This window comes from Canis lupus, chromosome 11, assembly GCF_048164855.1.
Source record: "Canis lupus baileyi chromosome 11, mCanLup2.hap1, whole genome shotgun sequence".
Taxonomy (NCBI): Eukaryota; Metazoa; Chordata; class Mammalia; order Carnivora; family Canidae; genus Canis; species Canis lupus.
The window spans coordinates 14,832,987-14,905,075 of record NC_132848.1 but is presented as its reverse complement, the minus strand read 5'-3'; the positions used below and the strand labels follow the sequence as shown (position 1 = coordinate 14,905,075).

Genomic DNA, 72,089 nt, shown 5'->3' with positions numbered 1-72,089 from the left:
GAAGCAACCTAAGTGTTCATCAGTAGATGAATGGATTGTGAAAATGTGGTGTACATATATATACACACACATACAATGTGATAAACACACACATATACACAATTAGCCATAAAAAAGAATGAGAATCTTGCCATTTGGGATAGACAACATGGGTGGACTAGAGGGCGTTATGCTAAGTAAAATAAGTCAAGCAGAGAAAGACAAATACCATGTGATTTTACTTATGTGGAATCTAATACAAAACAAAACAAAAACAAAAACAAAAAATGCGGTCATAAATACAGAGAATAAATTGGTGATTGCCAGAGGGAAGGGGGTTTGGGGAGGTGGGTGGAATAGGTGAACTTACAGTTATATATAAGTTGGTGGATACAAATTATGGCATATGGAATATAGTCAATAATATCGTAATGACATCACGCGGTGACAGAGGGTAGCTATACTTCAGCGAGCGTAGCATAACGTGTGGCATTGCTGAATCACTAGCTGGTACACTTGAAACATAAAGCTGTATGTCAACTATACTTCAATTTAAAACAAAATGACAAAAAAAGAAATTGCCACAGGCAGCTCAACTTTCAACAATCAGCATCCTGACCGCCACCAACATCAAGGTAAGACTCTCCACTAGCAAAAAGATTTCAACTTGTCAAAAGTTCAGACAATTGCACCTTTTAGCAATGATTTTTAAATTCAGGCATGCACACTGTTGTTTTTAGACATAACACTATTACACTTAATAGATGACAGTATAGTGTAGTACAACTTTTATAAGTACTGGGAAACCAAAAATTTCATCTGACTTCCTTTATTACAGTGTTCACTTTATTGCGGTGGTCTGGAACCAAACCCACAACATCTCCAAAGATGCCTGTGTATACATTCTGGCTATAAATTGGGGGGTTTCCACATTCCCTCCTCAGTGATAATTTGCTAGAATGAGCCACACAACTCAGGAAAGTGCTTTACTTATTATTATTGGTTTATTATAAAGGGTACAAGTTAGGAACAACCAAATGGTAGACACATAGGAGAAGGTTTGATGGGGGAGGTTGCTGTGTGCAGAGCCTCCATGCCTTCCCTAGGTGTGCCACTCTCCTCGCACATCAATGTGCTCTCACATTGTGCCACCTTGGAAGCTCTCTGAACACCAGTTTAGGTATTATTAAGGAGTTTTCATCACTCAGACAAGATTGATTAAATCACTGGCCATTGATGATTAACTTAATCTCCAGCACCTCTCCCCTCCCTGGAGGCCAAGGGGTGGGGCTGAAAGTTGTAATCACTGCCTTGGTCTTCCAGGCAATCAGTTGCTTTCCAGAAGTTGTTTAGGGACCCTTAGCTACTAATCACCTCATTAGCATACAAATGACATTATTGTTCCTCCTGAGATTCCAAGGGTTTTAGGAGCTTGTGTGCTGGGAACCTACCCAGAAGGGACAAAGACCAAATATATATTTCTTTTTTTTTATCTCTCTCTTTTTAAAAAAAAAAAAGATTTTATTTATTTATTCATGAGAGACACACATGGAGAAGCAGAGGTAGAGACACAGGCAGAGGGAGAAGCAGGCTCCATGTAGGGAGTCCCGACGTGGGACTCAATCCCTGGTCTCCAGGATCAGGCCCTGGGCCGAAAGCGATGCTAAACCTGAGCCACCCAGGCTGCCCTATATTTCTTAGTATGCCACAGGGACACACTGTATAATTCCAAGTATGTGACATTCTGAAGAAGGCAAACTATTGAGACAGTAAAAACAAAAACAAAAACAAAAACAACCCAACAAACAACCAGGAGTGGAGGAGAGAGGGATGAGTCTGTGAAGCACGGGAGATTTTCAGTGCAATGGAACTCTCCTGCATGATGCCTTAATGGTGGGTGCGTGGCATTATACATTCGTCAATACCCATAGAATGTACACCACCAAGAATGAGCCCTAATGTGAACTATGGACTTTAGTTATTAATAATGTATGAATATTGGCCCATCAATTGTAGCAAATGCACCCCACTAAAGCAAGATGCTGATAAGTAAGAAGCTATGGTAGGGGCAGGGCAGGGAGTAGAGAAGAACTCTCCTTTCTGCTCAATTTTTCTGTAAACCTACAAGGGCTCTAAAAAAAAAAAAAAAAAAAAGAAATCTATTTATTAAAAAAATAACAAAGAGGAAGATGGTAGTTGGGAGAAAAAATTAGCTTAATCTGATGCTTTTGAGTTTGAGGTCCTGAGATACATAAAGATATCAGTATGGTACATAAAGCAATTAAATAGAGGGAAAAAGTGACCCACCAGGAAGGCCCAACAAAATGCTGGGTAAAACAGCAACAAAACTGATGACAGTAATTAATCCTGGTGGTGAGAATAGAGGGACCACCACATTCAGAAAACAGCTTGTGTGGGGCTGAAATACCTCGTGAAAGACAAGAGATCTGGGGCTCAAGCCCCCAGCATCCTGGAGATGAAAGAGCCCTCCCCCAGTGCTCAGCATTAACTTCTAGCTTCTGTTAGAATCCACTTTATTTTTCTTCTGGAGAGTAATCTAGCATGTACCAAATTGGTCTTTATTCTCTGAGAAAAGCACTGAAATCAAAGTATGGTGCAAAGTAGCCTTGTCCCAGAGTAGATGCTCTTAGAACATTGTGCTTTTGTATATATCTGCCTGCTTGCATCATATCCTGGTGTAATTATGTTCCCTTTCCCTATGCAGAAAGGTTTCCTAAATATTTGGTCTCTGATCACTGACTTCCCGGTTATGTATTTAGAGTCTGTCTCTACCCAGCTGGTGGTTACACCTTTCAGGTTCCCCTCTGATAGGACCCAGAGCAGATCTTCAATACCATTGCCGGCCTATCTGCTGAGATCTGTTCAGTTATGTATCCTTGACTTTGAATTGAAACTCAAATTTTTAAAAACATTATGAGAGAGAGGGAGAGCAGGGGAGGAGGAGAGGGAGAGGGACAAACAGACTGTGCTGAGCGTGGAGCCTGATACGGGGCTCGACATGATCTGAGCCGAAACCAAGAATTGAGCACTTAACTGACTAAGCCACTCGGGCACCTGGAAACTTAAAGTGAAATTGAAATTGAAAAAAAAAAATTAGCTAATACATTTGCATAGTCCAAAAGCCAAAAGAAAATAAAAAGATATTACCATGAGAAATTTTGCCCCCAGCCATTCCTTGACTTTAAATTTCCTTGCTTATTTAAATATTTTATAATTATGCATGTGTAACCAAGTCCAAACTTAGTCTTCTCACCATATGACAGACTGAGAAGTCAAAAGGCAAGATTTAGGGCTAAGGAAAGCGACTTTATTTGGAGAGCCGGCAATCTGAGGAGATAGTGGACTCTTGCCCCAAAGAACTGTCTCCCCTCAGCATGAAATTCGGGCTTCTTCCATTAGTAAAAGGGGAAAGCAGGACAGGGTTGGGGTCAAAAGGTGACTGGCACCTGTAGGCACTGAAGGAGGGTCACATATCTTCTTTGTCCCTGGTCAGTTCATCGTGATCTTTGGGTGCAGGCATGGGGTCAAGACATTGCTGCCAATCTTCAACACAGCATTGTCATTTCCAGATGTGCCTTCTTATCTCCTTGGGTGAGGTAGGCTTTGGGTAAAGAGCCGTATTTGCAGATGTTAGCTGTAAGGTGCCTATGCGCAGGGCTAAACAGAACCAAGCTATCGATCATAACAACAAAGGAAATAGAAGCAATATGGAGTCAGACGGGCTAAGTTTCTCCCTGCGTCATGTATTTTTTCCATAAGTTCTCTAAGATTCTTTCTGGAACACACATGATACAGCTATTAAAATTCTGACCATTGGTTTTCCTTAATTTCCCATTTAATGCTGTTAATATTTGATTAAGTTTATTAATTCAGTTGATATGTAAGATTTCTTATTAATATCTACCGTATAAGGTACACTTCTTAGTTCCTGAAGCATCTGAAAGCAAGGTACCTCAGAACATACAAGAATTTATTATTCAAGAGACCCCGTTTTCCTATTTTCTCTGTTTTATATTACAGTTTATTAACCTGTGCTCTGCATTTATGGTTTCCTACAGACTTTTATAGAATCAATGAAGAGTTTAATTCTACATGATACAACATCATAATTTTAATGGAACATATGGTAAGAAACCCTCCAATTAATTTACATGGGAGCGTATTTTCACTTCCCTCTGAAATTCTCTGTGGACAGTGGAACCATATGAGCCTATATTACTCTGACTTCCATGTTTTGAGTGCTTCCCTTTAGAGTGAAACAAGAAATAATTGTCTAAAAAAATGATTTCACTTTCATACTTCTCATTCTTTCTTCAACCCTTCTATTTGGACTCTGTCTTTACTATGTGATGAAGACTGGTCTTCCCTCAAAGACAACAGTGATCTTCCTGCCACCCACACCTGTAGTGATGGAAGTTCTCATCTTTTCAGACCTCTTACCTGCACTTGACATCTATGGCATCTCTCCTTAAGACACTTCCTTTCTCTTGCTCCCTGGATACCACTTGGCTAGTTTTCCTCTTAAGTCACTTTTCACTGTTTTTTGGTCCTATGTACTTACTCCTTTGTTAAACTTGTTTTTTTTTTAAGATTTTATTTATTTTTTAATGAAAGTCACAGAGAGAGACAGGGACAGAGACACGGGCAAAGGGAGAAGCAGGCTCCCTGGGGGGACCCCAATATGGGACTCGAGCCCTGGGCCCCATGATCACCACCTGAGCTGAAGGCAGATGCTCAACCGCTGAGCCCCCCAGGGGCCCCCTTTGTTAAACTGTAAATATTGGTATGCTGCAGGAATTGGGCCAAGGTGCCCACATTATCTATGCATGCCCTCTCCTTAGTTATTCTTACCAGTACTTTGGCTTTAAATATCTTCCACGTGGCAAAGATGCCCAGGTTTATATCCAGCTCTGACTCTCCCTCAGAATTCCAGATCCGTATAGGCGGCTGCCACCTGACACCCCCGTGAGGATGTCCAATAGGCATCTCAAATCTGGGACTTGCAAATCGGAACTTCTTATCCCTCCATTTTCTCCATCTTGGTGGCATCCCTATCCACCAAATAATTTGCATTAAAATCTTGGTGGTATCCATGTTCCTCTTTCTCTCCCCTTCAAAGTTCATCTCACCTCTAAAGCATATCTTGAATCCATTCGCTTCTCTTCCTCTGCTACTATCATCCTCAGCCAGCCACTGTTATCTTCTGTGTGGGTACTGCGTTGTGTCCCTTTAATTGGGAAATTAATCTTCTTGCTATTTTGGAGGTTAGATGTCTGAGATCCAGGTGTCAGCAGTGATGACTTCTTCTGAGGTCCCTCTTCTTGGCTTATAGGAGGCTGTCTTCTCTTTGTGCCTTCCCATGGTCTTTCCTCTGGGTGTGTCTGTGTCCTAATTTCCTCTATTATAAGGACATTAATCATACTGGATGAAAGCTCACCTTAACGACTTCATTTGCCCTTAATTGTCCCTTTAAACACTTTCTGTCCAAATATGGCCACATATATATTTATTTATTTATTTATTTATTTATTTATTTATTTATTATTTTATTGTGATAAAAAACATTATTGTTGAAGGCGGGCACAGTAATGCAAAGCAGATCTCTAGAGCTTATCTATCTTATTTCACTGAGACTTTATGCCTGTTGATAAATAACTCCCCATTTCCCCCTCCCCTACCAGCCTCGGTAACCATCCTGGTCTCTAATTTACGAATTCAACCATCTTATTTTATTTTTAGGTTTTTGAAGATTTTATTTATTTATTTATTTGACAGAGAAAGAGAGAGAGAGTGAGCACACAAGCAGAGGGAGCAGAAGAAGGAGAAGCAGGCTCCCCACTGAGCAGAGAGCTGGATGTAGGATCATGACCTGAGCTGAAGGCAGATGCTCAACTGACTGAGCCATTCAGGTGCCCTTATTTTATTTTTTAAAAAGGCTTACTTATATATTTGAGAGTAAGGGCCCATGTGGGAAGAGGAGCAGAGGGAGAGGGAGAGAATCCCAAGCGGACTTCTCACTTAGCACCCAGCTGGCACTGCCTGGTCCCACAACCCCGAGGCCATGACCTGAGCCGATACCAAGAGTGCTCAACTAACTAACCCAGGTGTCCTGAATTTGACTATTTTAGACATCTCATATAAGTGGAGTCCTGCCGTACTTGCTTGTCTTTCTGCGTCTGGATTATTTCACTTAGTATAACGTCTTCAAAGTCCATCCATATTGTTACGTATTATGCAATTTCCTCTTTTTTTAAAGCTGAATAATATTTCTTTTTATGTTTATATCACAGTCTGTTTAGTCATCTCCTGATCAAATTTCGGTTGTTTCCTCATCGTAGTTAATGTGAATAGTGCTTCAATGAACATGGGAGTGGAGATAGCTCAGTAAAAGTCTGATTTCAGTTCTTTTGGATATATGCCCAGAAGTGGGATGGTTGGATCATATAATAGCTCTTTTTTTTTTTTTTTGAAGAAATCCCATACTGTTTTCCATAGTGGCTGCACCATTTTGCATTTCCACTAACAGTGTATAAGAATTCAAGTTTCTCCGTATCCTACCAAAACTTGCTGTTTTGGTGTTGTTGTTGTTGTTTTTTAAATAATAACTGTCCTGAAAGATATAATGTCATTGTGGTTTTGATTTACATTTCCCTTGTGATCAGTGACCATATGCATTTTTTTCATATACCTATTAGCCATTTGTATGTCTTTTCTGGAAAAATGTCTACTTATGTCCTTAACACATTTTTAAATTGGGTCTAAACTTCAACACTGGTAGGCTCAAAGTCAATCATCTGGGGAGGCCCTTCAAAAAAGTTGGAGCACTGGAAAGGCAAGCTAACCCTTTCTTTACCTTGGGAGAAGCTGGGAGCCAGAAGGTCTCTTTCTGACTCTGTGGCATAGTACCGAGGGAAGTGACTGCAGGGAGAAAGTGTCCTGAATCACCTTACTGGCTTCAATACATCTGTTTTTGTGATTGCCCAGCCCTCAAGAGCCTTTCACTTCATTTCAAGATTTCCCATAAAGGGCATTTGTTTGTGAATTGCTTAACTGGTCTGGCTGTGGGCAGAAGGATGGCCCAGGGCCACCTACTCCAACATCTTGCTGATGTCACCAACACAGTCTGAGATATTGGAGAAGAGGACCTCAACATGAACTTTAGGGGGCAGGATTCAGGCTGTAACACCTTAGGTCTCCAATGACACTTAAATAAATCCATTCTCTTTTCTGTATCTCCCCTGAAGAGCTTCCTCTGATCTCATCTCTAACCATGCTCCCCATAACCCTTTATGCTACATACACACTAGCCTTTTTTTCTCCAGCATTCCACGTCTGTGCCCAGCTTAGGATCTCTGTACTGCCTGTTGTCTTTGGAATTCTCAAACCCTACATCTTAGCATGGCATGTGCCGTCTTCTCACGCAGGACTCTGTTTATAATGTGTTCATTTTAAATAATAAGGATATCACTCGAGAGCTTACTTTGTATGAGGCATTGCACTTATATGTCTTATTTGATAGAAACAACATGCATAGTGGTTGAAAACACATAGTTTGGAGCTAGACTGCCTGGGTTCACATCCAGGCTTTATTACAAACTATGGGAATTTGGGAAATTTATTTAATTTTTCTGTGCCTCAATTATTTTTCCCTCAAGAGAAAATTTTTATTTTTATTTTATTTATTTTTATTCCAAATAATCTCAAAGCTACAGAAAGCTTATGAGAATGATAGAAATCCCATGTATCCTTGCCCAGGATTTTTATTTTTATTCCAAATAATCTCAAAGCTACAGAAAACTTATGAGAATGATAGAAATCCCATGTATCCTTGCCCAGAGACCCCATTCATGTGATTGATTTCAGCAGTAATGTCTTTTAGACAGCAACAGATCTAATTCAGGATCATATTTCCCCAAGTTACCATATCTCTCTCCAGCCTCATTCTTTCCTAACTTTCATTGTTTTAGCATTTAAATGATTTAGGCCAGTTATTTTGTAAAATACCCTTGATTTGGGCTTGTTTAGTGCTTCCTTGTGATTTGACCCAGGCAGGACTCAGTTTGAATGTCAAGTCCTTAGGGTCCATCTAATGTAAGATAGTTTCCTCAGTTACTTTGCTACACACAATCCTGCAGTTTTTTTCTCCCTGGTGTTTTCTTGCTCATATATTTGTATATTTGTGTGTTTGTTGTCTCAAGTTGGTGGAATATAAAAATAAAGTTCATAAGAAGAGCATGGACTTTATTTTTCTTTTGCAATGCTGTTTCCTCACATATGTGTTGATTATAATCTACCAGCCACTGTGCTAGGCAGCAGGAATGTCATGGGGAACACAAACAGGCACTTTGTTATTACAAAAAATAAAAAAAAATTAGGCAGTGTAGTTAGATAACTTGCCACTTAGACATTCATTCCACAAATATTTATTGAACACCTACTAGATTCTGAGCCCAAGGGATATGGCAGTGAGCAACACAGAAAATGCTCCCGATCTCCTGAAATTTATGTTCCAGAAAGGAAGCAGACAGTAATACAAATAAAGAAATATGTAAAAAAATGGGTAGAGATGATGAACCATCTAGCTCTTGTAGATGAAGAGGATTCCAGAGAAGAAGAGGAAATGGGAAGGCCCTGAGTTGGGGATACACTTGGCAAGCCTGAGGATTCAGCAAGGAGTCCACTGTGGCTGGAGCAGCATGAGTGAGGGAGACGGGGGAAATGAGGTCAGTGAGGCAGCCAAGGACCCATCTTGTGTGGCTTTGGATTTCATTCTAATTGTGATGGGAATCCATTAGAGGGCTCAAAGCATATGAGTGACATAATCTTTTACAGCACAGAGAATTGCTTTATGAACTATTTCCTTCTCAGAAAGCTCCTTAGGGGATTGGCTGAGAATCTGTGATTCTCGAAAAACTTGAAATTTCTGGCTGATACTTCTTATACATCAGGCCCTGAACCAGTAGCTAGAAATCCTGGAATGTGTTCCCAGATTTGCACATTCCTTCTTGAGGGGCCTTGGTCTGGCCAATCTTCCTGGCTTAACAGTACCTCTTCACACTTAAGGATTCAAGAAAGCACGAAGAGTGAAGAGGAAAGAGAGCAGAGCACTTACGGGAATTCTCTGGCTATCTGAAGCTTCAAGTATGAATATAGTATAAATAAATTAGTATGCAGAGAGTCTGGGTCCATTCCACAGTTAAAAAAAATCAGTGAGTTCTCCTTCAGAATATTTTCTTAAGGTTTAATGATTAGTGTAGGCTAAATTAGAGGTCAACATGATTGTGTAAAAAGCAAAAACAATCCCTCAGCTTTCTTTTACCCATAAGCATTTGAATGACCCCAAGAGTAGCTTATTTAAAACTGTTTTGACTTCCTCACATGATTGGCTTATGGATGGAGCATTTTCTGAATCAATCAATGTGTCAGTAGTAAAATAATTACTGAGAAGTTTAGGGAAGGATACGTTAATACCTGCGTATAAATGAAGAGAGGAACTAGAAGAAAATTCTAGGAGAACTGGTGTATCCCAGTTGTAGAAAGATTGCATTCAGATATTATATTCCTAAAAAATGTGTACTTTGATTTGCTATGGATGGAAAATGGGGTGATCCCTTTATCCTGGGTGATAGCAAAGAAAATGCAGCCAGGGCCCCTTATTTCAGGAAGGATGGTGCAGGTGATCGGCCATTGGTTTTCTGTTTTTTTTCAGTTTATCTTGCCTTCTCACAGTAAGGGAAACATCTAGTCTTTCAAGTGCTCAGGGAAAATCTAAATAGAACTCTCCGTGGTTTAAAAAAAGAAATTCAAGACAGAATCTGAGTTGTTTTCTACCTAAGCTTAATTTGGGATACATTTTGTTGCTTCTTATGAAGGTGTGAAATGGAAGTTTGGGATTTCCTCATACATGACCTTCTACAGTGACTTTCTGTTATTTTCTTTTCTCCTGGGAACCAAAATAGCCATGCAATACATTCCCACTGTGTGAGGTTGAATAAACCTTTCTAATTTAGAATCAGTCGCTTGTGAGATCCTAATTAGCATTATGAGTAAAATGTCTATGTTTGTTCCTGACTGGTCATGGGATATGCCTGTGTTAAATTCCGTGTAACATCCTGTTGACTCCTTCGGTTTGAGAAGCTGGTGTCTGATATAAGCATTACACATCTCCACCCTCTTATTGTTTTCTTTTTCTTTTCAAAATTCTGTGTTGGTGGCCTCTCCTCATTTCCCTGCCTATTCATCACTGTGACCTCAGAGCCTAATCATGCCTGGCAGCGAATGTGTACCTTGTGAACTGACCAAACAAAGGACTGATTCAGAGAGAACTCAGGGGCAGAGCGGGTTGGCATTTACACTTTAAACTTAAAAAGCAAACAGCCAGGCAAATACACAGCACAGAAACAGAGGATCCAGTGAGCCCGGGCCGGTGATTACAAAACAGAGGATCCAGTGATCCCGGGCCGGTGATTACAAATTTCTCCTAGAACTTGTACTCTTCATTCTCCTGTAGAGTATTCTTGTCTACACATAGGCACGCTCTCCAATTTGGAGAGAAGGAAAATGAGATTGATCTCTGAGAGTAAATCTATAGAGATGGTAAGCCTATAGTAAGTCTATAGGAGTGGACCAAGGGTGCAGTCACTTGTAAGTGGAGAATGTGAGAACTATCTAAAATGCAACCAAAATGCCATCTTGGGAGCTGGACTGAGTTTTGATTACGGTCAGGTAAGTGGAGACACGATGTTCTCATCCCCTTGCCTGTGATCACAGAGAAAGCATGGACCCAACAGGGCCCAGAGAGGGCCACCTGGAAGCAAAGGACCTTTTGATTTGTCACAACAAGTCATGGAGAGGCTGCTGCCCCCACTGAGAGTGACATTTGGTGGGTTCGGCTGCTGTATCCCGGATGTGGTGCTAGACCCACCAGGCTGCCTGGCCCAGCAAGGCACCCACCGACTCCCTTACTGGGCTCACCCCCATGCAGCCCCTGTGAGCCCTGGCTTCTTTGTTGCCTTCTTACAGGGACAGGATGCTCTGGTTGGCCTCTGTCTTGTGCTGGATGGCTTCATGGGTGCACTCCTCCTGACAAGCCAAGAAATTGGCCTTCTGGCTCCTGTGACATCATCTAAAGTGAATCTGTCCCAGGAAGTGGATCACTTCAGGAAAGGCTGGCAATGGTGTGCTCCAGGGGCTGCCCATCCCAGGACCTGACCCTGGAGCCCGCCCAGCAGCTGGCCCGCTTCTCATCTTGCTGCAAGCACAAGGGAAGTATAAACATTGCACTGGGGCCTGAGAATTCATGGACATCTCTGGTCCATCATGGTCAGAAACTGCGTTGTTAATCCCTGTACCATTTGACCTCAGTCTTCTCTCATAAACACTTAACAAATGGATTTGGGTGGGGCATCCGGGTGGTTCAGTCAGTTAAGAGACTGACTCTTGATTTTGGTTCAGGTCATGATCTTGGGGTCCTGGGAGGAGCTCCGCATCAGGCTCTGAGCTTGGCAGGGAGTCTGCTTGAGGATTCCCACCCCCTCTCCCTCTGCCTCTCCCCTCGCTCATGTTCTTTTTTTTTTTTCTCCCTCTCTCTCTCAAATAAATAACCTTTTTAAAATTTGATTTTAGTGATCTAAAGTCTGTTTTCTGATGCATATTTTCATATTTTTCCTTTTGTCACCTACATGGTTAGCGACTTCATGCCTAAGAGCAAATCATGACTATTTTAGAGTAAAAATATCTATAAAAGAAGAAGAATGTTGGATATCTGTTGTTCATGAACACTGTCTTGCTACTTGACAAAGACTATTCCAGGTCACATTTTATTTTTGAGCTGGGATTAATACTACAAATAGATATTATTATGTCAAAATGTCTTGCAAAGGAAGGAGATAGATCATTCTCATACCAGATGCTTCCCATCCCCGGTGGGAATATGCAATAGGTTTTTATGAGCTAGACTCCATAAGCTCACAGGATAGGAAGCAAAGAGCATTACGTTCAAGTGAAAGCAGAAGAAAAATGTTGGTCTTGGGAATGCTGGACAAGAGCCAAGTCTCTGCTCCTGTAAAAGGAATCATAAAACCTGTAAGTGAGCAATCTCCATTTTCTGAAGGTAAGAAAAAAGAGTTTTCAAAATGGGAAATGCTAGAGTACCAGAACTTTCTCTTCACTCTAATCGTTTAGAACGTATGACCTCGTGTCTTCACTCATTTACACACCCACACCTAAGGAAATGAATATTCACGATGCCATTTAAAAACCCATAGCATGTACAGTGACAGTGATAATGGGAGGATATATAAGATAAAATAGAACAGAATATTTTCTCTAAAAGACATGACTTGAAAAAAAAAAAAGACTTGACTTGATTTTTCAGTACCTACTCCATTGACAAATATATTGGGTCACTAGATTTTGGAAACAAAAATACAAGAGGAAGTCACCTTCCTTTCTGGAGTACAATCTTTAGGAAATCAGGAGCCTTTCCAGGGCTCAGAATATAGTAGGTGTTCAATACATATCTGTTGAATGAATGACTAAATGGCAAATTATCTGAATGTGCTATCTAATTTATCGTGAAATAATAATAAAGAGCATCTGTTTATATTCACACTGTAGTGGGAAGATAACTTCCTTTTATATTTTTGTTTCCAAACTCTAGTGACCCAATATATTTGTATATATATTGTACATAATGTCCCGTGAAGGCTGGGGTTTTTATCTTGTTTTGTAAACTGCTGTATCTCCAGCACCTGTACCATATAGCACCTGGAGTAGGATATGCATTTAATACATTTGTTGAATGAATTATTGGGTGTATCTTGTAAAGAGAAACATGCTATCATGGTGAAAAATGAACCTCCTTTCTGTGTCTGCTTTCTGGTTCAGGTCCCAACAAATGCCTGATTTGCTTGACGACCTAGAGAAAATGTTGTATTTTATATACAGGGTATCTGATGGTTTTATTCATGCCCTTTTCTCTACTCTGAACACAAGGGATCTCTCTCTCTCCTCCCTGCCAGGGTCCCCATACTGCTATCCAAACCTAGTAAATTACCATGACCACCTTGTGGAGAAATTTCATGATAAACTGGATTTGAATCCTCATCTTGCGTTAGTTACCCCGTGCACTTATACCTATGACTGATAATAATTGACACAATGGTAGCATTCGGAAAACTTTATCTAATTTATTAGACTTTTATTCAGCACTTTCCTTCAGTTGTCATGTCTTGTGCTGTCCTGCCCCCCATTGCCTCTCCTTCCTGGCAGGGCATTTCGCTGGGACCAAGGTATATCACTGACAGCCTCTAGCCCCTCCCTACCTTCAGCCCCACAGCTAAATATCTGTTATGGAACAACTTCTCAAACTCTAAGGTGGTAACTGACTCATAATTATACTACCTAACTCAAGACAGTTGGTGCAAGTGGACAGAATAGTGGTCTGATCATCATGAGACCCTCCTGCCTGGAGCTAAAGAGCTCAGCCATTAGCCACTTCTGTGAACTTGGGCTGCTCAGTCTCTCCAGGGTTCACTTTTCTTATGTATAAAATGTAGGGGTTTGTCTAGATCAGTATTTCTGTAAGTAAAGGCTGTACCACTGGTTCAAGGATAGGTCTTTCAAAAATATTTTCTGGGGGGTCATATTCATTTGGGAATTGCTGTAAATTCTGTCACTTGCTGGAATATCAAGTGAGGGTTCTGATAAGTCCCGAAATAAAGAAACTATTTTTCTTTACTTGATAATTGATCTTTTGAAAAGGGCAAGACATAGCATGTTGGTAGTTTCCTAGAACTCAATGACATGGCACAGAGGCATAAAATCCTAAGACACATTTTAGTCCTGTGAATTAATTTCATGGATATGGAGTGTAGGGGTAGAGGCTGCCCAGGGAGAGAGGAACAAGAGAAAGTTCTGGGAGGTGGGAGAGGCCTGCTTACCCTGCGCTATCAACGCCATTCTAAGAAGTCTGATATTTACTCTATAGGTGACAGGAAACCATCCTTAGATTGGTTTTTAATCGGAGGAATTACATAGTCAATAAGTATTTAAAAAGAAAGAAAATTCCAAAGTGCTAAGGCAGATAGGAGGGGGAAGAGACTGGCAGGGAAATGAATTAACATTCTGGTTGAATAAGAGATGATAACAGGTTGAATAATGACAGTAGCTGAAGGAGAGACAGAGGAATCAGATTTGAAGGAAATTTCGGAGCTCAGCGGACTGCGCGAAGTGATTGGATACCAGGCAAGAAAGAGAAATACAGGGATCCCTGGGTGGCGCAGCGGTTTGGCGCCTGCCTTTGGCCCAGGGCGCGATCCTGGAGACCCGGGATCGAATCCCACGTCAGGCTCCCGGTGCATGGAGCCTGCTTCTCCCTCTGCCTGTGTCTCTGCCTCTCTCTCTCTGTGACTATCATAAATAAATAAATTTAAAAAAAAAATAAAGTATTTATTTATTAAAAAAAAAAAAAAAAGAAAGAAAGAGAAATACAAAGGAACTCCACAGTATTAACTTGGGTGAATGTTGTGTAATTATAAAATTTACTGGGATAGGAGTTCAGAGAAATGAACCGTGTCATATAGATTTCGAATTGGACTGGGGAATATTCTACAAAGAGTAATTTTCTTATGGAACACATCCATTGACTTTGGGTTTCAGAGTTCATTAGCAATGGATCTAAAGAGTATATTCTTTAAAAAAAAAAGTATTCTAAAAAAAAAAAGTATTCTAAGCTGAAATTTGGTAAGTCTTCAATACATTCTTGTCAACAAAACAGCATTTTTATCTATATATTTCTTTGATCTTTACCTCTAAATGATAAATAATCATTTCTAGGACATAAAATCCATTTGGTTTTTCATCCAGTCAAAACTCTTCTTTCAGCTTTGGGTAATCCTAACTACATTAACATCTCACTAGAAGTTTGTGAAATTATTTCCATTTTCTAGAGGAAATAGAAACAACAACAGAAAGTAAGAAAAAAGGGTTTTCAAAAACTCTTAGAAAAAGAACACCAACAATTTTCATGATTATTTAAATATTAAGCCATTATTTCTGAATTAATCCTAAATTTGGCCTCAACACCAAATATCATTGGTGGTAATACAATAGAAATACATTGTGTGTACAGAACTTAACAAAGATTTTAAAGAATCATTTTCCCCAAAAAACATGTTGAAGTAGAGGGTTCTTTTCTTTAGGGAGCAAGGAGCTCCCTTTTAGATGCAGGATGTGGAAACTAGGCATGACCCAAACTGTTTACACAAAAGCAGTCCACACCTCCCTGATTAGGTCAGAGAATTTTGCCTTTACCTGCCACAGCTGCCTTCTATTAGCCCTAGAAACAAATTGTACAATCTATGGTCACTGAACTATGACCACCTTCTCATTTTGAATTTTTTTTGTCCAAGGAGACCAGGAATCCAGAAACTAAGTTGCTGGAGAAGAGTTGTTGCTGGATGTAACATACCCGAGGAAGGGAAGTACGGTGCCGCCTTAACAATAAACCGAGCTATCAGTATGGCTACATGTTATAAAAGGAACACAAAGAGGCTGTCAGTTTTTTCCCCCTTTACACTGTAAAGAAATAAAGATAAAAGCTGAATGGTCTGGTCATAGGCAGGGCAGTCTCTCCCTCCTCATTTCCCCTATCTAGGCTGCCTTCATAGCAGCTCTGTGGACTGGTTTTGAAATAAGTCTAGAAGCTTTGGAAGCAGGTCCTTGTAATGGTTGTTCCCACTACTCTGGAGGTAAGGATGAAAGGTGACTGCAGGGTAAGCCTGCAGATTTTGCACATTTCTAAATGCATTTTATGGCACCCGGGAGAAACTTGGCATTGCTGAGAAAATGCAATGCAAAAATGAGTTGAGACACAAAGTCCCTTTATCTTAGAGCAAAAGCAGTCTTAGTTCCCTATAGTGTTGAAATAGAGGGCAGGGAAGTCAGGTTGTGGTTTCTGAAATCCAGCAACCTAGTATCGCTGTGCCACTCTCTCTCCGATCCAGCGCCACTCCTTAACTTGATATCTGTTTACTTTAGAGGAGGCAGTTTTTGAGAAAGGATCATAAATATCCTGGCCCAGTGCCCCAGGAGCCATGACAAGCAAAAGAACACACTCGCCTAGAGATAGCCCTTGTGATATTTAAATGTGTGGGTTAATTTTTTATCCACTTTAATAACTGGATTATTCCCCTCTGCCCCTCCTTTGCTTTCTATTTCTGCTTCGAAGCCGTGGGCACAGAAATCTCTGCAGGCAACTTACTCCAGAGCGTGTTGCAGGACAATCCTATAACGAACAGTTACATTCGCCGCATCTGGATTCCTGATCCTGTCTCACCATGGCAGGTGTGAGTGGCTGTATAAAATATTCCATGTTTATCTTCAACTTCTTGTTCTGGGTAAGTGTGCTTTTTTGCTGTTGTTGTTTTTTAATTATCGACTTTAGGCAAGAAAGGGAACCTTGAAATAAATATCATAAACGAGAACAGACTCTGCACTAGAGAAATAGGAAGAGGAAGAAAATGTATTTTCCATTTACTTGTTTGGATTTGTTTGTTCTTTCTTTGGTTATTTCAGTAATTGAAAATGAGCCAATGACTCAAGAAAGTGGACCTCAGGATCTGTGAGGATAAACATTTCATAAATGTTTTGATATAGTTGCAAAACAACCACAGAGGGGAAAAATACCCCTTAATTAAAGGACAGCTATTCTTAGTTGTATATCATGCAGGCCTCCCTGGTTTAAGGACCTTGTGGGAAAAAATGTGGTCTGTTTCCACTGGAGCCCAGCCTCTGAATTCTAACCTTTACATCTGAGTCTGAAACAGGTGAATGGTGGGCTGTCAGATGATAGCCATGAGGAAAGGATTATTTCTAGAGACCTAAAGAAGAAACAGTGGGTCATAAAAAACTTGAGAGGGAAACAATACAATTACTTAATCATGGAAAAATTAAACTTGGATAACTAGGTTAAAAAAGTTAGTATTTTGATGTGTCATCAGCCCACCTCTTAATCAATAGGGTTGGTATTTTAGCAGGTTCTTATAGGTTTTTTTTTGAAAGCCTATTGACCTAAGACAGCAAATAAATTGGTAAGTAGCATCAATGTTAGAAAGTGGAAAAATAAGATATAGAAGGCAAAAGGTAAAGGGCAGGATGGGATCTTGGAAAATTGACTTTATCATTTTTAGTATATAGGGGACAACTAAAGAGTGTTCAGAAGTAAATCAATAGAAATAGCCCAAAGTCCTTAAATGAAAAAAATAATTTTGTATACTGGATTTTAAAAATAGCTTATGCAGTATCAGCAGGAGAGAGGTCTGGTTTTGGTTTTTACCTTGTTCCCTTTAGTAAACAGGCAGCTGATATCTATATATTGGTAAACGTCTGTCCTGGTAACATAATGATGCACCTAATTAAACTTAACCACAGGAATATAGTCTTCTTGTACAAGATGACTTTCTGTTCAATGTCAGTAGCCCTAATGAGTACAGATGAAATATTGGTGAAGTAAATGAGTATATAAATAAATAAAATAAGATAAAGACAATTTGTCCCTTTACTTTCTCTTTTCCTTAGAAAAACTGGCTGCTTTTGCAAATATTAAGTTTAGGCCATGAATACATGCCAGTTTTTTACAGTTAGTCCTGATAAATTTCTTCCCTTGAAATTTTAAAAATCAGTTAAACCCTGAAAGTGGAATATAATATACATCAAGGATTGTCTATGTACTTTGGTTTTGTTCGTAGCTTTTCGTTCAGGAGAATTTTGAACATTCACAGAGTAGAAAAGTGTAATCGGCCCCATCTTCCAGTCCCAAAGTGAGGACACCAGGGCAATCCTTCCCTGCGCATGGTCTCATCCACTTTCTCCACCTTCTATCAATTTGAAGCAAATCCCAGATAGATCCTTTCATCTGTAAATATTTTAGTATCTTGCTCTAAAAGAGAAATCGTTCTTTAAAAAGAAATGTGGGGCAGCCCGGGTGGCTCAGAGGATTAGCTCCGCCTTCAGCCCAGGGTGTGGTCCTGGACACCAGGGATCCAGTCCCACCCACATTGGGCTCCCTGCATGGAATGGGGCCTGCCTCTTCTTCTGCCTGTGTCTCTGCCTCTCTCTCTCTCTCTCTCTCATGAATAAATAAATAAAATCTTTTAAAAAATTTTAAAAAATAAAAAGAAATGTGGTCACAATGTCATTATCATGCTAAAACCTTAATAAGAATTTCTGAATCGATTATCCAATATCTACCTAGGGTTTAAATTTTCAATTGCCTCGTAAATGTGCCTCTTTGAATCAGAATCTAAATAAGGTTCACAGGTTGTGACTGGTTGATATTTCCTTTATGTCAACTTTCATCTTAGGTTCTTCTATTTTCATCTTTTTTTCCTCCTTGAAATTTTACGTATTGACGTGTGTTGTCTATCTTATCAGATTTCCCAGAGTCTGTGCTATTTGCACGCCCATGGTATAGGTTAACATGTTCCCCTGTCCTCTGTATTATCTCTAATCTACTGATTGCATTTGTCAGCTTAAAAAGACTCAGGTTGTCATTATGAAGTCTAACTACTTTATAGGGGTTTTTATGTTCCTTCTTCAGGAGGCACATACTGTCTGACCTCGTCACTTTTTGTGATGTTAGTTGTCACTGATGCCCAAGAATCTAAGAAACAGTCCACTAAGAGTTCCAAATTGGTAATATTCTATTTCTATCACCTTTTCTTCATGTATTACCTGGAATACTTTCGATAAAGAAAATCCAGCATTTATTGACTGGTTACCAGTAGTACCCAGTTTTTATTTAAAAAGGGGGGGGGCAGCATAAGTGCTTCTTACTCTTAACAGATTTCAAAATGATGAGTTAATTTTCTGGTATCATTTAACAGTAATAAGCAAGCATTTCTGTATGTATTCTTACGAAATAAATAGATTTAAAGTCCATCACCATCCTTTTCTTTGTTGATATGCAATTATTTTATCTTTGACCATTGGGGAGCATCTTCAAGTTGGCTCCTGAGTCCCTTTGACATGCTCTTAATAACATAACTTCTTCCCTATTGGTATGACAAAATAATCTAGGCTTACTTCCCTAGTTCCCACCCTAGACCTGGAATCAGATTTTTCTTCAAGAAATCCTGAGATTTGGGGCACTTAGGTGGCTCAATAGATTAAGCCTTTGGCTCAGGTCATGATCCCAGAGTCTTGGGACCCAGTCCTGAGTCTGGCTCCCTGCTCAGTGGGGAGTCTCCTTCTCTGCCCTGGCTTGTGCTCACTCTCTCTCACTCTCAAATAGATAAATAAAATCTTAAAAAAAAAAATCCTGAGATTTGTTTTAAAAAAAACTATCACCATTGTCTTTCTATGGCACAAAATGTATATGGGCCATTTAAATAAACCAAAATATGAATATGTTAGTAAATGCATGGCTCTTATGTTAACAACATGTTCCAAAGTACCTAAACTAGCAGCAAATTATTAAATTGTTAAAGTATATCTGTTGTATTAAAACAGCATACGAAGTGCTGATGGCTATTGTGAATACAGCAGCGGTCAGTGTTTCATTAAAGAGCTAATTATGAATCTGAAATCTGAATTTTAAGCTGAAATAACAAAGAGATTAGTCAAGGGCCATGTTATAGGTTCAAGATGATATATTTAAGATTAGAGATCTGTACCATGCTACCCAGATACTGGCACTGTTTTTCTGGGATCCTCTGAACCATTTTATGGTTGCCATTATCTCTGTTTCGATAATGAAGACAAAGTCTTTCAGATGCATTAGATTTCAGTTAGATATTTCTAACTTTCCTAGGGTAAAAGGCCTTGTTCTTTCCACCAATATGTTTGTGTGACCTACAGTCTCTATATGACACATCTCAAAATGGAGTCTTTGAGTAAGAGCCATGGTGGTAAAGACTGGTGATAACATCTCGGCCAACGGGGGACATCAATATTTTCATTCAAAATTTAGATAGCAGAAGTCCCTGAGGTTAGGGAACCATGGCTATTTCTACTCTTCCCTCCATCCCCAATCCAGAGTTCTCCATTGGAATTTTATGATCCTTCATAGGAAATTAGCAATTTGTCACATTCCTGATGTTTACTTAAGCAAAGAGTTTAACGGCCCCACTGATGTGGTTTTCTTACAGATATCCACGGCCTTATGTTTTCAAATGCATTCTTCCTTCAAAACTAAGCCTTTGCAAAATAGGGCCAGATGTTGAAATATCTCTGAGATATGCATATGGTCATGTAAGCTAAACATACCAGTTTCGTTTGTGAGAGAACTTGAGATATGCCATATAAATATGCGGCAATTTCCATTTGTCAGAACTAACGACTGAAGAAAAACACACAAAAGTGGAAATCATTCTTGATCACTGATGCTCGCGTTGTAACCGAGTCACAGTGAGTTGGAGGTGCCGTAGAGAATGGGTACAAAGTCTACTTCTTTAAGTCTTGTGTCAGAGCAGAGGAGCTGCCCAGGTCTCCTTATCCTCTTGTCAGATAAGTCAGGTGGGGGAGCAGTGTAGATGCTGGAGGATGGAAGTTGTTCAGGTGAGCATGAGACTCAGAGCCAGGGACGCCTTCAAAGCATCTCCAGAGGTGGAGAGCCAGCTCTTGGGAGGACAGGCCTGCCAAAGTCACATCACCAATCCCAACAAGGGGAGGCAAGAAGGAGGAGCCCAGTTGGAAAAGCCAAAAAGTATGCACAACTGCAGGAAGCCGGTGCATGAGGCCATTTGAAGAGACCAGGAGGAAGTCAGAACTTGGAGAGTCCAGGAAGCAGGACTGTGATATTCCTTGTTGTATTTGAGGTGGTGTTTGGGCCTCCGGGTCGCCTGTGCTGAGAGCAATGAGGAGAGTCCAGGCAGACATACCTGGGAGACGGGAACCTTAACAAAAATCAGGCCCAATTATATTTCATTCTGTCAGTTGATGAAATCAGCCAGGATAAAGCCTTGAGCACATGGTTAGAGTGTGTGAACTTTGTAAATACGGTGGCTTTGTGCCTCCGTGCAGTCGGTGTGGAACCGGAGCGATGACGAAAGGCACCAGAGCCCAGGGGTTGAGAGTTCAGGCTCACCCTCAGCTCCTTCACGGCTCAGCCACGTGACCTTGGGGACGTTGTCCATCTCTCTGTGCTTTAGAGTTCCTCATCTTCAAAACTGGGGATGGTAGCATTATCTGGAGTCATGGAGTCGTTGGGAAGGTTAAATGAGTCTGTGTGTAGAAAAGAACCAAGAGTAACGCTAAAGGGATGCTTAAGAAACAGACATTTCCACCAACATTGTAGGGACATTTGTATGAGACAAAACTATGAAACTACTCTGCGTGGTGGTAAACCAGCCTCAGTGCTGGATTCTGAAACAGAGGAGGAAATAAGATGGCAAGAAATATGATGAAGGTGGGAATTCTTCGAGCACAGATTAGGGGAAGGAAAGAGCATATTTTGAAGGCTGACAGACTTGAGATTCACATCCTGAATCCACTCCACGTTGCTCTGTGGCCTGGAACATGTTCCTTGCCTTTTCTGTGCCCCATTCCCTGTATTTGTAAGATGAGGATGATGATTTTAACCAGCACAGTTAATTGTGAAGATTAAATAAGATGCTTTCTGAAAGCCTATCACCAAGGACTTTCATGCAGTAATAGTGCAATTAATGCAGTTTTCCCTAATTCCAACCACCGTGTTGCTTTTCAGTTTAAAAAGTATTAGAGTCTAGTGTGGTAATATTTTATAGGTAATTGGCTTTTAAAACATAAATATATTTTGAGCCCTCCTCCAGCCCTCCTCCGGCCCCGTGGGGTAAGGAATCTGTGGGCTGGAGAACAGTGTTCACCTTGAGCCTGGCCTCCACGCTGGGGACCTGAGGCTCCACATTTCGCTGCCCAGGTAGTTCCAAACCTGCTTCTAGGGTCTGCACAGGCCTTTCTCCAGGAGTGACCAATGGGGAGCTGTGTGCCGGAGTGGGGGCAGCTTGCAACAGGGCTGGCTTAGGGGCTGACGCATCCGCAGCCCTTCATGTTTTGTCCCCCAGAGTTCAGGACAGGACCTGGAGTGAGGGCTGGGGGCTGGGTTGGTCTCAGACTCCCAGGAGTCAGAGAATTCTAAATCAAATATTGTCTTCGGGGTCATTAAGTGGGCACATTTGTCAAGGTCAGATGATAAGAAATGTTGTATATATATTTATTATCATGAATTATAACTTATTAATATAGAGACCGGTGATCTGTGGAATGTTGGTTGTTTATGTCCTCACCCTAGGCCCTGCAAATGTATGAACAATTCTGCAGGCTGTACTTTTGACACAAAGTGATGAAAATATCCCTGAATTTGCATCATTTTTTAAAAATTTGAGAGTGGAAACGAGCAGCAAGGGGCTGGGCAGAGGGAGAAGGAGAAGCAAACTCTCCCTGGTGAACAAGGACCTGGATGCAGGGCTCAATCCAGGACCCTGAGATCATGACCTGAGCTGAAGGCAGATGCTGAACTGACTGAGTCACCCAGGTGCCCTCTGAATTTGCCTTAATTTTATGATTCAGAAACACTAGGATGCTAATCAAATGCTGAACATCCATCTCTCTTTATCTATTTTGGAATTATGTACATTTTAGTGATTTCATACTTTGGTGAAGCATAGATAACCTGAAGCACGTTTACCCAGGCCCTATTTATGTCAGAAAGAAAGGTGGTTGATTTCTTTCTTCTAAATTTAGAGCTACTTAAAATTAGAATTTGCAGCAGTTGTACTGGGTGTTTGGCTTACTTAGTGGGTTCAAAAGAAATACACAAATGCAACTATGGAGACACTGCTGCATGCTTAACACCATTGATACAACAAATAACCAGTATTTGGGGGCTGAAAAACCTTGAGGGCAGAACCTGTGAAGGATTGAAAATTTTAATTGACACCACTGGTTTAGAGCATCAGAAAAGCAGATAGTGTGTGAGTGCTAGGAGGCTGGGTCAGTAGATCAGAGCTGCAGTAGGCCATGCCTGTAGGGAGAAGGCACCACAGCTGTCCTCCAACAGAAGGTCTGAAAATTACTACGACCCATGTCGTTAGAGAGTGAGGCAAAGTGCAGGCCCTCCTCGCAAAGAGTAATACGTCAAAATGGGTCTTGTCTTACTCAAGGATGACTAAGGAAAATCCAGTCCTAATAAAAGGACCGCCGAGTAAGGGACAGGAAATGTCCACTCTGAAACAAGCACACATCCCTGAAAGAAAGGCTCCAACATCATGGAAAAAGGATCAGGAAATTGGCATCCACAATGCCGTGCCAGGAAACAACACCCTGTGAAACGGAGGATGGAGGCCACAAGACAAAAAAAAGTTGACTGGAAAAGCACAGAATGAGGTGAAAAGAAAAATGGATAAACTAAAGAAGTGCCTCATGTGAACCAGAAACACAAGGATAGAGTTAAAATCCCCTCCAGAAACTACATTAAATGGAGACAGTGAGCAAGAATCCCAAATGGAGAAACCCTCCCAGAGGAAAAATCAAGACGAGATGAATGAGATGGAAAAAGGAAGAATAGAGAATGGGAAACCAGAACGATTTGTATTCCTGAAGAGGAGGACACAGTCAGTGAAAAAAGCAATAATTTAATATAAAAACAACTCTCTCAAGCATTATCTAACCACAATGCCATGAAACTAGGTTTTTAAATAAATGTTTATTGAAAAAAGAAACTTGAAAATCAAAAACAGTAGCTTCTTCCTAAAATGTTAGGGCCCTTGGAATCCTTACCTCCTGTATTCATGGCCTCCCATGTTGTGGGAGCACCACAAAAACAAGTCTTGTAGTTATCCACGTTATCCATTAGGATAATTTCTTATTTTATAACCTTTTGGGGGAGAACAATAGGAAGCTTTCCCTTAAGCTTATCTAAAAAGTGTCCATTCTGGGCCAATAATGAGAGAGCTCACAAGCCGCGCTTCCTCCTAGCAGAGTGCTATACTTTCTTCCATTTTCAGCACTCTTCCAATAAACTGTGATGAAATCCAAAGAGAAGTGAGAAGGAGGGAGTAGGGATGATTGGTGGACACGGTATCTGAGAAGAGGATGAACCAGCTTCTTCTATCCCACTTAACTTTGCCCTAGATGGTGTTTCCCTTTTTCTTCCTGGCACTTTGTAGTTTTCAGCTCGTGCCCTGTCTTAGTCTGCTTGGGCTGCCATCACAAAATACCAGGGACTTGGGGGATTAAACCACAGAAATTTATTTTCTCCTAGTGTTGGAGGCTAGAGGTCCAAGATCAAGGTTCTGGTGAGAGCTCTCTTCCTGGCGTGCAGATGGCTGCCTTCTTGCTGTGTCCTCACGTGGTTTTTCCTCCATACATTGTGCATAGTGAGAGACAGAGACAAAGAGATCTCTTCCTCTTGTTATAAGGTCACCAATCATCTTGGATTAAGACCCCAAAGACCCCATCTTGCTGACCTCCTTTAACCTTCATTACTTCCTTAAAGCCCTATCTCGAAATACAGTCAGATTGTAGTTTGGGGCTTTAACATGTAAATTTAGAGAGGGATATAATTTAGTCCATCGCATGCTCACAAGCATACATCAAAATTATTACCTAATTTCTTAGAATGTTGGCCCAGACAAGCTGCATCCTAATTCCATAAAAAGAAAGTTGTCTTATAGGAGCTGACTGATGACCCCATTGACTGCCTTCAAAGAGACACCAGAGGGTGGGCTTTGGGGGCAGTGGGCCTGGTCAGTTCTGCAGTGTCCACTATCAGGCTGAGTTGGGAGCCCAAAATATCAACTTCTTTTTACAACTTGATCAACAGAAAGTAGGACAGAGCTAGATACTTATTTCTTAATTTATACTCTCAAGTCTTTAAACAGTATAAAAAGCTGGGATACAAACACTACAGCCAAACTGGACAGGGCCTCAGAGAACCATCATGATAGCCAGTCTTGCAACAAGTGGGATAGAATAGGTTAATCTCAATCATGACTCTAGAATTATTATTCTTGATAGAAAATCAATTTACTTTTAAAGTCAGTTAGTATAAAATTTAATAATTATATATTATTAAGGCTGATGTTTTTAATGTAACGTCTTCAATAAATGAGAATGGCATGTTCTAAACATGCATTTCTTTTGTTTTTAAGGTGAAGTTGGAAGAAAAGATAAAGAGATAGGGATGGAAAGGATATTTGTCCAACTTCAAAATTTCTAAGAAAATGTATACAGTTGTAAAAACTGAAATCAGGCAAAATATTCTTGACTTCTGAAATAATTGGATATTCTTTCCTTTTCCATCCTTCCTCCCTCCCTTCCTTCCTCCCTCCCTTCCTTCCTCCGTCCCTCCTTTCTTCTTTCTTTCTTTCTTTCTTTCTTTCTTTCTTTCTTTCTTTCTTTCTTTCTTTCTTTCTTCTCTTTCTTTTTCTTTCTTTCTTTCTTCTTTCTTTCTTTTTCTTTCCTCCTTTCTTTTTCTTTTTCAGAGAGAGAGAAAGAGAACATGTAGTGTGGTGGGGAGGGGGCAGAGGGGGAGGGGGAGAGAATCTTAAGCAAGCTCCATATTTGGTGTGGAGACCAGCTGGTTCTCATGACCCTAGATCATGACCTGAGCTGAAATCAAGAGTCAGACGCTTAACCAATGGAGCCACCTAGGCGCCCTTCTTCCTTTTTCTTCTTAAGAATACCTAATTTTTTTTTAGAACAGTTTTACAGTTATAGCCAAATGGAGAGGAAGGTACAGAGGAGGGTTATATTTCCCACATACCTTACCACCACACAGGTATAGCCCATGCTGTTATCAAGATCACTCACCAGAGCCATACGTGTTATAATCGATGAACCTCCATTGACACATCACAACCACCTAAAGACCATAGTTTTCATTAGGTTTCACTCCTGCACATTCTATGGGTTTGGACAAATGTATGTAATGACATTGAAATATACCCATAATTATTATATAGAGTATTTTCACTGCCTTAAAAATCATCTGCACTCTATCTATTCATTCCGTATCCCCTCTGGTGGCCCCTGATCTTTAAGTGTCTCCATAGTCATGCCTTTTCCAGATTGTCATATAGTCAGAATCATTCCATATGTAGCCTTTTCAGGTTGGCTTCTTTTACCTAGTAATCTGTATTTAAGGTTCTTTCATGTCTTCATGGTGTGATAGCTCATTATATTTTTTTAATAAAAAAAAACTGTGCTGAATAACGTTCCCTTGTCTAGATGTGCCACAGTTTATCCATCCATTCGTTCACTTGCTAGAGGACATCTTGGCTGTTTCCAAGTTTTAGCGATTGTGAATAAAGCTGCTATAAATATCCTTATGGAGGGGATCCCTGGGTGGCGCAGTGGTTTGGCGCCTGCCTTTGGCCCAGGGCGCGATCCTGGAGACCCGGGATCGAATCCCACATCGGGCTCCCGGTGCATGGAGCCTGCTTCTCCCTCTGCCTGTGTCTCTGCCTCTCTCTCTCTCTCTGTGTGTGTGGCTATCATAAATAAATTAAAAAAAAAAAAAAAGATTTAAAAAAAAATATCCTTATGGAGGTTTAGTGTGGACATAAATCTAGATAAATACCAAGGAGCATGATTGCTGTATGATACAGTAAGAGTGTGTTTGGTTTTGTAAGAAACTACCAAAAGGTCTTTGAAGGTGGCTGTACATTTTGCATTTCTATCAGCACTGAACGGGAGTACCTATTGCTCCACATCCTCGTTAGCATTTGGGGTGTCAGGGTTTCAGACTTTGGCCATTTCAACTGGTGTATAATAGTCTCCTTGTTTTGATAATCCTTCTTTTAAAGTTAATGTTACAGATAACACTTGGTGGCTGACAAGACTGAAAGTGGTCATTTAAAGGGAGAATATGGTTGATTTTATAAGATTTCTCAATGATTTGGTATCTAAAGTCACTGAAAAAGTAAACTAAAAAGTCACACAGAGACAAATAAAAAAGTTAAGGGTTTAAAAAACCACAGTCGGAGCACCTAGGTGACTCAGTCAGTTAAGTGTTTGCCTTTGGTTCAAGTCAAGATCCCAGGGTCCTGGAATAGAGCATCACATCGGGCTCCCTGCGCAGTGAGGAACCTGCTTCTCCCTCTCCTTCTGCTGCTTCCCCTACTTGTGCTCTCTCTCTCTTTCTGTCAAATAAATAAATACAATCTTAAAAATATATATATTAAATAATTAAGTAATTTAAAAACCGCAGTCTTAGTCTCTAGGAATTCTTACAGTTTTCTCATTGATAATCTCATAAATAAGTATCAGATAAGGATAATAACCATAAGAACTATTCGGGTAATTTATGCTATGTTCAGTTAAAGCTAAAGCCAGAGCAACTATTAAGACAACCAACGTAAATCTACTTGGGAAGAAAAAGAAAGAAAATATCAGTGAACAAATCAAATAACAAACAAAAATCCAACTACTGTGACTTACTCAAAATCTCAGGGGGGCTCATTATCAATTCGACACAAATCTTGATTGACTTAGTTATTAACACAGAGCTGCTAAAATGAGCATTTATCTCCATCTGCAAGTGAAGTTAGGATTTATTGGGAAGGGGGAGAAAAACCTGAGGGTTTTCAGGCTCTGAAGCTCTCTTTTCAATGGTGTATTGTGTGGCGTGTATGAGTGTGTGCCTATAAGATAATAAAATTGTGTAGGTTATTGGGTGGTTTGAGAGCAAGCTTTGGTTTCCCACTGCCTTCATTATTTTGTAAGAGTTGAAGCATGTCGAGGGGGCAGGATTGGATTAGGAGTGGTGCTGGACTTTCCTGACATGAAAGGGTTCTTGGGGTTCTAGCTCTTTTACTTAAAATGAAGGGTTTGGACCTACATGACGTTTTTTTTTGTTTTGTTTTGTTTTGTTTTGTTTTGTTTTGTTTTTTGAGATCTTTTAGAGAATACGAATATTCTCTGATTATTCAGGTGGTCACAGTATTCCCAAAACCTTAACAAAGCCTTTGACTCTCCTTTTAGGGCAGATTTAACGAGAAGCCATTTAAAAGCAAAAGGAGTCTCTCATGTTCTGTCTCCCTCTCTGATATTTTCCACTCATTTTTTCTCCTAACTCAGGGAAAAGAACAAGGGGTGGTGGAAAGGGAGGTGGGCGGGGGGATGGGGTGACTGGGTGATGGGCACTGAGGGGGACACTTGATGGGATGAGCACTGGGTGTTATGCTATATGTTGGCAAATTGAACTCCAATAAAAATGAAATAAATAAATAAATTTAAAAAATAAAAATAAATAAAAGCAAAAGGGCTGTTTTGAGTTCGCAGGCATATGGCTCAACCGTGCACAAAAGCAATGATACTTCAAGGTCACCAGGCTTCAGAGGACTCAGGCATTTCTCTGTCAGAGCACCACACGGCCAGAATAGTCTAGAAAATCTTGCAAAGGCTGCTGTGTCTGCTATGTGACCAAACTTGTTCTCAACATCTCTATTTAATAATAGATCTTAGCTTTTTTATTTTTTTTAAGGCTATAACGTATATATCTGAAATGAAACAAAACCAAATCAAACCCTGAAAGACAAGGCTTTTCCTTACACAAAAGTAAAATGTGTTTCGCATTTTATGTGTTGGCTTCAGTCCAAATTAAATAATCTGGGAAACTCATTAAATGCATTTAAGAGTTTAAGTACTGTTGCTCATTGTTCTTTCTCTCTGGGTGAGCTTTACGACCTAAAAGAACTTATTTTTAAAAGAGTTTATTTGGGTACAAAAAGTGTTGTAAACCCTTGCTGCCTACCTGCAGATTTTGTCCGATGTCCTACTGTTTCCCCGTCTATCCCAGCTTCATGCTTCTAGAATCTTGAAGGAATGTCTGATAATCAGTTTTTTCTTCCTTGTTGTCCAAGACAACTTCTCAGAGACAAACCCAGGGGCCCAGTAAGGATTATTTTGTCTTTAAACTGTCATGACTTATCTTTCAGATATTATAATCTGGCAAAAACACAGAGTTAGCGTTGACACATGAAAAATCATTGCTCCCCTCCCCAGTAGCAGTGATGACTTCTTGTCTGTAGACCCCTGAATGGACTGTGGACGGGAAACGGAATTATTCTTATCAAATTTACCAATTACACTGGAATGTTTTAGCAATTACCTGCCAGTGAATCTGCCAGAGTCACGTCTTTTAGGTGGTAATGTAGAGTTAATGATAGGCCACTGGAAGCAGCCACTAGCAGTGCGTTGGGCCAGTTGTCCTCTAACATTTTTTTTCTTTTTCTTTTTCTTCCTGCAGCTCTGTGGCATCTTGATCCTGGCGGTAGCGATTTGGGTACGATTAAGCAAAGATGGGCAAGAGGTAAATAAAGAGATACAAGCTTCTCTGCTCCCAAAGTAGTTTATTTCTCTTATAATGATGACAGTAATGACAATAATAATGTAAATATTTCTAGAGCATTTTCCTTACCTGCCTTAGGTAGTCATTCGTGCTGGTGCATGATTGTATGATTGACTTCAGTTGAATGAATCCCAATTACTCACTGCGTAGGCCCACGCCCAGCACACTCCTTCTGGAGAATGGAGAGGTGTTCTTTGAAAGAAGAACAGTGGCCGTGGAAGTGGAGGTGGGAAGGGGCTGAAAGTGGTGGTCTGGGCCCTTCACTGTTTGGCCTCAAGTGTAGCTGGAGGACACAGGCTACTGTCCCTCCGCACCCACGACAAGTTTTGTACCGTGAGGTACCGATGGGTGTTTGGCTAATCCCAGGGTGGGAGGTTGGTTCCAGAGTAAAGCAGATGAGAAGTTCTCCTGGAGAAGAAGAATTTGGTTTTGTGTCTTAAAGGCAACGAGGGACGAAGGTGATTGATAAGAGCCTGGGCCAGCTGGCGGGAGGGTAACTCCTGTCACAGCAAGAGGCCGCTTGCACTAGGCCAACTCAGCGGTTGGCAAGGGATCCCGGCCTCTTGCTCTCTGGAGAAGCTTAGCATCAGCCCCCTTCCCTCACCAGGCCCCCCACCAGACTCCCCACCAGGTCCCCCACCAGGCCCTCCACCAGGCCCCCCACCAGACCCCTCACCAGATCCCCCACCAGGCCCCCCACCAGGTCCCCCACCAGGACCTTCACCAGGCCTCCCACCAGGCCCCTCACCAGGCCCCTCACCAGGCCCTCCACCAGGCCCCTCACCAGGTCCCCCACCAAGCCCCCCACCAGGCCCCCTTCCACGCCCTGTGGCAAAGCCCTTAGCAAGCACGCCAGGGGTCTGGAGGCAGGTGAGTTGGGGGTTCTTGGGTGGCCCATGCGCTGTCTGTGACCCTCACCGTGACCCTCACCGTGAACCTCACTGTGACCCTCATCATGACCCTCACCACAGGCACATGTGGCTGTGAACACCATGTAGGACACGCAGGGCTGTTGTTTTGGTTCCATCCAACATGTACCTGGCACCGTTTCCTGCTCCCCGGTTTCCATTCTTCTCCCTCCCTTCTTCTCAGCCCCCCCCCCACCGCCCCGCCCTCATATCATCCCTACTCCTAAGCTCAGTCCTTCCCTTCCTCCTCATGGTCTGGGTTCTTGCCTCTATTCAGGATCACATCCCCCACTGCTGGAGCCTTCTAATGTATTTATTTGCCCAAATACAGGCTCTCGGTGTCAGAGGAATTATGATTCTCATTTGATAATTATTAAGATATCTTAAGCCAGCAATTAAAGTAATGTCTTTTCTACAAAAGCTTATTATACCGTGATGAGGCTAAATGCCTTGGGGACAGCCTTGTAAGGAAGATTAGAAGCAAATCAACATCTGTTCTGATGCTTTTCCTCAACTGGGTGGCTTCTCTTCCTCTTCCTCCCTCTCTCCCTCCCTCTCTCCCTCCCTCCCTCCCCCCAACCTCACTCCTTCTCTCTCTCCTTCCTTCCTTCCTTCCTTCCTTCCTTCCTTCCTTCCTTCCTTCCTTCCTCCCTCTCTCCATTCCTTCCTCTCCTTCCTCTCCTTCCTGTCACTCCTCCCTTCCTCCCTCCCTTCTCTGTCTCCTCTTCTCTTTTTAAAACTTGCCTTCTACCCTTGGACAACTCAAGGAATTGCAGTGGCAGCGGTTTCCTCACTCAGGGCCTATCCGTGCTGAAGGAATTGGGTGGGGGACAGGTGAGGCAACTGGTTGGTGACATCCTAGCCCATCTGAATCTCATTTACAGTTTCACACTGATAAATGTTAACTGTGACTCCCTGGTGGCCCTTGGGCTCTGGGCTTGAACTCAAGAAGGGTATGTGAAGATGTGCTGAAGTTTGTTGCCTAGAAGCTGATGTCTGACTTCTGGACGCATAATTAAGCTCAGAGATTAAACAGCCTCCTATTCGGAGGCCGCTGTGGCCTTCTGCGGATGTGTGTGCAGCCCATCTTTTATTTTATTTTATTTCTGGTTGACATGGGAACATTTTCTTTCCCCCAAGGGCTTCTGGTAAACAACTTTGGTGTTTAGTCTGTTAAGAAATTCCACACACTGAACGTATTAAAGGCAAACTGCTGTCCTTGCGAGGGTGGGCCCCCATCTCTGGGGAACAAATGAACTTCTCGAGCAAGGCTGCATCCTTGGTGACATGTGGATGCTTGAGCTCTGGATGGAAGTCCACATCCTCTAGGATGGTAGGCAGCTTGGCTTCTGTGAAAGTGGCTTGATTTAGCTTTCTGAGAGGCCGGTGACAAAGACTCAAGAGGGCAAAGACCTGGATTTTAGTAGGTGGAGAAGCAGAGGCAACAGTTCCAGGAGGAAAAGGCCGAGCATCCGGGCAGAGGGGAAGAGGGCTGTGCATGACGTGTAGCCCATCTCTTAGGGCTCAGAGGGTCTCTCCTCAGAAGGCTTTGCTTTCCCTCACGGAGACTCAGTGCCCAGGTGCAGCCTTGGGCGGCCACTCTTGTCTCAGGAGAGCTCTGAGAGTCCAAAGCACACCTGAAGCCTCCCCTCCAATGTCCTGCCATGGGGGTTCTCCGTCTTGACCCACACAGACACCGGTCACCTGAGACAGCCTGGAAAACCCGCTGCTCCTTTCCCTGGGCAAACACCTGGCCCCAGATTTCCATTTCCGGCCTGAACAAGGCCGCACTTGCTGGGCTGGACTTGCGACAGCTACCCCCCGCCCCTGGTCACACTGGTCTCAGCCCAGGGCTTCCGGAGCCGCCCAGAGAATGCTGGTTGCACCCATCACTCCAGGTCTGGCCTGTCTACACCGACTTCTGTTCACTCTGACAGCGAGTCAGGCCTCTCAAGGCCTTCAGGGGCCTGCCCTGGCCACACATTCTAGGGAAGGGCAGTGGGGAGCTGGGGTTTCCGGCTGCTGCTTCTTGTCTTTGGTCATTATGGACTTTGACCCAAATGCCAGGCATGTTTATTAACAAAACTGATTTCTTAGCTCCAATATGAACAAGCAAACAACAACCAAATAAACGAAAGACCCTAAAAACAAACAAAATATCTTTCGGACGTTAACCAAACTTTCTAAATACGTAGGTTGAAACCCCGTCGGTGAGCCTAGACTCTCAGAGACAAAGGAGGCCTCAGATACCACAGAGGCTGACCCAATTTCCTTTATAAAGGGGAAACTGGGGCCCTGCAGGGTTGGGCGACAATTCCAGGGTTAGAAACTTAGACCCTTACCAGAATATAAATCTTTGTTTTCATGCTTTTATAGTTTCAGCACATCCCTTCCTATTGATTATTATTTTTTAAAGAGTATTTATTTACTTATTTGAGAGAGAGAGAGACAGAGAGGAGGGAGAGGACAAGCAGGGGGAGCAGCAGCAGAGGGAGAGGGAGAAGCCTGGGAGGATGATGGGGGGCTCGATCCCAGAACCCTGGGATCATGGCCTGAGCCAAAGGCAGATGCTTAACCCACGGAGCCACTCAAGCGCCATTTCCTATAGATTATTGAATGAAGTTTTCCTCTAGGCCACGAGCTGGTTTTTAAAGTCTTTAAAAATGTACACATTATTATTACTAGGTTATTGTTATTATTATTATTTTTAATGTATTTCCTGTTAAGGGAGCTGCTGCACATACTGTGCAACAGGTTCTAGGAGGCAGCGTCTCTGGGTTAGGGTAACAACTAGTGCTCGTCCGGGAGGTAGCCCAGGAGATAGGGATCATACAGGATGGGCGACGTCCCAGGAGCACCTGCGAACGGCACCGGCACCAGGCTTCACTTTTGACTGGTGATTTATCTGGAGGACAAGTGGTAGACTGAGGCTAGGTACCCCAAAGGTAATGAAGGAGGGTAAGTGTGTTGCTGGAGAGCAGAACTGAGCCATGCAGGGTGGGTAGCCAAGCCAACATCAGGAGCCTTAGGACGTTTTCCTCAATATCCCATTACTTAATAGTCAAAATAAGGAATTTCTGGAAGCCTCTGTAGCCTATACGTCCTGGGAACACAGAGATAGAATTATATGGAATATCAAGAACTAGATTTATTTTCTTAGTTTAAATTTTTTTTGTGTTTTGGCAAATGTATGGACCCGTGTGATCACTATGGCAATCAACATGCAAAGCATTTTTCTAAACCCATAGGTGTTCACTTGTACCCTCAGCTGTCGGTTGCTCTTTCCTTCCTGCCTTCCTCAAGGTCAAGCACTGCTCCGATTTCTGAGTTACCTATTCTTGAAGGTCTTATAAATGGAATTGTACAGCAGTCACTCTTTTCAATGTAGCTTTTATGAGATTCATTCATATTGTTGGGTCCCTTCGTACTTTGAGGAGCTTGCCTTTCTAATTTAAATAATTAAATTGCCATAAAATGCATGTTTACAATGCTGCTCCAGTGTATAAAATATGTACAAAATATGCAAACCAAAGGTCACAATCATGGGTAAAAGCACCTCTCCTTCTGAGCTTTTAAAAATAATTGACATTTGAAAGGCCTCTTGCATCTCTTGCATCCAGCGTTCAATATATCATCTTAGAAGAAATGTAAGTTGGAAATATTATTCAGACGAGTCACATCTCAATGGAATATAAGCTCCTTGAAGGCAGGGGTATTGCGCCTCTTTACATCACTGAAGTATCTCCAGGTACTAGAATAGGGCCTGGCACATACCAAGTACCCAATGGTTATTTGTTGAACAACAAACATCAGAGAAAGGGATTTTCTGTCATTGATCTCTTTTTTATTTTCAGATTCTTAGCCCTGGTGATTCTGGTACTAGCCCCTATATTGCTGTGAATATCTTGATTGCTGTGGGTTCTATCATCATGATTCTGGGTTTCCTGGGGTGCTGTGGTGCCGTGAGAGAAAGCCGCTGCATGCTTCTTTTGGTGAGTCCTCCACACAAACCACAACACCCACCCTTCAGGCTTCTGAGTGCCATCTCCCATTCCCATTGTCTGTCAAGAGGACTTGCCAAATTGATGCTCTAACTTCTGTTTAAAGGGTTTTATTATAGAAGCTAACATTTTTTAGCGTAGAGGATGCCCTAAGAAACTTTAGTCCCTGCCTTCCTTCCTTCCATCTTGTTGAGCAGTTGCTGTGTGACGGATACTGTGCTCAAAGATTCATAGACGTGAAGACAGTCGGAAGCCAGGAGGGGAAACTGGCAAGCAGACTCTTAACTACCGAGTGAAAGGCCCAGGAAGGGGAGGGCAAGGATAGGGAAGAGAACTTCCAAGCTGGAAGTGGAAGTACAAAGGGTGTTTGTATGGGTGAGAGTGTGATGGGCTCTCCTGGGACAGAGGCTGCCAGTAGGATGCTGGCCTGTTCAGGGCATGACAAGGCCTCGGGTGTGGCTGGAGTGGGGGCAGAGGCTGTTTTCACCCAATGCTGGAAGATGGGTCTGAGAATGGATGGCACCACCTCATATTCCATGCTAACAAAATTGTGAGGGACTGAGGTAATCATATTTGTGCCTTAGAAAGCTTCAAGGAGGATGGATGGGGTTGGGATAACCCACCGACATTTAACGGGTACAGTAGAAAATAATAAATGGATGTAGAAAAAGTATTAGAAAAAGATAGTGACATATTTATTAGATAAAGCCTAACCTTAGCATTTACAGAGCTCATTTAAGCTTGTTTCTCTAATAAAATAAGTACTGTGTTTGTCCCCGAAAGAAATTTTTAGCTGTTTGTTTATTACCAGGGAAGGTAGAGACGGAGCTTAGTAGGATTTTAATAGCATCCCTTGTGGTTGCTTTTTGATCAATAAGGCCTCATTTGCAATTTGGGAGATTTAATTACTTTAGGAGCTTGTTTTAAAAAGAGAAAAACTAATTTGTGGGATGCATTCTTTAAGGCTATGATTCAGTAGCTCTGAGACAGGTTTTGGGAGTCGACATTTATAATGAGACCCCAGGTGATTCTGCTAGAGGTAGAAATGGAGCTTTGAAGTCACTTCTGAAGTCTGTTTTCAAGTTTGTGTGAGTTTGCATTTGATGAAGAAAGAGAAAGAAAAAGATAATATTCAAATAATTGAATCTAAGTGTTCACACTTCCTTCATTCAACATCACCTCGAAGTCTACAATCCTACCAGTAAATGTTTGTTTTAACTCCTTTGCCTGGTCAGTATTTGAAGCAAATGTTTTTGGCCACTCATGGCCTCCAAACTGGATTTTTGAGGCAAAGGGTAGAGTAAATGAAGAATGCTGTTAGTATTCCAGCCGTTAAATGATCCCAACTGCCTGAAGATGCACCAAGCCCAAGGGTCCCAAGAGATGATGACTGACTGCCCTGGGGATAATACATATTCCATTTCTTTCTTTCTTTCTTTTTTTTGTTTTTCAGTTTTTCATAGGCTTGCTTCTGATCCTGCTCCTGCAGGTGGCGGCAGGTATCTTAGGAGCTACTTTCAAATCTGAGGTGTGTACACATGATATTCGATAATTTTGGAAAAGCCGGAAAAAAAATCAAAATACTGCCCTCTGGCATGAATAATTTAACAATGCTTTTCAATTTTCAGTCTGAGCGCATTCTGAATGAGACTCTCCATGAAAACATAAAGCTTTTGAGCGCAGCAGATGAGAATGCAAAAGCATTCCAGAAAGCCCTGACTGAATTTCAAAACGAGGTAATTAGAATTTATAGGCCCTTTGGGGAGTTGGGCGTTGGTTGTATGTTGACTTTGTAAACAGAATGGTCCAAACAAAATGGTCCATGAGTCCATTTTGCAGTTTTGGACTGATTATCCTATCACTATGCAGTAAGAAAAATCCGAGAGTATTTCTAACTTTATTCCCAGCTTCTTAGGAAGTTCTGGAGCAGTTTAGAAGGACAGAGATCAAGAAGATACGTTTATGACCAATTAAGCCTCCTTTGGGCCAAACCAATTGTTGCCTCATATTTACCATCTAGCAGGACAGTGTTTGGGGGCATGTGGACGATTTTCTCTCTCTCTCTCTCTCTCTCTCTCTGCCTCCATGGCTGCCCCCTCTGTCATACGAAGAATTATAGGAATCATTTATTGCTTTTCCGTATGTACTTGCCCTTACATTCAGTAGCTCATTTAATCCTTATGACAGCTCTGTGACATGGATCGCATTATCTTTATTATCCCTATTTTACGGATAAGGAGGTTAGGTCCTCAAGAGGTCTGCTGGCTAATGAGAAATGAGTTTGGAATTTGAACCCAGCTGTCTGACTAGTTATTATTTTAAATTTATCTACTAGTCTCTCCCTTATTTACTTATTAAAACCTTCACTGTCTTTAGGGTAAAGTCAAAACTTGGGCAAGGCGTTGAGGGTGTTCTACTCTCTGGCTCTTACCTGATATTTTAACACTAGTAAGTACTACTTCATAAAAATAAAACAAACACAAAACAAGCACACAACCACCACCACCCCCCTCTCTGGTCCAGTCAGGTTCATCTACTCAGGATCCCTTAAACAAATTCTACCTTCCAGTCCCAGCATCATTCCCTATCTTGGGAAATACTTACGACTTTCCTCTTCCTTCCCAGATACTACGTGTACTTCAAGGCCTCACTAAAATATTACTTACTCTGTGAAACTCCTAATCACTCCTTTATTCAGAATCCCCATCGTATTGACTACATGTAGCATTCGGTTCACACGTTAGGGAAGTTCTCAGAGTCTTAGAGGAGGAGAGTTGGACTTTGTAGGGCATTTAACTTGACTTCTCGTTGCTTGATGTATTTTATATTTATGTTCATCCACTCTCTAAACATTGATGAGTTGAAAGTTCGTCCATTTTTGCCCATCCCGTCCCATTTATATCTCTGTCTGATGATTAGTCTGTTCTTTCTTAGTTTGAAAGAAAACCTGCCTCCCTAGGATTTACATTATTTAGTCCGTGTTCTTCCTTCTGGCCGGAGGAAAAAGAAAATCTACTGATGCTTCTGCGCATTGCAATTTTACTTTGACAATGGCTATCATATGATTTCTAAAAGCTTTGCTTCTTAAGTTGAAACATCCTTAGTTTCTTGAAATATTTATCAGATGGCTTTTTTTTTTTTCCAGAGCATTCCCCAGTTCCTGTTTGAATAGACTCCAGCTTGTAAAAATTCTGCTTAAAGCATCATTTCCAAGAGCTGAAACCTGATAGGAATCCGTCTCTGTTTCACTTCCTCTGTGTGGTGCTTTTCCCAGCTTCCCCATAGCTGCGTTTCTTGATCCTCTCCCTTGCAGCATCCTACTCTGGAGCCCAGGTCAACCCAGGTTTAAAGCAGGAAGAATTTAAGCAACTCAGTTCTTCCCCTGGGTGGAATTGAGCATCATTCATCCTCCCTGGTGGTTGACCTAAGACGAAAGGTACTGTAGGTAACCACTGGGTCTCAGGTTTGGGTTCCGAATTACACTTGTTGCATGCCATCCCTGATGGCCAAGGTCTAGTCTAAGCACGGGGGTTTACATGTTCTGTTTGCTGTAGCATAGTTCTGAATTACTTCTGTTCTGGTGCACTGATTCTATGCCTGAAGCTTCCTATGTTCATAGAACTATAGTTCTTTAATGTCCATTTTTATTCCTTCCTTCTTCCTTCCCTCCCTCCTTTCTTTGGGTTAAGAGTGGGATTGATGGGGGGTGGGGTGCAGTGCGGCACTGGGCCCAGCTGGGCAGAGCTGAACTGTGTGCAGTGGGAGAGCATCCTGTATTACATTCTGCTCCTGATGATCTGCTTTGTCCATCTTCTTCCCTCCCTCCCTCTTTCTCTAGTTGTCTCTTCCTCCCTCTCTCCACCAGGGCTTTTCCTTTTTAGGAATGCTTTTTTGGAAAAAGAATCCTATACCGAACTCTGGCTGGATGACTTGGGGCCTTACCACACGTGGACAGAAGTTGTAGATACAAAGTGGTTTTCTCTTTTGATTTCAGAGAATTCCCAGGTGAATTTTCTGCTAACATACTAATAGAATATGCCCCTCTTGGATTCTCGGTGATGGCTATTTTTCTAGAGGTCATTGAGTTATTCACTGCACAGAGCCTTATTCATCCAGCTGTTATAACACTTGCAACAAATCCTGACCAGCTTCTTCCTCGACTTCTCTCAGGTCTGATCTGGTGACCAGATATCTTACCAAGTTTAGCCTTTCTACCTTCTCCTCTGTCTTCTGTTTCTAGGCCTCCCTAAGGAATCCTGAGGTATATTGTATTCCAAATATGGACTGACCTGTGAGTACATATAATGGGACTTAAAAAAAAAAGATCTGGGTTTTTCTATCAATTACTATTGTTCAAGACTATTTAATCAAAAGGCATAAGCAATTAATCATGTCTACCATGGAAACAGGAAAGAAGGTTATTTCAAGATTGCCTTCTCTGCTAATACTGATTGACCTTGCGACCGACTGAAATCTTTCACTGTTTGTCATATGAATGTCTGCTGAGTCAGATATTTGTGCATCTAAGGCTTTGAGCCCAAGTGCAAGACTTTGTATCTGCTTCCACCGAACTAGTTGGTTTGAGTCCATTCTTTGAAATCACTTTGGAGCTTGATTCTGCTCCCCAATGTGTTAATCATCATGCCAGCTCTCTATCAACTACAGAGCTGAAAAGGTACTTTCCAAATATTTATCTAAATTATTCATATCAGCATTGAACAGAGAATAATGGAAATGGCAACAACTGCCATAAAACAACTGTAGCAAACGCATGCTGAGTAATTTCTACAAGCCAGGCACTGAGCTAAGCACTTCATAGCTTCATGTGAATTTTCCCATTTTTTTTCTTTACAACAAGTCTACGACTTACATGTTACTGTGAGCAACTACGACTATCTGTATTCTACAGATAAAGAACAGAGGCACAGAGAGGTTAAGCAACGTGGGTAACATGATCACCCAGCCCGTAAGTGAGTTTTCTCAATATCTGGGCCTTACAATACATCTGAGCCTAGAAAACTGTGCAATCTTGGTTCTATTTCCTTCAGCAACTTTTTTCCTCTACCTTTTCTTCATGGAGTATTGTCTCTCTACTAGAGCAAGTAGGACCAGATGAGGGACAGTTACTTCTCTCTTTCACCTAATAATATGGCGTGCCGTAAACCCTGAGTCATTGGGCTTATCGCTTCCTTGTTTTTCTTCCTAAAACATGACCCCAAACTCCCTTCGTGTTTCCTCACGTTCCAGTGTATTCTGGGCCTTAACGTTATTCTGAGAGCTTCCTCCTTCATTTGCATCCCTCCCTCATTTTGTGGCTTTCCGTATAAAATTCAGTCTTATGAGAGGCCCCACTAAGCATCTTCTTTGGCCTTTGAGAGGCCTCTCTCTCTTTTCCTCCTCTCTTCCCAAAATGATCAAAGATCATGAGATGGAAATTTCATTTTTTAAAACTCTCTCATCTCTTTTGAGCAAAAGTTTTTTAAAGAGACCTTGATTTTCTCATGGACTAACTCCTTGGAAGCTTCTTTCCTGAAATCTAGGGTACTAGATCTGTTTCTGCCCCTCTCTTTTGTCATTTAAAACTAGGTGAGTTTTTTTGTCCTTTTGCCAACTTCCTCAGACTTGTGCATCTGCAACCCTATTTTTTTTAAATTACTATTAAGGCCCAAATGGAAGATTCCTTCATTTTTCTTCTACACCTAGAGAAGTTGTTGAGATGATTTACATGACATTTTAGTATAAGAAACATCACATTAATAGTTTCAGAAGAATAGGATTCAATGTATTGACAATGTTTTTTTCTTCTTTAGTGATTGCTCTTTATATCTACTTTTCATTAAACAGTTTAAATGCTGTGGTTTGGTCAATGGAGCTGCTGACTGGGGAAATAATTTTCAAGAGAATTACAAGTCATGTGAATGTTCAAGTTTGTCAGATTCTTGTGTGATGTATGATGGCAAAAATGTTTACAAACAGGTGAGGACAAATGAAATTTGACACAGTAAGTGGTTCTGTTGATTTTTTTTTCCAGTGAAAGTCTCTACAAAAAAATTAAATTGCAAGCAATTACAATGGGAATCATGATATAAAAGTCCCAGGAGTTTCCCAATAAAAAGTAGATACTGTTTAAAGATAAAAGTAGGTATAAAAAAGTGAAAGTATTTTTTTTTTGAGTCTGATATCACTTAAAGTCAACTTTAATAGATCAAAGAAACATTCCAAGGAAAGTACAAGCTAACCGATGAAAGTTATCTCATCCTCATTAATAATGATTGATGACTTTAATCATTATTCTTAACTATTTTTTCTATTTTCACATAAATCCTAGAAATATATAGTTTCACTTCAGTTTATAAAGTTAATATTTCTTGTTCTTATCAAAGGTTCCTTTTTTTAAGTAATTATGTGGGTATAAAGACTTGGTCTTCAGTAGTTTGGCTCTGGATGTTAGTGTATCAATCAATTTGCCTAATTATTGCTCTATTTGAGAAGTGGCCTCGGACATCTAAAGTCAATCAAAAGAGCTGGGTTCATCTTTTATGTGTTACAGATATCATATTTATGTCTCTTGTAGATGTCAATATGTGAATGTCATATTTCTTATTATTGCTTAGTTCATCAAAGATGATTGACCACTTCCAATGGGCCAGGCCATTTACCAGCCACGGGATATCCATTCCAGACAGCCATAATGATTGCACTCATGGGGGTTATACTCAAATAATGAAGAAAGAAAGCTAGGCAGCTTCATTTCAATAATTATTGGTATTTCTTAGATAGGGGCAGGCACAAGGTATTATGGGACCCTAGGTAACTCAGTCTTCAGGGTTCAAGGTCTCCTAGAGGATATGCTATCTGTCCCTTACCACAGGTCTTTACATAAATTGTTCCTTCTGCCTGGGAGGAATGCCTACAAAAAATAATTATCAACATTAATGTTTAATTTATTTGTTGTTATTCTTCAGTGCCCACTATGTGTCAAACAGACCCTTGTTAAAATCACATATACTTCTGGAACCTCGAGAAGGTTATAATCTAGTTGGGAGAAAGATATATAAAAGCTCTTATAATTCAATGAATTAATTTCTATAATACCTGATGATTATTTTCATTTTGGCATTGATGTAGTGATGGCTACTGAGGTTAATTATATAGTAGGAAATAGAAAGTATCTCAGGGGAAGTTTCTCTCCCACTGGCTGTCGGATCTCTTTTACTAATCTCATCAAAAATCAGGAGACTCAAAAAAAAAAAAATCAGGAGACTCCGCTCTAAAGGGGAATTGCTGTTACTAGTACTTAACATAATTCATGAGGAGAAGTTATCCACCAGACTACAGAGCAATCAGATTTTTTTTATTGTCAAAGTAGTATCACTAAACAGTTTTATTCTTACTTTTTATATTCCTGCCGACCTAATTTAGTGATGTGATATCTGCAAAGAAGAGGCGAAATAAATATGGTGTCAATGAATGCAGTTGCCACTTAGGATGATGAGGACATTAGTAAATTCAGTTGCAAATTGTTATCTGTTGCCTGTTAAAGATTCAACTTGAAGATGTTTTTCCTCAGGATAGATTTTTTTTTTTATCCTAAAAAGTAATAGACATTCCCTCCAAATTCACACATAATTCAGCTGAAGATAGGCTGATAGCTGCACCAGTTTCCCAAAAGGAGGGTCATAAATTCATAAAATACTTCCATCTGCCTTGTGTCATTTGCAAAAAGTCTGGAAAAATAAGAAATCTGGAATGGCCATAACTCACATTTCTTTTTATTCCCCCCTACCTTTTGCCAAGATAACCTGGTTATCTGGAGGGGAAAGGGAGGAAAACTCCTCAAATATAATGAATGTGACTCCGTAGATAAGATCATTAATCTTATAGTTAACCCTAAATGACATAATAATTTACTCTAATGTTTACCACTTTGGATCAGATGTGAGTGGAGAAACCCATTACATTTAAGAATGAGAGGGAAAAGACTATTTTACTCAGCCTTATGGAGAACTTTTATTTTATTAACCATAGCAATATTTTGTTAGCCCTCTGTGCATATAAGACTATCATAGGAATGATACATTTTCTGGCAATACAGATAATACCACTATTACATTGTGTCGTGTTTTCCCATTTTGAAAATTATCCATATAATTTACAATTGCTGGAATTTTTAAGTCTGGCCTAAAATGTCATAAGCTGAAATTGCATGCTAGCTTGAATATATTTCAACAAATGTGGCAGAGAGGCTACTTTCTAAATTCTCGTTTTTTACCAAGGTCAAGACAAAATAGTGGACACAGTAATTTTTTTTCGTTTTTCCAGTAAAAATAACTCAGATATAAATTATTTAGCGATTTTTTTAAACCTTGTTTTAAAAATGAAAGTTTATGCTACAGTTAGCTGAAACCCCAACCAGGGAACTCTTTGCTGCAGATTACAAACCTAAATAATACACAAAGTGATAACAGTTCTAAAATGAATAACTGAAAGTTAGGATAAAAGTATTATTTATATCTAAAGATTCCTAGATTTAGCAATGAGATAGCTGAAGCAAGATTTTCTTTCTTGGTACTTTCCAATGTATGAACAAACCACAGTTAACAAGCTTTGGGGGTGGGTAGAAGCGTGGATTGACGGAATGGAAGAGTGGAATAATCAATCCAATTCCTTTTTGTTGACTGTTCTTCCATAGCAATGGTCAACCCAATGGGAGGGGGAACTTAATTAAAATAAGGTCAAAATTTTGATTAAAGGTAACTTTTTATGTTTTGTTTTTTAACAGCCATGTATTTCTTTGATAAAAGAAGTAGTTGCAAAGCATATTCTGATAGTAATTGGAATAGCATTTGGACTGGCGGTTATTGAGGTACAGTATAACCTTGCATTGTTGACTCTTCATTCATTGTTTATTCATTAATTCTTCCAACAAATATTTATAGTAAGCCAAGCATAAACCAGGTGCTTGAGAAAAACACTGGTGCCAACTGTTCAAGGTTTAGCATCTTTTCTGGCAGTCTTTGGTTTTGGAAGAGGATTACAATCTTGTCAATCAAGCACAGCTGAGAACATTATGAATGATCTCTCCACTGGGACAAAAATTGAGTTAATCTCCACACAGTTCTTAATCCCAGATTTCCTTTTTATGTTGAAAACCAGCATAAGAGTTAAGGTTTCCTGAAGTTAGAAGAGAAAGCACCAAACAAAACCAAAATACAACCTTTACAAATTCTTACCTCTCTTCTTGATTTTGAAACAAAATAAAAACTCACCTCAAGAGTGTGGGGAGCTCTTTTCCTGCTGTTCCATCTAGAGAAATCTAACAATTTTTAAAAACTAGGGACAGATGTCTTAAGGACTATGGGCTCACTTGAGGAAATTTTAAAGGAAATTTAAGGTTTATGTATTTATTTATCAATTTGATTATTGGTGTTGAAAAAAAAAACTTGTATTGGATTTTTATCTTGATGGACTTTCTTGGTATGACTTTTTAAAGAACCTGAGGATACTTTCTACATGGCCTAAATTTCTTTGCTAGAAAGATGGAATAGAACTATTTCAGAGAAGCGTTTTCGGAGTCATTCCAGATCTTGGTTAATTTAGATATCAAGTGAGTCAACTCACTCTTGATCCTCTGTCAGGACATTGGCAAGGATCCTAATGACATGTGAGGTGTCCTCCTGGTTACTGCCTCTGGGGGCTGGTTAGGTCAGATGAGTGACTTCCGCTTCACTTTTGTAGAACACTATACAATGTCCTCCCCCGGATTTCTGGTAGCTTTCTATCTCTTACTTGTGCCACTTTACTGACAGAGAGGAATTTTAGCTGGGATTGAAGCAATTTAGTGTTCTAAGTGCTCTTTTAGGTTAACTGTAGAGTTTGAGCAGCAGGTTGGGCTGTTGAGTAGTACTTCCTTGTAGTCCAAATTAACAGGTCTAAGTATGGCACAATCTCTCAGTAGACATGGTCAACTTTCTTTTTGTCTGATATATAATGGACGTCAAATGGTGCTATGTGCTAGGTCTATCTCTCTGGATTCAGCCTTTTGTATAATGTCCTTTTTCTCTCTCCTTTGTACTTGGGGTTTATGCAAAGAATAGAAATACGAGCTAATGGTTGTAGAGATGAGTAAGGAATCACACACAAATGTACTCATATATTTATAAGCATGAAACACACATACATATATGTTGGAGGAGTAGACTTTAAATGAATGATTGAAAAGATCAGGCTTTAAATGTGGTATTCAGTGTAAGTGTCATTATAAGTGTCAAATCCATATTAGACTCGAATTCAGACAATTGACTATGACTGGCTACAAACCACTGATGCTTTTAAGAAACTTCTCGGAAGCAAAGCCAAAGAAAATAAGGACACAATCAACTAGGAAGATCGATGTCTCTCATATCATAGCCAAAGGCATTGCCAAGAATCTAAGTACATTTAATGGAAAATAAGATTACAGGAGGAATAGCATTTCAGTATTTTATGAAATTGGTATATTCCATGTGTTTGTTACACGTCTAGTATTTTACTGCTTGTTCTAAAGACATGTATAAGAAAAAGACCTTCCAAAGAATAATTTATAGATATGGAATTTGTACAGTAGTATCACAAAGTATCACCATTTTCCTGATTTAATGCCAGTTAAGTGTGATTTCTAGACTACATGTAGATATAGCAAATGGTTGATTCAAAAAACTCTTGGCCATTTTTTGTTGTTCACTCCCTCAATCTAAAAGCCTGCCCTCCCTCTAGGATTTGAAGAGAAAAAAAAATCATTTTATATTCCTCCTCTTTTTATTAAAAAAGGAGCTTTGGGGCAGCCCCGGTGGCCTAGCGGTTTAGCGCCGCCTTCCGCCCAGGGTGTGATCCTGGAGACCCAGGATCGAGTCTCACGTCAGGCTCCCTGTATGGAGCCTGCTTCTCCCTCTGCCTGTGTCTCTACCTCTCTCTTTCTCTGTGTGTCTGTCATGAATAAATAAACAAATAAATCTTTTTTTTTAAACAAATAAATCTTAAAAAAAGGAGCTTTGAAAATATCCAGTCTACAAAACTGTATCCAAAAAATGTACATTAGTCTGTCTTACAGGAGTTAATATTAGTTGCTTAACACTGAGGCCTGTCTCCATTCTGTTTCCCAAATTCAAATTCAAGAAAACATAAATATACATAGAAAAAAATCTCTCTAATAACTATTTTTAAGAAGGAAATAGAAACAAATATCTTCCTGCGGAAAGTATATTCAAACTATTTCCATAGACAAATATCACACGAAAAAATCACCCTCTGACATTTAGACCTTTGATGTTAATCTGCTTAGGCACAGGCTGTGACAGACTGAGCAATAGGTATTTTCAATCTGTTAAGACCACATCCCTGAGGGATTTTTCTCAGATAAGATGTCAGGGATCTATGCAAAATGCTTTATTTTGTAAGGAAATTTTATCTATAGACATTGGAATTCTTATTACAGAATTAAATAACAAGGCTATCATATCTCTCCTTATTTGACTACACAACTTACTAGCACAGAAAATCAGCAGAACTCTCACTCCTCATTCTAATTAGTGGGGGAGGGAAAAAGCCATTGACAATGATAGTCATCACTTCGTAGGATAAACATTATCTTGACAGGAGGTCGTAGGAACAGAGCAATTAAAAGATAGGGAAATGAGAATTTTATAACGTTTTTTGGACTGCCTCAGAATATGAGAACTCATGCACACAGCCTACAAGGTTATCCTGCGTCCTAGCATATATTACTGTATGATGAATCTCTTTTAATTATTCCCACTTTTATGAACAATGATAAATTATCTTTTCTGATGCAAGAAAATGTGATATTAATCATCTAGTATGCTGATGAATGCTGGACTTCTATTACAAGGATGTGACAGTGAATGGCAATAGAGAGTTGTCTTATCCCAATATTTTGTCCATTTTCTTTACTCTTTCCTAATACTTGTTCCCAGACTGAAGGCTTGAGACCAAGGCATAAAGATGAAATTTCAGGGCTTTTCCAGGTCATTCTAAAAGAACATTCTAAAAGAATATTATGGATGAAAATCATTATTTTTGCAGAGAATTGGTGTCTACTGTTTTGTTTTTAAGAAGGAAGAAATACTGGGCAGCAGTTCTCATCTGAAATGCATTTCCAGGAAAGAATTAGTAAGCAGGATGACTCAGTACAGGAGGAACACTTAGGATGACTCAGCATAAATGGCCCCTGGCTCTCCTCCTGCCTCAGTGGGGAGGAAACCTTCCATCTATAATACACAGGGGTCCTTTCCATCATTTCTGCATCGAAGCCACAGCAGGCCAGGCACTGACTGCCGAGTCAACGAGGGCAAGTTTTAGGGTCCCTCATTCTTGGGAGAGCCATTTAATGAGATGGAAATTATGTCCCAGATTTTCAGCTGAGCTTTTTCACTTCAAAGGAAATTCCTGAATTAAGCTATTCCCTGTAGATTTAGAAGCTTTTTAAGAAAAAAAAAAAGTTACTTTCTTCATTCCTCTTGGCAATGCCTAAAAATATGGCAAGAGAAATTCTAGACGCCTTGATTTTATGCAGATGATCTAAACCAGATGATCGCATAGCCTATTCATGGAAGCAGTAGGTACACTTAGCCCCCCAGAGGCCTAAGTTCTTCAGAGCTCCAGGGTAGATGCCCCACAGAAGGGTGTGTGTGTTTGAGAAAGATAGGGTGCTCTGAGGGCAGCCAATCCTGCACAATCAGACAGGGCCAGTTACAAGCGGATTGGCCAGCTAAAAACTGATTAAAAACACAGAATACTCCAAAAGCTTTCTCAATGCTCTTTTCGTCTCACTGGTCATCCAAGCAGAGCGATGACTTAGGAAAATAAGATGAGAACTGTCAGTAGCCAGGATCTTTTTCATATGTAATAGTCTTTCTGTCTATTTGTAATGTCTCCAGCATTTTAAATTCCATGTTAATCTTGTTATTTTATTTTCTAGATACTTGGTCTGGTATTTTCTATGGTCCTGTACTGCCAGATTGGAAACAAATGAATCTGTGGATGTGTCGAGCTCTCATCCATCAAGCCCCTTTAACATTTTGCTTTCGTTTTGTAACTTTAAATATACAAATACTGTACATGTTAGGAGCAGCTGTCTTACTAAAATGTCTCATTTAGCTACATCACAGATATCTTCCAGACATATTGAACATATTTAAGATTTGAGTGACACTAGGAAAATGATATGAATGCGATTTTTACTTAAAATAAAAGTAACATTGTTTATGCTGGTGTATTTTCCTGTCTGATCATTGTGTTCAGGGGGTCCTGTGCTTAAGACATTCAACTGGAGCCACCCAGTGGAGTAATCTTCATTGCTAAGTGACGGATGGGGCCATAGTTAGTTAAAGCAGTGAATCTGGAAGCAACGTTCTTTCATGTGGCGTTATCAGCTGTTGGTGATGAGGTTGAGTTGAGTCTCAAGTTGAAGAACTTGAGAGCGGCCCAGCTGAAAGTCAACATCTCTCTTCTGTTTGTGCTAATGTTGACTAATGGGATCTCTTTTTTTCTCCTCACTGTTGGTGGTGGTGGTGGGGGGTTGGTGAGCAAGAGGATCTGAGCACTGCCTTTTAGTCTCTGAATCTCTAGTAACTCTTTGGATCTTCCTGAGACATGGATATAAGTGCTTTTGTTCTTCGAGTTCCTACAGGCATTGTTACGTTTTACTATTTATTTAGGTATAATATACACACCATCAAGTGAACAAACCTTAAGACTCCACCTGTGTAAGTACCATCCGGATCACGATCCAGAATATTTTCAGCACACTAGGATGCCCCTTCACTATGGCTGGAGCTGGCTCACACCAACTCCCAAGGGCAGACTGTATACATAACATGTGCACAGTGACATCACACTGGTAGCTTGAAATCTACCATGGTGGGAGTATTAATATTACGGGAATGGCCAATGCTGGAAAATCAGGATTTTCTTTTCTTTTCTTTTGAGAACTGATTGTTAGACATTCACCAGTATACCACTGCTCTCAGCAAATGCTTCCCCAAAGGTAACCGCTCTTCTGATTTCTAGGACCATAGATTTATTTTGCCTATTCTTGAACTTTCTATAAATGGAATAGTAAAGTATGTACTCTGGCTTCTTTTGCTCTCAACACTGTTTGTGAGACGTGTCTATATCATTGCATGCAACTCTAGCCCATTCTTGTTGCTCTGTAATATTCCATTTTACATGACTATACCACAATGTACTCTCCTGTTGATGGGCATTGAGTTTGCTTCCAGTTTGGTGCTAGTATGAATAAAGCTGCTATAAACATTCTTTTACATCTTTTGGTGCTTATAGGTACTGATTTCTGGATAGATACGTAGGGGTGGAATTGCTTTGTATTCATATATTTCATATATTTAGATTTAATAGATTCTCTTCAAGAAATCTTCTAAAGTGGTTATGCTTATCTATACTCATACTAGAAAAGTAGGAAAGACCTAATTTTCTCTTCTGAGAAGGAAAAAGGGAGAGAAAGGCAGTCATTATCAAATGGATCAGAGTGGGGAAGGAGTGGGAAACTGGGAGGGTGGGTGCATACTGGGCTGGGTTGGGCAATCTAATTCTTTGCTCCCCTATTGCTGACAAAGATAACTATCCTTTTCTTAGCACCTGTCATCCCCTGGGAACTATCCCAGAAACTGTACTTTTATGTCTTGTTTCTTCTTACCATATCCTTATAAGCTAGATACTATTATCCTCCTATTGCAGGTGATAAAATAGGGACTTACGTGAAATTAGGGAACATGCTTAGAGTAAAACCATTAGTGATTGACATAACTGGGATCCAAACCTTGATGATTACTTTCCAACCCTCCCAAACAATTGCCTCCCTAATGGATCATGCATATTTGGCATTCCCATGTCTACTAATGTACTTGCCATATATTATGTTAATCACCTGTTCATGTGTTTGTCTCTGTTAGTATCCTGCAACTTTTTGAGGGTGTTGTTTCTTATTTATCTTTATGTCCCCTATATCTATTACAGTGCTTAACAGCCAATAGGTGCTCAATAAATTATAGCTAAAAATAATCCTTAGATTTATCGAGAGCTTGCTACGTGCCTAAAAATAATCTAAGCACTTTGTACAGAGTAATTTATTTAGTCCAGAACAATCCTCTTAAGTTAGTACTATTGTTAGGCTACTTCCCAGAAAAGGAAACCAGAGATGAATGAGATTAACTAACTTTTCTTAGGTCATGCAGCTAGCAAGTGGAGGAGTTATGATGACTGTCTTGGGTGATAATACATGCCTTTCCCAAACACCTTTCCATAAGAGCTAGCTCTATACTAGACAGACACAGCCAGCTGGCAAAGGTGGGTAATTATTCTGAATAGTCTCAAGGTCTGTTTCTGGATTGTCTGTTTTGTTCTCCTTGGACTGATACCATACTATTAAATGTTATAAGGCTGGATATAAAGCAGAATAAGCTAAGAAAGATCACATATTAGGATATTTTATGGTAAATATTTTATGGTATCAATGATATAAAGAATGTGTCAGTCAAGGTAAGCAGGAGATTGAAAACTCTTTTAGCTATTTCAAACAGTGGAAGTACAATGCAAGGAAATGCTGAATTAATCAGCCGGGGCTACCATAACAAAATACAACACTCAGTGGCTTAAACAATGTATGTTACAGAGAGAGAGTGAGAGAGCGAGAGCGAGAGCGAGAGAGAGAGAGAGAGAGAGAACTCTCTAATGTCTTCTCTCGTAAGGACACTAATGCCATCTGATTAGGGCTCTACCCTTATGACCTAATTTAACCTTATTTACTACTCCAAATACAGCTACACTGAGGGTTAGGCCCCAAACATGAATTGTGGGTGTGGGAAGGTGTACAAAATTCAGTCCATACCAATTGCTTACACAGGTGAAGGAAGAAATAAGAAGCCAGTTGGGAAGGCAAAATAAACCAGAGATTAGCAGCAGTGGGGAATTGCTACCACCCTTAGAACTGGAGGGACAGAGATGGTAGTACCAAGCTCCCAGGATCCAGAAACACTGGTGGAAGATGGAACCATGGCAGGGACCGCAGAGGAAGGGCTGGCTAGTAGGAGTAGGAGCCATGGCAGTGACTCAGCAGCTACTGTCACAACAGAGAAAGGGAGACATGCCCTGGTTGCTTCTCTCTGGCCCACTCCAATCTTTTGCCAGTATCTTCCATGGGCTGAACTCGTCTAGAAGCCCGAGAACAAGGGAGCCTAGGAAATGTACTTTCCTCTAATACAAAGCCCTGCTGAGAATGGCAAGGATTGGATTGAGTAGACGAAGACTGTCATAGCAACTGGGCATTTAGAGAGCAAGCACAAGGGCCTGGACTTTTTGATTAAAGGGTAGTACAACTGTGGAAAGTATAACTGACATTTAAAATTTTCATGAGAAATTATATAGAATTTCCTGGATTGTTTCCGTTTTGATCAGATTGATAATTCCATGTACATGGAAATTTTTCTTCCAATTAAGAGAAATGTAGGAATTATGTTCATTATGTTTAATACTACACTGATGCACTAATTTAGATATAGGTTATTAGATTAGATTTTGGCAAATGCTTCTCAAATCTGTCCATTTCTCTGCTTTCCTGTTGCCACCATCTTATGTGATATTTCTCAGTCCTTCCTGAGGCAGAAACATTAGAAATTAATGGTCTGCTCAACATCCTTCTTTCTTTGTCTACCTTACTGGTATATCCTGATTTTGTTGGAGTGTAAATGAGCCCAACTAAAATATTTTGTTACCCATCATCTACTCTAGTGAAAGTCCTCTTTAACACACCTAGCAAACACACGTAGTTAGTGTTTCTCATTTTCCACGGTAGCAGACTGATCCCGTTTTTAATCAATCTTACAATAATGTAAGCACATCTTTTAAGATACTGAATTTACTGGACCCAACTTAGAGCATTAAAGTAGGATTTTATCCTGTTGATGAAAGAGACACTGTCTGATGTCTATAATCTAAATTGACCAAGATTCACATAATTTGAACTGTGAACAGTTGAAAAGTGTAACTTTTGTACCCTTAGAAAGGATGACTGTCTTGGGTGATAATACACACCTTTCCCAAACACCTCTCCGTAATAGCTAGCTCTACACTAGACAGACACGGCCAGCTGGCAAAGGTGGGATATATTCCGAATTGTCTCAAGGTCTGTTTCTGGACTCTTTGTTTTGTTCTCCTTGGACTGATACCATACTGTTATATGTTATAAGCCTTGATATAAAGCAGAATTAGCTCTCTTACTTTGTTGTTCTTAAATGTTGTGGTTATTCTTTGCCCTTCCATTTGTATAGAAATCTTAGGATCAGCTTGCCAATTTATACACACACACTCAACACAGAGTCCTACTAGAATTTTTACTGAGACTGTTTTGAATTTATAGCTTAGTTTGGGGAGAATAGGCATATTTATAAACCAAGTCTCCCTCTCCTTGGTATAGCTATCCACTTATTTAGATTCTCTTTAATTTCTCTTAATAGTGTTTTAGAACTTTTCTGTTAGAAATCATTCAATCATTTAAATTAGTAAGTAACTGTGGCAAAGTTGTTGGATTCAAGGTCAACACACACAAAGTTATATTTCTGTATAACAATGGTAAAAAAATACACATTTGGATAATTTTAAAAAGATATCATTTATAAAAGAATCATAAAATATCAAATACCTAGAAATAAATCTAATAGATAATTGGAAGACTTCTAACAGAAAATTCATAAACATTAAAATAAATTAATGTATAGAGATATACAATCTTTGTGTTGATCTTGAATCCAGTAACCTTGCTAAACTTACTAAATTAATTTTAATAATTTACCTGTAGATTATTTTATTTAAGGATTTTCTGTGTCTACCACTGTGTCATTGGCTCATAATACACAACTTTATTTCCTTCTTTCCAATACTTATACATTTTTATTCCTTTTTTATTTATTATATTGACTAAAACATCCAGTGGAGCATTAAATAGAAGTGGTGTCTTCCATGCGCTTGTAGGGTAGATAGGTTTTTTTTAATAAATTCTAGAACTAAGGTATACGTTTGCTAGTTTTGTACGTAACCAGAGTTATGCCAAGATTCAGCATAGCCCTATGGACTTATGTAAAGAAAAAAACATTTTAAGTAACATTCTTGACTAGATGGTCCATAAGTCTGAAAGAACAGAGATTTGGAGGAAGAACTTGGATGGAGAAAAAGAGGAAGTAACGGCATTGGAGTTGTGACAGAGGCCAGCTCCCCAGATGTCTATTTTTCCCAAGGAGGATGGTAATGGGCACTTGACTAGATAGAAACAGATGGTCCTAAACATATTTATATTTTATATTAGCAACATCCACACTTATCATTACGTGAGCATTCAGCCACTTGGAAACCAGTTTGAATAGGAATATGACTTCTAGTAAGAATAATCTGGTTTTAAATTCCAGCTCTACCTTTGTGTAATCACAGGCAAATTGCTTTCTCCCCTTGAAGCTCAGGTTCTCACCTGTAAACTGGGGACAATGATTCATATTTATCAGAATCATTATGAAGATGAAATGAGGAAATAACGTGTGTGTGATTGGTTACATCAAAAGTGTACAATAGATCTTAGTTTTCTGCCCTTCTTTTGGTTTAGATTCTTTATCTTGTGCTGCATAATATTTTCTACATCTATATTCTTGAATTTTGGTCTTTCTTTCCTGTCTCACCACCACCCCTACATGTCCACATGGTTCAGGCACAAGGGACACTTGGGGGGAAGTGACAAAGTGGAAAGCAGAATAATCTGCCATGCTTCTGGTTTTTGGATTCAAAAGCTGAAAACTTTAAGGCAGATGTGTCACATTCATGAGTTCTGGGCCCCTTTGCCTTCAGATGTGTTTTGTATTTCTTCTCAGTGTTTAAAGGTTTTTAAATAGCTGCTAGCAGTTAAAAGTTGGGACACTTACTATAAAAGTCTGGAAGATCTGTCACAGATGGATCTGTAATTTCTCAAGGAGGAGTTAGCTATAACCCTACAGTGACTGCTCAGTGAGATGGGCTGCTTGAGCTCCAGTTCGACATAGTCACCATGGGTCTGCTTCACTCGTCTACATAACCCATCAGCCGTTGTAAGCAGCCAAGTTTGTGTGTGTGTCCTACCTGGGGGTATTTTATGTATTTGGAGTACAGGCAGGTATTTGGGAGAAGCAAGGGGGAGAGACTGGGGCAGTGTTAACCCTTTACCATCCTAGAAGAGGTATCTCCCAGACCCAAACTGTGGGCAAGAGAGAATGAGAGGAGAAAGGTGTGAGTGTGACTGTGTGTGACTGTGTGCGTATGAACCTAAGTAAGACTTAGCTAAGCACCTGGGGAGGCAGTTAGCCCTCAGCAAAGGAATGGCATCATGGTGTACAGAGTAGGCATATGAATGTTCCAAACAGTCTCATGCCCAGTTTTGGCATCAAAGTGATGGAAAAAAAATCTTGGTATGGATTTGTCCCTGAAGTGGCCATGAGAACTGTTTCAGTTCAGACCGTGTTTCAAGGTCTTTCTAATGGTTCTCTGTGTGCAGTTCTGGGGCCTTGAGCAATAATCAGATGGGCTACTCCAACAACCCCATGGTTTCCTGGCACTGAGGCTTCCAGAAACATGCTTAGATTACGTTTCTACCTCTATACACTGTACGTCCTCCTGCACTCCTCCCCATACTGGGCACTTAAATAGAATTTGGTTACATTTCTTTCTATTCATTTCTATGAATTGAGAGTACTGACTTCTACTGTTCTTGACCTCTTTGACCCCAGGTCACCACAACTTTCTTCAAATCTTGTCTTGTAACTTCCACAATTTTACTGCCTGCTGTTTTGCCCTCTCTTTATCCTTCTGCTTCCAACTCTCTCATCGTCCCTCCAACCGACACAGCCGGACACTCATTGCATTGGCTGCTTTCTCTATGTCTGTTCTACATTCTACTACTTATTTTCTTTCTTCTTGACACCCCTTTCATTTGGGAGTTTCTCAGGCTTGTGACTTTAGTCTTCTTCTCCTTCCACTTCCTCTTCCTTGCTGATGGTAACTATTTCCAAATTCCTAGCAGATTCCCAGGACTTTGAGATCCATAGCCTTCATCAGGACTGCTCTCCTGAGCCCCTAGGGCTAGAAAGCTAGAAAGCTAGGGGCTAGAAAGCTCTTGGGGCTGTTTGGAATATTCATATGCCTACTCTGTACACCGTGACGCCATTCCTTTGCTGAGGGCTCACTGCCTCCCCAGGTGCTTAGGTAAGTAAGTCTTACTTGGGTTCATATGCACACAGTCACACACAGTCACACTCACACCTTTCTCCTCTCATTCTCTCTTGCCCACAGTTTGGGTCTGGGAGATACCTCTTCTAGGATGGTGAAGACACTGCCCCAGTCTCTCCCCCTTGCTTCTCCCAAATACCTGCCTGTACTCCAAATACATAAAATACTCCCAGGTAGGACACACACACAAACTTGGCTGCTTACAACGGCTGACGGGTTATGTAGACGAGTGAAGCGGACCCATGATTGAATGTTTTAGCTGCTAAAAAGAGATAGTTTAGACAGATCTGCTTCTCCTTCTGCCTTTTTGATCTTGGTTATCAGGATTAACAAGTACTTAGTTGTCCAAGCCAGATACCTCAGAGTCATCTTCAACACCTTCTCTTTATCTACTGTGTCACTCCTTTTTGTTGATACCTCCACTGTATTTTCTCTCTTCCTCATCCCCAGTCATGGCCCAGGCTCAGGCCATCTGCATTTCTCTTTAGGATCGTTGCAATAATCTTTTGATGTTTTTTTCTACCTTTATTTTCTCTTCAAATCTATTCCCCATGGTGCCACAGGAGTATTTCTAAAATGCAGATGTTACCATGTTGCATTGCCTTTTCCTGAGTTTAGAATTAACTAGAAAGCTCTTGGTAAGAACTAACTTGGCTTTTCCCTGCTCATCTCCACTCTTGCATAAGCGCCTCACAAACCTTCAACTTTCTGTTTTTCTGTTATCCCTTTATATCTTTGCCATATTGCTCCTTATGACTGGAATGGCCTTGATACTTATTTGGTTGGATTCCTTCAAAGTCTGGCTCAAATGTGACCTCTTCAATAAAGTTTTTATGGGTCCATGGGGGCTGAATTAATTTTTCCATTCATCTGCATTTTTCCATAGTACATTGTACTTAAATATCACTCATTTTAATGTATTGTGGCTAGTCTTTTGCTCCTGCCATTTCATTACAAGCTCCTTGACTATTCCTGAGCTCTTGAATTGCATTTGTTCCCCAGGCCGTGACATGGTACCTAGAATATATTAGAAGTTCAAATGTATGTGTTGTCATTAATATCACCTAGTTTATTTGAAGAAAGATATCAAAAGCTGTTACTTTATAACATAACTTTATGTTACTTTATAAACATCTTTCATTGAATGTCAATATTTTTATTAACATTAGAATAACAATAGCTAATACATAATAGTGCTTATTATTTATCAGGTGTTGCTGTAAGGAGTTTACATATACTAACTCAAATCTCACAACAATTCTATTATTAAAATTATTATCCTTGTTTTACAAATAAGGAAACTGAGCCACAGAGAGGTGAGGTAAGTTGCCAAAAATTAATGGAGCCAGGCTTCAAACCCAGCCACCCTGGCTCCACAGCTTACATTCCTAAATCGCAACACTATGGTACATCTCTTGGGGGAAAAGCTGATTTATTTAAGAAACAGAGTTTTAGGGTTTTTTTTCCAGAGTAGCTGAATTGCTGAGGGTAATACTTGAACATCGGAGTATGTTGACATATTACCATAAATCCAAATGGATTGGTCTCCTCTTTCCCACTCTCATACTTTGTGTACACCTCCATCAGAACCTTTATCACACTATATTTCAAGGCTTTATTTCCACGTCTGTTTCTTTAATCTGATTGGGAATGATTTGAGGCAAGAAATGTGTCTTTTTAAACTTAATGTCCTAACCACACATAGCACAGCACCTGGCAAATACTTGTTCAACCAATGTTTATTGAATCAAAGAATAAGAAATAGTGCCTGCATTTTTAAAGACATTAAAATTGCCACATCCATAAATGAAAGTTGACAAGTCCTATGACTTACAGCCAATTAACTTGACTCCAAGAAATATCTGCAGATTAGAATATCCTGTCCTTTTTAATGAGAGGAGTTTGTTGGTTATGGCTTTGAATTCCTCTAACTATGGGTGATGATGAAGATCTATAGACTCTTGAGTTAGATTTGTCCAGGTTTCTTTATAGGACTGCTATGAAATTAAATGAAACAATACATGCAAAACACTTTGAGCATATAGTAGTACAGTTAGTACTCAATTGGTGTTAGAAGCTATAATATCATCATTATTATAAGAATAAATAGACTTAGCATTAACATTTAAATATTCCCTTATCAAGTTTTGGTTTTGATCATGAAGCTTCTTCACACTTCAAAGCAAGTTTAAAACCATCAAAGACTTCACTTTTAAAGATCTGAATTTTTGAAATGGATTTTGACACCAGCTCCGCCACAGTATGATAAATCTTCTCAGAATCTCTTTCCAAGACTGCTATCCAGCAATCATGTTGAACAGTGAAGCCAAAAAGACAGAGAAGGGACAATGGGCCAGGAACTGAGCCGTATGGAATGACAGACAGTAAATGAAAAGGGATGTAATCTGGGAATCATCGTGATGTTAAACAGCATGCATCAAGCCGAGTGGAGAGAGCTCTGTCGGCATTACCGGCAAGGTGAGACCCAAATAAGTCATGTCTATTTAATACAATCTGAGCATCAATTGTGGCAAAGCCAAGAGCAATAACTAACCAAGGCGAACATGACATTGCACCTGGATTATGCTATCTCCAAGAGTCATTTGTGACACTATTTCAAGTGATTCCAATAGAACATGTTGTTCTCTGCAGAAATTATGATTTTGGAAAACAGGTTAGGATTCATGGCAAATTTTGAGATGGAAATACTCAGAGGAATGTCATAAACAAGCAAGAAATCATTAATAAGTTCATAACGGGAAGCCATAATAACTAGCAATTGGACTTCTTTTTTTTAATAACCCCAAAAATGCTTAATATAGAAACAGACAAGTCAAGAAAACTAGCCCAATAAGTACTCAGAAATAAGATGAGAATCAAATGTGTATAATGAGCACTAGGATGTGGTGAGTACTTGTTGACTTGGGAAAAGCACAGTCTCATGGGTCTGGAAGCTGGAGACATGGGTTGTAAGTCAGGCTGTGGGCCTGGCTCTGTGTGATGCTGGCTAAACTCCCAATACCTTTTTTATCCTTGTTAATTATCCCTCAGTGGCTTAAAATTCTGGGCCTTGGAAAGTACTTTCCAAAGATCTAAAGATCTAAAAATCCTTAGATAGAAAGAGCAAATTTCTGATGGAAGAACCAACTTTCTTTCCTGGGAAGTATCCAGCCATAAAAAGTCTAAAAATATCTTGGACAGCATATATTTGAGAAATATAAAGCATAAATTCTATTTTCCCTATTACCCAGATTATTCTCATATGTAATTATCCTGTATCTTCATGGTTAAATGGTAGTAATTTGTGTCTGGTAAGGGAACTGAGAAACTTACATTTTTCACTTCAGGAGAGCAAGAACAAAAGGAATGGTGTTGGGATTGTGAGACCTTTTGGTCTCCAAAGAAAAATGACTATTCAACTGAGCTTTTCTGAGATGGCTGGATTAAATTGCAATGTTGGATTATCTGCTGTGAAAAATATGTTGATAACATAACTAAAATTTCTTAGGTGACTTACCTAGGAAAGTGAAAGGCCACGTCATGTATGAGAGGAAATTGGGCAAGGCACCAACATTTATTTGGTAGATAAATAAATGTCAGCTATTTGTCAGCCTTGAGACTAGACATCCCTATTCAGTATCTCAGTACCAATGCCTGGATCTCATTTCTAGAGGTATGTATGTATGTATGCATGTGTTTTATTAGAGATTTTGAATTAATTGGTTATTACAATGTGCACCTGCAGCTGAGAACCATACCCTCAGAGGAGTCCAGAGAAAACTGGTTCTTGCTCTACAGTAGCTTTTTCTCTGGTGCTATTGAATTCCATAAATTTTCTCAGGCAAGTTCCCTCAGAGTATCTGCATGCCACCTACAGTAACAGAATCACCTTGAAACACATCAAGTAATTAAATATTTTCCACCCTCGAGGCTGTGTATAAACATAAATTCAACATTGGGCCTTCCTTGGGTTCCATCTTGGCCCTAAATTCAGAGTGGAATTTGAGGCAGCAGATGGATGCAGTACAGCCTTTCTAGACACTGGCTCTAATGATTTATAGCCATTATCTCCCCAGGGTTCCATAGCATGCAAATATTCAGCAGTTTTGCATTGAAAGCAGCCAACGTTGTTCTCTTTTTTCCATTGTGTAGTGTGGAATGGTTGTCTTTTCTTTAGACTTGCATCTTTGCTTCAGATGTGCCTGGGGAGTAGGATGCAGTGGCCAGCATTATAAAGCCTCTGCCATTTGGCTTCAGATGGTGAAGAAGCACCACCTTTCCTGAGATTTGGACTGTTTCTCTGCACCCTGCCTCAGGTCTTACAACCCCCCTGCCTTTGAGGGGCCTGAGTGGTCTGAAACGCTCTGTGAAGTTGCCCAGGTGTACACTCTTGCTTCTGCGAAACACCTAATGGCCAGTGGACAGAACGGCCAGAAGCAGCAATCCCCTGCCAAGATCAGGCCACAGCGTTACATTCCAATCACATGACAGTGAAAACCCTCTTGGCTTGCTATGCTCTAAGTGAGACTCTATGAACTTCCAATGGGGAGTCTCCCTCCCCACACATTCAAGTCAGTGGTCCACAAATCCAAGCCCTGTGAGGATCTTCTCAACATGTTATTTTGATCTATCGTTCTACTGCTAATTTTATTTTTCAGTGTTCAAAGCACATACACCAAGTGTTGGATTTGGGATAATACCCCTAAACTATAAAATCCTACCAGAGAGTTAGCTATCCAAGAGATATATTAACTTCCCAAGAAGAAAAAGGAGGACTTAGCCAGGCAGGCCCAGTTTATGGCAGGTTCCCGCTTACCATCAGATGAATCATTCTACCCTCCGCAAGGAGGAGAAGATTATGGGATAGCAAAACCTGGGGGAGGTTTTTTTGGGGGGAGGGGGGATTTTTTAAAAATTAATTAATTGAGAGAGCAAGAGTATGAGTGGGGAGAGGGGCAGAGGGAGAGAGAGAATCTCAAGCTGACTCCCTGCTGAGCATGGAGCCCAGTGTGGGGCTTGATCACACCACCCGAGATCATGACTTGAGCTAAAATCAAGAGATGGACACTTAACCGACTGAGTAACCCAGGCACCCCTGGGATAAATATCTTTAAAAAGATAATAATACGGGATCCCTGGGTGGCGCAGCGGTTTAGCGCCTGCCTTTGGCCCAGGGCGTGATCCTGGAGACCCTGGATCGAGTCCCACGACGGGCTCCCGGTGCATGGAGACTGCTTCTCCCTCTGCCTGTGTCTCTGCCTCTCTCTCTCTCTCTGTGTGACTATCATAAGTAAATAAAAATTAAAAAAAAGATAATAATACTAGTTTCTAGACTGATACAAAGTTGACTGAAATATGGTTATAAATGAGATATTTATTGGATAGCAGATTTCAGGTTTCCTGCATCACATCACACCCAACTAAGATTTTTCATTGAGACTTATTTTTAAAGAATTATTTGGCATTAATTATATACCTGGAGTAAAACTGAGTAAGGCAACTAATTATGGATATTTTTTATCAACATGAGTTTGGTTTTGAGTCTCTACCATTTTTTTCTTTGTTTCAAATTTTATAATTTAAAGCATTTAAAACATACAGACAAGAAAAAAACAAAATAGACTTGTATGACTAAAATGCATTACTTGATTCAGATTTGTCTCATACAAAAAAGAAAAGATATAAATCTTACAGGCACAGCTTAAGTCTTATTTTCCTCTGCCTCACACAACTTCTCTCTGCCTTACCGCCCCAGAAAAAAATACATTTTTCAGAGGTTAATGTTTAAAATTCTCATGTATTTTTTATGCTTTAAACAACCATGTAACTTCAGTTTTACAATTTTATTTATTTGTTATTTTTATTTATTTTTAAGATATTTTATTTATTTATTTATTTATTTGGCAGAGAGTGAGCAAGAGAGAGCAAGCACAAGCAGGGGAGCAGTAGGCAGAGGGAGAGGGAGAAGCAGACTCAGTGATGAGCAGGGAGCCCGATGTGGAACTTGATCCCAAGACTCTGGAATCATGATCTGAGCCAAAGGCAGATAATTAACCAACTAAGCTACCCAAACGCCCCTTGAGTTCTAAAATTTTAGATGAATGGTGTCAACCTGCCCACATCTTTTTGTAATTGACTTAAAAAAAATTGAACACAGTGATACTGAGACTTGTTCAAAGGGAATGAATTCATTCTATGAGATGTTGCATTTCATGACCCCAATTTATTCACCTGTTGAGAAACAGCTCATTCATTTCTACTGATTTTGAATTATCAATAGGCTCTACCGAGTCAGCATCCATGTGTATACTCATTTCTCCTTGCACACGTACTACAGTTTCTCCAGGGATGATGCCCAGGAATGGTGCTGCAGGAACACAAGGGAACGTACATCTTCCAACTGACAAATTGTCTCAATAATTGTCATACCAGCCAATATTGACTGCGCATTTTGACTGTTGGATTATTTGTTCTTTGGAATTTTATTATTTCATTTGTTTGAGTTTTCTGAGGTCTCAAATGCAAGTGTGTCTCTCCAAGATGGTTTGTGTTTGCTTCTACTATTTGCCTGGAGATACAACCAATCTGAGTGGTTTGAGGTTTATTAGACCTTCTTGGTCACAGGAATTCAGACCATAAACCACGGTGAGTAATGACTTGTTACAAATCCTCAGGGGAGATTTTGGTTCTTACTCTCACTCAATGGAAAGTTTCACCACACAGGTGTAAACTTACTGTATAACAGGTTTATTTTCTCTTCATTTTGATACAGAGGGTAAAGAGCCATTGGGGTAACCAGCTTTATGCAGAGGGTTTTTGTTAGGTATCCCACATTAGCGAGGCCCAAAACTTGTCCTCTGTCCTTGCCCCATGCAACCTTCAAAGCAGAAGCTCAAGGTCTCCAGGACTTAGCCACATTCCCGCGGATGAAACCTGGCTGTATCACACTGTATCACAGAATTCTAGCATTCCATCATTTTGGCCCTTATTTGCTTTTTTTCTTTGCTAGCTTAGCAAAACATTCAAAACGATTTTTAATATTTATTTTCTTAGAAATGTAATAATTTAATTCTAAGTATCTACTCTGTAATGTACCCAAAACAGAGATCACAGTTGGGTCTTTGATGTACCTCTAATTCATTTTTTTGTGTGTAGAAAGCAGAGATACACATTTTTCCTTCCCAAATGAATAACTATTTGTACTAGTACCATTTAACAATTAAACTCTTCTTTCTCCATTGACTTGTAACGTAACCCTGTCACATGCCACACTCTTATAGAGACATAGATATAGATATGTTCCTAAGCATTCTTTTCTTATCTAACTCAATAGACTCTCATTCTGTTTTAATTTCTGAATGTTTGTAATTGTACGAATAGTAAAATGTGAATTCTCCTTTTAAAATTCTTTCATTGAAATTGTTTTGTCTATTTTGAGGTTTTAATTCTTCTGTATGATTTATGTAATGAATTTAACAATTATAATAACAGAAAATTGTTAAGCTATTGATTGATCTTGCATTTAACTTACAGATTATTTTGGAAAGACTTGCTATCTTGATGATATGGAATCTTTCTATTTCTCTCTCTCTCTCTCAATCTGTTTTATGTCTTTTAATAAAATTCACCAATAAGATATGATGGTTCAAAATGTGTTAGCACCTAAATAACAGTGAAAAATTCAGCAGAACTTTAAAAAGAGATAGACAAACCCATTCAAGAACTGCATATTTTAATGAATCTCTTTCAGTAATTAACAGAAGCTACTACAAAAGTTTATAGAAAACTCAGTTAATATTATTACTTATCTTGCTTTAATTGACATTTATAGAACATCACACCCAACAACTACAGGATACACAACCTTTTCCAGCACACATGGAACATTTGCCAAAATTGACCATATGATATAGTGTAAATAGTAATAAATTTTAAAAGTCTAGATTCATACTGTAAGTTCTCTCACCACAGTAAAAATCAATTAGAAATCAATAAGAATAGCAAAAGCCCTAGAAAATTCCCAAATGTTTGGAAATTAAGCAACATATTCTAAGTGATCCATAAGTTCTTAAAAGCAAGATAAAATTAACAAATGTTTTGAATTAAATGAAAATAAAAATATGACATATCAAATTTGGAAGAGCGCAGCCATAGCACTCCTTTGAGGAATTTTTCATTTTCAAGAAGCAGTAGCAAGAGAGCAAATTAAATTCTAAATGTAGAAAGAAAAAAAAAAGATAAAGATAAAAGAAAGAACAACAAAATAAAGATAAAAGAACAAGATAATGAAAATCAACAAAGTGAGAAGTTGGTTCTTTGAAAAAATTAATAAAATTGATAAACCCCTAGAAGTATTGATCAAGATAAAGTAGAGGCAAAAAAAATTTTTTTCCAATATGAAGAATGATAAAAAAGATAGTATTACCGATCCTTCAGTCATTAAAAGGATAATAAGAGATACTATGGGCAACCTCATGTGGATAAATTTGACAACTTTAAGGTGACAAAATCCTTGGGAATGACAGCTAATCAAAACTACACAAAAATAAATAAAACTTATAAATTATTAGAACTAATAAGTAAACTTAGCAAGATTGATGGATACTATATCAATGAAAAATTGTTTTTCTTCTATATACTAGCAACAAGCAAGTGGAAAATGAAATGATGATACCTTTCCCAGTAGTATCAAAAAACCTTAAATATATAAGGTTAAATCTAATGAAACATGTGTAAAAACACTATGAGGAAAGTTACAAAGCAGTTTTGTGAGAAATTAAGCAAGTCTTAAATACATAGCAGGATATATCATGTTCAGGAGGATGTTCCTTTGTTTACCATGAAAAAAAAATCAGCATTGTAAAAAGTCCACTCTTTCCAAATTGATCTACAGATACAGAGCAATCCCAGTCAAAATCTCAGCCTTTTTTTTTATTTTTTAAGATTTTATTCATTTATTCATGAGAGACACACAGAGAGAGGCAGAGACACGGAGACACAGGCAGAGGGAGAAGCAGGCTCCCTGCAGGGAGCCCGAGGCGGGACTTGATCCAGGGACCCCAGGATCACGACCTGAGCCAAAGGCAGACGCTCAAACACTGAGCCACCCAGGGGTCCCTCATCCTCTTTTGGAATGACTGACCAATGGAAATTGGTGTCTTGATTCTAAATTCTGGTGGAAATGTAGTATCTAAAAAAGCCAAGATGACGCTTGTAGAAAAACAAAATTGCATGACTATTAGATATGAAGATTTACTCTAATAATACAGTAATTAATACAGTATGGTACTGGCACAGGACACACAAATAAACTCATGACATAGCATAGAGGCCAAGAACTCCTTGAAGTCCCCCTTTTGCGGTGACACTCGACCGCAATTCAGTGAGTGAACAGATGGTGCATCAGTCAAGGGTCTGTCAGGAGATAGAAACCACACTACTAATGTGAATAAAGAGAATATAATGTAAAGTGTTGTTCACAGAGTGAAATGTTATGAACTACTAAAAGGGCAGCAGAGAGTCTAAGTATACAACTGCCGAAAGCAAACGCAGCTACATCCCTCTAGTTGAAGGATCAAAGGGAAAGCTGGAAAAGTGAGAGAAAGGGTTTGTGGGGTGACTCTCAGCTCTGAGGAGGGCTGCTGTCAGCTGCTGCTTATGTTTACCAGCTTTGGAGGCTAGGGGACAGACCTGTGTGCTGGGGCCCAAGCCTCTGAAAAGGGATTGTCATTGCTGCCAAAGGACACAATGTTCTGCTCTACAGGGATGAAAGCTTGGTGGGTGCTGCTCACAGACGCCCTTGGGAAAAACCCAACAAACTAACAAACAGGCAAAATGTTTTCTTCTCCTCCAGCTTTGGAGCCTCTTTCTAGCACCTTCTATTGATAGAGTCTAACAGCAATCCAGCTGGCAAAACAGAAATGTGTTTGCAAAGTCTCAGCACCAGCATCAGAAAACAGCACACAGCTAGGTGGGTTTGGAGCTGAAAGACAGAAACTAATAAAAAAACTGGTGCACGTAATGCTTGCAATAAATGGTATGGGAACAACTATATTTCCATGTGATAAAAAAATTAACTTCAACCACTATTTTGAACCATAAAGAAAATTAATTCAAGATGGACCATAGACCTAAATATGAGGAAAAAATAAAACTTTGAGAAGACACCAAGCTATCTGACAGCCCTGAGATAGGCAAAGATTTCTTAAATGCTCACAAAAGTCATTAGCCTCAAAGGAAATAATTGATAAAACATACTTCAATAAATTACAAACTTCTATTTATAAAAAAATCATTAAAGGGGTGAAAAGGTAAACCACAGACTGGGAAGAAATACTCAAGATACACATAAATGATGGAACAAAAACAATGCAGAACGAGAGAGATAAAACAGTCACTGGCCTGTATACATCTAGAAATTTCACCAACCAGATATTGCCAGTTCCTACATTTCTGGGAATGGGAACAGCCTTTGATTAGACTTCAATTCAAAGGATTTATATCTAATATATATAAAGAAGGCCCTCAAATCATTAAGAAGATAGATAATTTAATTTAAAAATAGACAAAGACTTGAAGATGCAATTCACAAGAAAGATCATCAAAATGTCCTATCAATATATGCATCATTAATTACCAAGGAAATTCAGTGAAAATCCCAATAGGGGACCACAATTTACCCACCAGAATTGCTAAAATTAAAGACTGACTTTAATAAGCTTTGATAAGGATGTGAAGCTCTTACATTGATGGAGAGTAAAAATTGGAACAACCTAGAAAAACTGGCAGTTTTGAGAAAAGCTAAACATGAGAATTCTCCATTATGCTAAGATTTCACCCTTGAATATATACCTAACAGATACAAATCTTATGTGCACCAAAAGGCATATGCAAAAACGCTCCTGGTAACTTTATTATAACAGTAAAAAACTGAAAAGGGGGCAGGGGTTGTATTTTATTTGTCTCAGTGTTCAAAACATCTTGTACAGTCGGTAACAAATTATTGGTATTCAATAAATTCAGTATTTTGGAATATGAGAACAGAAGGGAGACATTAGGGAGGCCATGTTTCTTTTTTTAATTTTAAAGATTTTATTTATTTATTTATTCATGAGAGACAGAGAGAGGCAGAGACACAGGCAGAGAGAGAGGCAGGCTCTTTGCAGGATGTGGGGCTCGATGAAGATGGTTCACTTCATTTTTTTTTTTTTTAACAATTAGTGTATAGTACCCTAGCTCAGCTCCAACATACCACCTGTTCGTTCTTTTTCATTTGACATTGTTCACAGACTAGTACATATTACAAGAAGAGTGCTGGATATAAACATGAGGTACGAAAGTGGTTCATGCAGATCATGCTAGACAGCAAAGAAAATTGTGACCGAGAAAACACTAAATAAAAATACATAAAGAATGTGCATTATAAAAAAAAAAAACCTCCATTACACAGCTTTGCTTCTTTGGTTACAAAGTAGGTTGAACAATTTCACAGCTTTTTATTCCCACCCCCAAAAAAGAAAGTCCTACAAAATGTCAAAAAGCAGAGTAGTTGTGGCAATTTCTCTATTAGAAAATAGAAAACAAATAAACCAAGTTTTCTTCATCAAAATAGCCCAGTTACATATTATATCACAATAACCGGTGAGTACTTGTACAGTTGCACTATGTTCTTCATACTTACACTATACAAAATTTACATTCAAGCTGGGTCTTTACTACTGAAAATAAATACCGAAGGTAAATTGCCATTGGTGTTAGAAATATGCCAGGATTCTTTTGTTCAATTGTTGCCTAAACGTTTTATCTATTAAATGCAATCCTGTCTTTCAAGTCCTTTACTGATACTTTTATAAGTATTCAAAAAAAATTTAAAAAGTTCTGTGACATTGTTCATGTACATTATGAAAATAGCAGCCCTGTAATAAGTAAAACACAAATAAGTGAAAACTTACATAGGCAAATGTTACCGATACTGAAAGAAAAGTGGCTCTTTAGGTGAACTGTTATTTATAATGTGATAGGAAGGCTCAGGGTAAATCCATGGGTAATAGGAAAAATGGGAGAGCCACCAAAGCTCTTAAAAGACCCCACTCATGCGCACCAGGTAAAATGCAGACTTTGTTTGCTTAAAAAAAAACCCATTTATTATTTTCCTTGTGTACTGATGACATGAAATAGGACATCAACAGTGCTGCATGACATCTCAAAGGGAGGAGAAACTCCTGTAGAATGATGGCCTAATACTGAAAAGGCCAAACACACAACCGAAGCATGACTACGTGCTTTCATATAAAGTGAAAGATTACCAGTGGCACACAAGGATAGATTGCTTTCCGTTTTTTTCTTAATGAGGCAAGAAAGCTTTATGCTGAGGAGACATTCGGCTGCTGTGGAGGTTGCATTGGCTGCGGAGGCTGTGCTATCACTGCTTGCTGTTGAGAAGTGCTACCAGTATTGGCCTGTTGGGCTGGGGTTTGGGATAATTGATCATTGTCTGAAAGAGGTTTTAACAGTTCATTTTCTCATTCAAGTAAAGAGTTTCTTTCAACTAATTCTTTTAGTTGTTCCTTTAGAACTTCCACTTCTTCTCTTACTGCATACATCAAATGGCTTTTCACCAGATCCATTGCTTGGTGGGGATCTATGGGGATCGGGATCACTCCCTGAGCCCAAAGGCAGATGCTCAACCATTGAGCCACCCAGGCATCCCAAGAGAGGCCATGTTTTTGAGAACCAAAGACAAAGCCCTCTGTTTGCTAGAGCATATTGTGCTTTTTATTCCTTCCCTTTGCTACCATACATCAAAGCATTATTCAGCTACCTTGGGGTTGCAGCACTTGTGTCTTTCTCCCCTCTGATTTGTTCTGAGTTTACATTACTTGTGTCTCCTCCAGCCCTGCCTCCCCGCTGTGCCCTCTCCCCGGGTTCCCTTGTAAAACAGATAACAAAACAAGGCAAATCCTGAAACACTAAAGTATTGATTTCCTCTTTTAAGTATACAAAATGTATATTTCCTAAATTACTAAGTGATTATTAGCCAAGTATATGAACAATGATACCTAGAAATCACAATTTTAAATGAAAGTCTTTTTTGGATATGATATTCCTGCTGAATGGCAAAGATAGAATTTATCTGCTACCATGATGAGCAATTATTTTTCAAGCAGAGTCATTTTATAACTGCTTAAAATTACCTATAAAACTGAGTTACAGGTCAAATAAAAATTTCCACAAACTGCTCTGCCATGGTTCATTTATTACCATCCTCTAGGAACTTGACCTTTTGAGAAGCGATAAAAGGCTCAGGAAATAAGAATAATTTCATTTATTCCCTTAGTAAGCTTACCAATGGTAGCGTCAGATGGAAAGAAAAGCTAGTGTTTTTAAGAATGGAAATATTATGCTCTGATTCACAGAGGAAATCCAGGACTATGGGCATCTTGGACATAATTGTGAAATTATGAAGGAATATGTTTCTTTTGTTCTCTTCTACCTTCTTTCTTTCTCTCTCTCTCTCTCTTTAAGGTTTTATTTATTTATTCATGAGAGACACACAGAGAGGCAGAGACACAGGCAGACGGAGAAACAGGTTCCCCGCAGGGAGCCCATGTGGGACTTGGGACTCTATCCTGGGACCCTGAGATCAGGCCCTGAGCAGAAGACAGATGCTCAACCACGGAGCCACCCAGGAGCCCCTCTTCTCCGTCTTTCAGGGCTCTTTCCCTGGTGCCCACTACTCCTCCCACCCTCTGCTTACCCTCTAGCCACACCCTTGGAGCCTACATCTGGTGTTTCAACTTTATGTGCTTTTTTTTTTTTTTTTTTTGCTTTTAGTTGACTGCTACTTAAAAAAAAAATCTTTTAAAGTGTTAGAAAATAAAGCTGAAAGTCCTACAAAATGGAATGGATACTTGGTTGAGACCCAAACAGAGGAATACCTAGTATTTTTGGCACCGTGCTAGAATAAAGGAAGGCAAGAGGACATGTCTTGAGGGCAAGAGGACATGCCCCCATAATTAAATGTTGGTCTTCTACGTACTTACTCATGAATCAAATCATATGTTGATGACTAGTAATGTAAGTAAATGTATACTTACCAGGCAGCTATAAATTAATGGACATCTTGCTTGATTATCATTCTAAAGCATGATTAAAATAAAAATAGAATCAAGCTAGGCTGGGGGCTTGCTCTTCTTATGATCACAATAATAAATGTTTTTACTTATTTATTTTCAATAAATACAGTTTAAAGTGCTTTTAAAGGATATAGCGGAGTATACGTTTAACTCAGTTTTGCAGAGCCAGAGGATAATGCTATGATATCATTTCATAAATATATATTCTGAACAAAATTTGGCAAAGGGAAGTTGTTAGGCTAGGACCAAATAACGGGCATTCAATACACTTGTGGATGATGTTCACGTGAGCAAAATCAGTTTCTTCAGATTTACAGTAGAGCATTGGCAACTACAACCTGCATGGCAACTCCAGCCCACTATCCCCATTTTTGTGTGGCCTGTGAGCTAAGAATGGGTTTTACATTTTAGTTGGTTGGTAGAAGAACAAAGAAGACTAGTATTTTGCGATATGTGAAATTATATAAAATTTAAATTTCAGTGTTCATGAATAAAGCTTTATTGGAACACAACCACATCCATTTATGAATTGTCTATGGCTGCCTTTTGGCAAAATGGCAGAGCTGAGTAGGCCTAATAGGGACAATTTGGCACACAAAGGCTAAAATGATTACCTCTTGATCTTTTAAAAAATTGCCAATTCCTCGTGTGGAACATGAAATGATGAAGATAAACCAGAGCATGGGCTACCAAATCTACAATACTCTTTCTAGACCAAAGAAAACTTTTCAATCCAGAAAAAAAAAAATTGTGTAAGGCTTAGGTTCAGTACATTTTAATGTCTGAAAACTAAGATTACTATTGTCATGGCTTTTTTTTGGGGGGGGGGAAGCATGGAATTTGCAGTAATCTCTTCTTTCACATTAGATTTATGTGGTAAACTTATGGTCATTTCATTGAAGAGTAATTTCCTTTTATTTTAATGAGTTTCACTAAAGATTTACAGTGACAGATTAGGGCTACAAAGATGAATAAAAAATTGACCCTGCCCTAGAGGAGCTGAGACATAAGTAGACAAAGTAAGAAAGCACATAAATACTGGCTTGCAATTTTTTTCCAGTTTTACTGAGAAATAATGACATACATTACTGTGTAAGTTTAAGGTGTACAGCATGATGACTTAATTTACATATATTGTGAAATGATTGTCATAAGAGGTTTAGTTAACATTCATCATCTCACATGGATATAATAAAAAGATAGGAAAAAAATCACTCCTTGGGATGTAAGCTCTTAGGACCCATTACTCGCATAAAAATTTTCCTTACACCGTACAGCAGTGTTAGCTGTAGTCATCATGTGATACATGACATTCTAGTACTTATTTTTCTTATAAGTGGAAGTTTGTACCTTTTGACACCTTCTTCTAATTCCCCCTTCCCCTATCTTGTATCACTGGTAACCACAAATCTGATATTTTTTGCTATGATTTCTTTTTGATATTCCATATATAAGTGAGATCAAATAGTATTTGTCTTTCTCTGCCTGAATTACTTTGCTTAGCATAGTGACTTCAAGATCAATCCATATCATCACAAATGATAGAATTTCCTTATTTTTTCATGCCTGAATAATAATCCATTATATATATATATATATATATATAGTTATAGTTATAGTTATAGTTATATATATCACAACTTTTTTGTCCATTCATCCATCAATGGATCTTTAAACTGTTTCCATGTGTTGACTACTATAAATAATGCTACTATAAGCATGGGACGGCAGGTATTTTTTTGAGTTAATATTTTCACTTAATGGTATAATCTTACAAGTGGAATTGCTGGATCATATGATAGTTCTATTTTCCCTTCCTTCCTTCCTTCCTTCCTTCCTTTCTTTCTTTCTTTCTTTCTTTCTTTCTTTCTTTCTTTCTTTCTTTCTTTCTTTCTTTCTTTCTTTCTTTCTTTCTTTTCTTTCTTTTTTTTCCTTAGAGGGGGAAGGATAGAGGGAGCGAGAATCCTAAGCAGGCTCCATGCCCAGTGCAGAGCCCAACATGGGACCCAGTCTCACAACCCTGAGATCATGACCTGAGCCAAATTCAAGAGTTGGACACTTAATCAATTAACCCTCCGGGTGCCCTTCTATTTCTTATTTTTTGAGGAAACTCCATCCTGTTTTCTCCATAGTGGCTTATACCAGCTGGCTTATGATTCAATAGTATGAGTGTTCTAATATAGGTTAAAAAAAATGTAGAATTTTCTCCTTCCAATTCATCTTTCAGAATGAGCTAACTAATGAGCTAGAAATGATCATACTCTCTTGCTTTAAATTCTTCAATTGCTACCCTCCTGGTTTCAGGATGAACTCCAAACCCTACGTATGACATTCCAGGTCCTTCATTATTCAGTCTTTGCCACTCTGTCCCTGATGTTTTCCTCCTTTCCAAATATTTTGCCTCGATGTCATGCTTTGTAATTCCCCAGAAAAACTCCACATTCCCTTGATTGTAAGCCTTTGCCCTTCTCTCCTGTTATTTTCTCTGCCTAGTGCAGATCTTCCACCTGCCTGCCAAGAGCAGATTATCTCTGACCAGTTAGAGCAGTCCCTGTCCCAGTCTCAGTGATGGGTTCAGAGGGGGGCACAGTACCCAAGCTAGTCCCACGGAAGACAAACCTAGGTTCCTGATGGAGCTGGTAGGTAGAAGTTTCCCTTGTTCTGTGGACATTGCTAAGCTTTGTGGAATGTAAGTCAAAACTCCCTCTAACTTCTTAATTATACAAACTGGGTTTTTTTTCTTCAGCCAGTTTGAGTTGGCGTGTATATGTGTTTCCTTTTAAGAGTGAAAAAAACCTTAGAGCTATTTTCATGAGGTTTCTGAATCCCTGTTTAGAAAAGATAATTATTAAATACTTGGAGTTAAAAATTCCTATGGATGTTTATCTCTGCAAAAAAAAAATTGATTAATCAGTCTGATGACTTTGTAGGGATCTATTTTAACAGGAGTACGTCTACTAATTTTGCCTCTTGTGATATCTTTGGTTTTGGCTTCCAGATATAGTGGTAGGAAGCCAAAAAGTTCACACCAAAAAAAATACATAAAAATTTTAAAAAACAAAGCAAAAAAAAATATGGAAAATGCCCAGGACTAAACATCTAACAAACAAAATTTTCACAAGAATACTCAATACTCAACAGTAAGTATATTCCCATATTATATCCCAATTCCGTAGGCTAAATTCATTTCATAAAGAATGAATAGAAATAGAGAAAACTAATGCCTGATTGAACCTCTAAATTGAAAATAAAATCTTTTGTTTGCTGTACTTTTAAGATGTTCGGTCTTCTGAAAGGTGTTGGCCCAAGGGACACTGTCATGTTTGCAGCAGCAAAATTTGTAAGCAAAGCGCTTTTTGGCAAGTAAATGTGTTCTCATGTGAATCTTTAAGATATAATT

At 39.6% G+C, this 72,089-nt stretch overlaps 1 protein-coding gene across 1 annotated transcript; it reads left to right on the top strand.

Annotated features, from left to right (window-relative positions):
• The first annotated feature begins 15,975 nt into the window (after positions 1-15,975).
• TSPAN8 (tetraspanin 8) lies at positions 15,976-47,514 on the top strand. The gene is made up of 8 exons (XM_072843277.1): positions 15,976-16,400; positions 29,231-29,293; positions 34,095-34,232; positions 35,695-35,769; positions 35,870-35,977; positions 40,086-40,217; positions 43,024-43,107; positions 47,218-47,514. Exons 1-8 carry the CDS (start codon positions 16,341-16,343, stop codon positions 47,269-47,271), a joined length of 714 nt encoding a protein of 237 aa, XP_072699378.1. The 5' UTR covers positions 15,976-16,340; the 3' UTR covers positions 47,272-47,514.
• The last annotated feature ends 24,575 nt before the right edge of the window (positions 47,515-72,089 follow it).

Coding starts and splice junctions, on each gene's coding strand:
- TSPAN8 (XM_072843277.1), top strand. CDS start 16,341: ATGGCAGGTGTGAGTGGCTGTATAAAATATTCCATGTTTATCTTCAAC. Junction 34,233..35,694: donor GCCGCTGCATGCTTCTTTTG/GTGAGTCCTCCA, acceptor TTTGTTTTTCAG/TTTTTCATAGGCTTGCTTCT. Junction 35,978..40,085: donor TGACTGAATTTCAAAACGAG/GTAATTAGAATT, acceptor TTCATTAAACAG/TTTAAATGCTGTGGTTTGGT.